The sequence below is a fragment of the Acomys russatus genome, chromosome 4, assembly GCF_903995435.1.
Source record: "Acomys russatus chromosome 4, mAcoRus1.1, whole genome shotgun sequence".
NCBI lineage: Eukaryota > Metazoa > Chordata > Mammalia > Rodentia > Muridae > Acomys > Acomys russatus.
The window spans coordinates 60,983,305-61,055,393 of NC_067140.1; positions in this window are offsets into that span (position 1 = coordinate 60,983,305).

Consider the following 72,089-nt stretch of genomic DNA (forward strand, 5'->3'; position numbering starts at 1 on the left):
CCTTTCCCTCTCTCCCTTTCTTCCAGCTATGCCAGGCTAGAATGCAATAAGTACCAGGAACAAAATACCAAGGCTTACACGTGAGTCCAACCTGCCACCCTCAGGCCACATGCACCCTAGGGGATCTGTGCTTGGTTAAAATACTATGAAACCAGATTGTGTGGTTTTCAAGCCAGGGAGGAAAGTAGGAGGGGGTGAGGGAAGGAGAAAAAAAAAAAAATACAGGCATAACTTCTGAGATATAAAAGTTGGACTCTGGGTTACTGAGAACTATTTTACACTTTTTAATGGACTTTAATCCAGCTTTTGCTTTAGGGAAGTTAATGTGTTAGCTGTAGACAGAGGGATTAGATGGCGAGCATATATCGGAAGGGCCGAAGGAGAATGGCAGAATGAGGCACCTCTTGTCTCAAGGTTAGGGACCAGAATATGAACTGTTTTGAAATGCCATTTGGGGGCAAATGGTAATGAACTTGGACCTGGGATCTATTTAGGATGCCACCAGGACATGTAGCCAACGTCAGGCCAGATCCATATCTGTTAAAAAAAAAGTCAATAAAACATTACGTCATTTCCCAATCTCCTGAATCTTCTCTTTTTAAATAAGAGCAAGAATAATTTTAGAAAAAAAAAATATAGCTATGGCCATTTTTAGTAAGAACACTCAGATACTGGGGTTACACTGTTAGCCTGAGCTGTCATCACTCTCAGCCAGAAAGTAAAAGAAGCCACCTTCCAGCCGCTGTAGAGCAGGGCCAAGCAGAGCATGCAATCCCAGAGCTCTCCAGCCCAACCGCCTACTGAGTGCATACACTTTTGCTTGTAGCTAAGACCACACACCCATGCCTTGCAAACTCAACGATCTTGTCAACTGCTTGACCACAGGTGATCCACACAGCTGAATGACAGCTGAGCCTGCTCATCATTCCCGAAGGTTCCTGAACAAGTTGATTGAAGCTAGGTATTTATAATTGCTCTACCACGATGGATTCCGTAACAGTAGCAAAATTACAGTTATGAAGTAGCAACAAGAAGAATTTATGGCTCGTGGTCACCACAACATGAGGAACTGTTATTAAAGGGTCTCAGCATTAGGAAGGTTGAGAACTGCTGCTGCTCAAATGTATTTGTTCTCAGCTTTGGAATTTTTGCACTTTGTAAACTTTTTCCGATATCTAGATACTTTTTTTTAATGTTAAGACTTAAAGAATGTGCTGTTACTACATATTTGGAGAACAGAGGCAAAAGATGCAGCTAAAAACCATGAGGGCTTAAAAGAGTCTCTCATGACACGCACTTGACTAAAGACACCAACAGAGCCAGACTAATGAAGCCCAGGCATGGTCCCAAGGCTCCACGCCTTCCTTTAGCTTTGTGTTTCTTTCGCTGAACACACTGACTGTGTGATAATGAGGGACCGAAGTGAAGAGGAGTTACCACCCAGCCCTGAGTTCAGGACACATGTCATTAGCAGTGCCTGAACTTGGCAATGAGGAAATATGTAATTCCAGACTTCTGTGTAGATCGGGGGTGGGCACTGTGTAGAGTAATTTGCTGGCCGAGACAGCAGTGCGAATGTAAACAGAAGAAGATGGTTTATGCTAAGCCTCAGCAGACAGCACGGGCATAGCAATTCCAGGCCAGTGAACGAGCAGGACAAATCTAGCCCAATAATGTCCAATAAAGCCACACAAATTGTGTGCAAAAAGCAGAATCTTTTCCCATTCCCAATAAACAATGCAAGACAAAAGTATGCAAATTTAGTCTTTCATAAAAATTCATCCTGTAATTTTCTACAGATTGGCGGTGATCACAAGAATAGCACAGCAAATGTGTTGGAAGGGCCTGAAAGAATGGCATTCCACAGACAACCAGTATTGGAGGGACTTCACCTCCAAGGTGGGTACTGCGGATTTCCCAGTGGGGTGTCCATTATCTACTGGTGGGTGGTCCTGTGGGCCAGCCCAGTGGCGGGCTCAGCAAGGCACAACTGAGAACATGAGGCTGTGCCCTAGTCCCACCTTTAGGATATTGGTAGGTGGGAAAGCTCTGGAGCTCAGGTTTGAAGAGAGCTGTGGAGGAGCAAGTTTGGGGGAATGGGACCCCGTTAGTAAAAGTCACTTCTGCTATTGACACTGTTGCCTCCTCTCCAAAAGCACATGAGGGAGTGTCCAGAAAGTGATCCTAGCTTCTTCTAAAGCTTTCTGGGATATTCCTAGGGAAAGCCTTGGTAAGTAGGATAGTAAGTATCCTGTCATTGAAGGGGTTGGAAATCCGTGTAAGTAAAGGACAAGTTGTAGAAGCTGGTTCTCTCCTTCCACTGGAACTCAGTATCTCAGGCTTGGGGACAAGCACAGAGCCATCTCACTGGCCCAGAATATATAGTTCTTTTTGTTGCTGCTGTTTTTTAGAATGAAATGAAAGTGTATTTGCCACAGTTAGATACCTTTCCCCAAAAAACAGGAAAATGGGTCTCATCTCATAACAATCTACCACATCCGAATATATGTTTCTTAAGAAAGCCAAATGGAGCCTGGAGAGAGATGGCCCAGCAGTTAAGAGCACTGGCTGCTCTTCGAAAGCTCCTGGGTTCAATTTCCAGTTACCACATGGTGGCTCACAACCACCTATAATGAGATTTAGTGCCCTCCTCTGGCCTGCAGGTATACATGCAGGCAAAACATTGTATACATAATAAATAAATAAATCCTTTTTAAAAAGTCAAATGGAAGTTGCCAATGGACTTTCCTTTCAGACATTAATATTGGGGCTGGGAAGCTAGCTCAGACAACAATGTCCTGTATCAAGTCTCCACCCGCCCAGTGCAAGACCCTGTCTTGGAATGTCACAGTGTTGCATTGTTTTATTCTGGCATTGACTCCTCTTCCATCATTTAAATAGCATAGCAATTACAATGAGCCCACGTAGGAAATTTAAGGAAATCTTCCTATTTTAAGGTCGACTGATTAATGACCTCAATTCTGTTTCTTAGTCTTCTCAAGATGGGTAGCATATAATGTATGCAAAACCTCTGCGATTCAGGCTTAGATATCTTTGGGGAGGTCAAGGACTCTGCCACCACCACCACCACCACCACACACACACACACACACACACACACACACACACACACACACACAGTCCGTGTGCTTGAACTGAACTGCTCTTTGCAGTTTTGGGTTAGCAGCTTATTGAGGGCATGTATGGTACCAAAAAGTTTCTATAAATAGACTTGTTAAGTGAGCATTTATGGGTTGCTAGCTCTAAAGGCTGGTTTTAGATGTCCTGTGGATAATTCCTTGTTTCCTTTGACTGGGGGGAGGAAGTGAGGAGTTGATATGCAAATTTGTGATTTGACTTTCTAAGTCAGGAAAGTGTAATTACTGGAGCTCTGAGCCCTGCTCCATTCCACCCTGTGAAGAGCTTGGTGGCTTCTAACTCTGCTCTTTGACTATTCAAGACCACAGTCTCTTTCCTGTTGTCCTCACACGGTCAAGATGATCATTTATGTCAGACCTGTCTTCTCTCGGGCTGCCCTCTATTCATTTGTGTAGCTGTAATCACTTACATTCAGCCTGCTTCTTTAAAAAAAAAAAAAAAAAAGTCCCATAAATTTATTCCAACTAATTAACCTTTTCCCCATTCACTCAAGGGTTGGAGCTGAGGAGCAATGACACGAATAAGGTCAGTCAGTCACTGAGGAGGTTTTATTTACTGGACTTCTCTGCAAAGTACTGAGATATTCTAGAATCAAATCTATTCCACTATTAGGTTTTGTAAAATTCTGACTGCTGCAAAAATAATTATAATGCTAAAATAGAGCATAAATATATGTGCAAAGCAAAGTCATTTTATCCTTCCTCGATTAAACACAATGATTCGCCCTTTCGTATTTGAGGCCAGTAAAGACACATTTCACTCTCTCTGCTCTGCAAGACACAGACTATTTAATTGCTGGCTGTCTCATCAGGAGCCTACATGCCCACACCAGCCCCCTCCGCAAGTCACTTGTGTTGAAAACTACCTCACTTAGATGACTGGTTTATGAATGTTAATTTTGAATATTAGTCTAATCAAGATACATTAGGATCTTAATCTTCTACCCTCCAAAACAACATTTACTTATTCTCAAAATATTGCACTTATTTGGCTAATTTTATCTTTCAACCCTTTCCACAGATATATTTACAATGAAACAGGGAGAATCATGTAAACATCTGGCTACCAGCTGTGACCGTCATTAATCTTAATAAATTTTACACTTCCATTCATTAAAGAGCACCATTTGGCCCAGTGTTAGGCAACAATCATTGACAACGTCATCGGTAGCTGCATCATTTTGAATTTCCCCATCTGCTGTCTCATTAAAAAAAAAAAAAAAAGTTTAGCTGCCTTCACTAATGACCCTACCCCCAACCCAACAGTGAACCCAACTGTGGTAAGAAGAGCAGCACAGGCTAAGCCTGATGCTCTCAGCAGCCTCGTTCTGGGGCTCCTGTAAGAGCTCAGCAGATATCTCCCAAGCACAGTGAGGGCATCTTCTGATTCCTCCGTTACTGATAAGGAATCTGAGGTGAGGTGCAGGATATTAAGCAATTCACCTGAAGCTATACCACTAAAAAAGTGACAGAGTGAGAGACTAAAATTGAACCTACCCTTCCAAAGCTGGAAGATACATTTACATTCCCAAATTTTACAAACAGTGACATTTTTTTTCAAAATGAAGAGGGAAAACTTATTTATGGGATAAAAATCTCAACTGCTTTCCACCCCCCTCCCCATTTTTCGAGCCAGAGTTTACATGTGTAGCCTTGACTGTCCTGGACTCTCTTTGTAGACCAGGCTGACCTCCAACTCACAGCAATCCACCTGCCTTTGCCTCCCAAGTGCTAGAGTTAAAGGTGTGCGCCACCACCCCCCAGCTTCCAGTGTGATTTTTAAAAAAGTGTTCTTTGGATAAGTCTTTGCTTTGAGTTACCTGGTCTTTGACTGTGAAGACATGCCATGGAAGTTCTTAGGAGAACTGGCCTTCGGCTTGGTGCCCCACTTTTCTCAGACTTGGTTAAATCCACACCATCATTATATATATAAAATACGGGCTCCATTATACATTTTATCGGCTCCTGCCTCTCCTGGGCTGCAGCAGCCTTTTCTTCTTGGCTTCTCTGCTTGTCCCCACATCATCTTCCTGTGTGCTGCCTTCTCCCTCAGAAATCCCGCCTGCGTCCTGCTTCTTTGCCCCTGCAGCTTCTTCTCCAACACCCTCTCATGGGTCTCCTCGCGTCCCACCTTGCCTGGCCAGCGTCCTGCTGGCTCCCATCTTATGTTGTAACTCAGACTTCTTCTGCAAAGGTTTCATTAAGGGCCCACAGCATTTGTACCATGTGTTCTCCATGTCCCAATCTGTCTTCATTCCTTATTTCTGTCCCTGTGTGCCTTCCTATCAAGCCTTTATAAGTACCAAGTCAGACTAAAGGGCAAAAATTGTGGTCTGTAACTCCGTAGGCCTTCTGGGCTCATAAGTGATTAATGGCTTTTCCCATCCTTCTGCTCTGCCTCCCTCTGGTCCAGAGTAATTTCCAGAACAAGGCCTGGGATTCCTGCTAGTAACACTTAGGACACTAACCTATGGTAGTGACCTAGTACCAACATCATCACATATTGTTTTTTAAATTATCTGTATTATCAGTATTATTAGTATGCTTAGCTAGCAATCAATTAAGACACAGACACTTGTTATATTTTAAAATAGTTCAAGTCTGGCCTTGAACTCACAGAAATGCATGCTGAGACTAAAGGGGAACGCACTATACTCGACTGTATAATGGTTCTCTATGTAGATGTTCTCTATGCATTAGTCCATATAGCTCACAGATATTTATGATCCTTCCTGTGTACAAGACGAGGCATTCAGCATTGTGGGTACATAGGGAGCACATTGCCCCTGCCTTAAACAACCACAGCACAAGGGAGAGGAAAACACACAGAGCAAAACTACAGCCCACAGCCTGATGCAAGTGAGATCTTGTGAGGAATCCCCTAATATCATCTGTTAAGTGCTCAAGTTCTCTGAGTCTGCAGGTAACCGCAGTCATCTAGATTTTATCAGAATATAGTTGAAAAAAAATAGTTGCAACATGCTTAATTCAAGCTTTTCTTCAAGGCTCACAGCCTCACAGCATTGGGCCAAGCTTTATCCATTGGCCATGGACAGTGAGCAATGATCAGGTGCCTTGTTCTGAGGCGCGCCTTTCCCACTTGCATCCAACTTGGACTCATTCCATTATTCAAGAACTGAAAACATGGCACCCTCAGCTGAGTGTGAAGCTATAAGGAGGGCCTGAAGAAAGGAGGCTAACTATTCCTTCACAGTGTTGTCCAAGTAAGCATGACCAACGAATCTGGGAAGGGTCATGGTGCCTTTCCTCCCATGCGTGGCCAGGCTGGACATATGAAAGCAGAATCCCAGAACTTTTATGTCTGCTAAGATACAACTGCCCCATGAGGGCAGCAGGAAGATATAGAACAAGACCCTAGAAACATTTGCCACTGGCTCCGTTGTTCTTCCTAGAAACAGCTCTCTGCCTGAAGACCTGGAGAAGTTGGCAATCTCAGTATCTTCTTCCAAATGACTCCAGATATTTTATTTTTGTGCTAGACCAGGGCAGTGTCTTTGTCTTCATATTAGTTCTTAGATTAGAATCATCCAAATAGCCAGCTTTAGCTTCATTCTTGGGGTAGATGATGGTTTAAGAGAGAGAAGGGAGTCCTACCACCAATCCCTTTTACTTAGGAGTAAACATGATGGATCTATTATTTCTTCTAGAGGGAATGACTGGTGCCAAGCATCACAGGCACCTCAGAGAACTGACTCATAAAATAAATGAAGGCTGGCTGAGCAGGGGTGAATCCTGAGGGGATGTTGGCCGAGAAAGAAGGCAGAGAAGCTAAATCCAAGCATCTTCTGTGACATGAAGCTGAGGTAGAGTGACATGGAAGCCACGCTGTCTACAAAGCCTTCCTCTGCTACAGAGTGAACCATGAGGGAGCGTGCAAGCTTAGAACTCACAGCCTCCCAGTTTGAGGTGAAAGCCGTTTCCCTGCCCCCCCCCCCCCCCCCCCGGAGCCAAGACTTAACAGAAAGGTTGCGACACTCCTGTCCTTTGGCGTCTTTGCTGGCAGCCAGCATGACTTGCACTCAGTTTGGCATCGACTGGAAGCTCACTACCAGCTCAACCCTGCCACCTGCTCACCCCCCACCCCTCTGCATTGATCTTTCTCTTTCTGAACCCCTTTTTAGCACCTGGAGTCTACCACCCAGTAATGAACAGCTCCATGTGGCCAAACTGGTCATCAAGGGCCTCCTTCTGCAAACAAGTCAGGGTACTAGTTGTTGGACACATTTTTAATATTATTACTATGCATTGGAAACTTGCTAAAGGCAGAGCATACATATTTCTTTGAACTCTAATTGGAGTATTGTTGGGTGACAATATGGGTCACATGGGTCTACAAAGACAGGTACATGTCTGGAAAGCAGGGAATGGGACAGTATAGATGCAAGCTTCTCTCGACTCCTGGGCCTCTACCTCCCACTGAAGGTAGAATACTACTGCAGTCCATACTGCCTGCTGGAGAGATGAGAAGCGTCCAACGAGTATTTTCCAGAAAGAGCATCAGCTTAATTTCATGAGGATAATTGATGTGCTAATTGTACATGGTAGTTAGTAAATGTTTTAAGGAGCGAGATATTTTCTAAGTCAAAACTTGGATGAAATTTGCATTCTGCAGCAAGCCTCTTAGACCACAATCACCACCCAGCTGTTCCTCTTAGAACCGTGCCAGGCTCTTTCTGGAGCCCAAAGCCCAGGAATTTCTCCACTTACTGTCCTATGGTCATGTTTCCGATCCTCGTTCCTCCACACCTCTGGTAGGGCAGATAAGGCCAAGTGTTTGGTGAATATTTATGATCACACTGATTATTTGTTTCTTCAACGGTTCAGAAAAACAGCTACAAACTTAGTCAAATGTTCTTTCAGGAAGAGATAGAAAGGACGGAAAGGGCTGCCATCCTACCTCTGGAGCAGCTGCCTCCTAGAGAAGGGCTCTAGTTTCCACCAAAGATGGTGGACGTAATGGTGTCGTGAAGTGGCGATGAGGATGAGGGCAGGGCTTCCAGGTGGCCCAGGCACAGCTGTGAATCATGGGCAATAGAAAAGAAAAGAGTCAATGAGATTAGAGACAAGTTCCAGAATCAGCAAGCACGCCCCAGCAGAGAAAACAGCAAGCCTTGATTCCTCACCATTAAACCTCCAAGAAGCAAGCGCTGGGCTGGTGTTTTCCTTAGGCGTTCTTTTTGTTTTGCCTTTGTGCCTCAGAAAGGACCAGGAAAAAAAAACAAAAAAACCAAAAAAAACCAAAAAAACAAAAAACAAAAAACCCCCACAGTGGGTCAGGTAAAAAAACCCTTACGTCAGCAAAACAGACGAAACCCAGATTAACCACCTTGGCTGTGTGCCCCTCAGCAGCTCCAGCCACAAGGCAAACACCCTCTCTTGCTCCAAGAACCCTCAGCCAAAGCCAAAATTGCTTAACCAGCATTGCCAAGTTGAGATGGAGTTTCACAACTGCTTTTTAAAAATTATTTTGGTAATGTGTAAGTTACTGTGACATTCCCCTCAAGACTGAGCCCATGACTATAAGGTTTTGTTACATTTGTGGTAAGAAGAATGACTCATTGTTGAGCATCTTCTAAGTCTTGGGATCTCTACGTTGTCTCTAAGTAGGATTATAATGTCTCCAGAACAGGGTGCAGCCCAGCTACACTCTCTGTGTTAGCAGCCAAGGGTGCTCAATGGAGCCACCTCCTCACATCAGTCATCTAGGGTGAGTTAGTGCTTCTCGCCTTGTGGAATTCATCTGGGATGCCAGCCAACCTGCAGGGCAAGGACTGGAACCCCAAGGGAATTACTCTAAGTTGTCAGGCTCGGTTTCAGAGACGGGTGGCTGGTACTTTTCATGGTAGCCTGAGAAGTAAGGATGCATAGGGCAGACAGAGTGAGGACCACCTCCTTATGTGTGCTTGGTGTGCACAAGAGGCATCTCTAGTCCCACCCTGGGTAAATGTCTTAAGAGCCCACTGAGTCTTGTGATGGCCATGAGAAAGCCAGCTCATGAAGAAGCTGAATGACAGTTGGACAGCATGTTACTTGTAGAATTAGTGAGGCTTTTGACTTTTAGAAAAAACAAAACAAAACAAAAAACTCAGCGTATTCTAGAAACTATACAATAACATCCTAAAACATCCTATAGGATAGATAAAATCCTAGTTTTATGGCCTTCTAAAGGATATAAGCTCTGAGAAGTGAGTTAGATTTGAAGCCATAAATCCAAAAGCCTGTGACTTTCCTTCCATGCATGCAACACCCATATTGGCTCCCATGCTGGGATAGCTTCTCCCAAATTAACTTGAGGCAAATGACTATGCTCCTGCTGCCATGCGGAAGGCGGTGGTGTCAGAACAGTTCTCCCAGGGCTGCCATTGCACCAACAGCACATTCATGTACAGGTCTAGAAATAAAAGCCCGAACTGCTACACCTAGGACCATTATGGGTTAAATAAATATCCTCGTTGTGTTTAAGTAAAATTACACTCTGAACTTCTGGTCGACCTCCTTAAATGCACCTACTGGGGAATGCCCTTAGACAAAGCAAAGTTCAGTAGGTTTGCAGTGACATCAGGTAGTCTTCATTTCCACAAGAGCCAATTATTTCTGATCCTGCTTGTTCATGGGCCACTCTGAATAGTAAGGCCATCCAATGAACAAATGGGTACACAATCCAACCCTAAAATTGGAGTAACTTGTCCTGCGTCCTTCCTTCCTTCCTTCCTTCCTTCCTTCCTTCCTTCCTTCCTTCTTTACTCCCTTCTTTACTTCCCTCCTTCCTGCCTTCCCTCCTTCTTTACAAGTGAAGCTACTTTTTAAGATACTTCTAGGCATCTGTATGGAAACTTTTTATGCTTAATAGTGTACTCTGCCCACTCCCTCCAACTCCCCAATACTATCCAAAACCTGAGCTGGGGTGAGAGCTCCAAAACTCAACAAGGAAACACCACTCCTAGCCTCAGGCACACTGGGCCTCCTAGCAACAATCCTTAGGCATTTTCCAACAAGCAAGCCAAAGTTTAGGGAGTTGCCATATGGAGAAGTGAGTCGAGCACCATCTGCTGAGAGCTTCCCTCACCCTGCCGCAGGGTGAATTCCTTTCTGCCCCACCTTCTCAGCGAACTCTTCTGGAACATTCCAAAGCAGAACTGCTTTCCACATTTGCCTGGTAAGAGCCTCTAACTGGATCATCTCTTCTCATTTGTACACCCTGACTCCTCCACAGTCAAAGCACTTTAAGAGGCCCTCTCTACCTGATATTTCCTTGAATATTTACATAGAGTGCCCAGCCCAGTGTTTTGCTCATATTATGGGCTAAATAAAGATCTCCTTTTTTTTTTTTTTTTTTTTTTTTTTTACCATCCTAAAACCAGTTTTTTTAATTTATTTATTTATTTATTCACTTTACATTCTGGTCATAGCCCTCTCCCCCCTCTCCTCCCAGCCCCACCTTCCCTCACTCCCTCCCCCTCCCCTATTCCTCAGAGAACAGGGAGCCCCACCTACCCACCCACCCCAGTTCCTCATGTCCTCGTCCCCTGTGGCCTGGCAAGGCAGTCCCGTCAGGGGTAAGTGATCAAAGAGCAGGCAACAGAATCCATTGGGAGACAGCCCCCACTCCCCTTACTTGTGGACCCACATAACGCCTGAGCTGCCCATTTGTTACATCTATGTAGAAGATCTAGGACTAGTCTATGCATGGTTCTTAGTTGATGCTTCAGACTCCACTGGCTGCTCTGAGTCCCAGTTAGTTGGCCCTGTTAGTCTTCTTGTGGAGCACTTGTCACCACTGGTCCTTTCATCCTTCTCCCTGCTTTTCCACTAGACACCCCATGCTTTGCCCACTGTTTGGCTGTGAGTCTCAGCATCTGTTTCAATCTGCTGCTGGGTGGAACATCCAAAAGGACAACTCTGGTAGGCTCCTGTCTGCAAGTGTAGGAGGGTATGTTAATAGTGTCAGCGATTGGCTCTTTTTCATGGGGAGAGTCTTGGGTTGGGCCAGGCATTGGTTAGACATTCCCTCAATCTCTGCTCTATCTGTTCTATCTTTATCCCTGCATGTCTTGTAGGCAGGGTGAATTTTTGGATCAATGTTTTTGTGGGTGGGTTGGTGTTCTCCTCCCTTCACTAGGATTTTTGTCTAGTTAGACAGTATCTTCTTCAGTTTCCACCATCCCTGGTACTAGGAGTCTCAGCTAGAGTCCCCCACATATCTTCCCAAAGGCCTATTCTCACTTAAGTCTCCAGCTTGTTACAGAGATGCCCCACTCACATTTTCTCTTTTCTCTGCAGGTCTTCTATCCTCCTGCCCCGATTCTCCCCAGGTCTGATGTCCACCCTTATTTCCCTCTGCATCCCTCTCCTACCTAGTTCCCTGTCTTCCATGACCTCTGTCTATTCTATTTCCCCTTCTGAGTGAGACTTAAGCATCCTCCTATGGGTCCTCCCTGTTACTTATCTTCTTTGGGTCTGTGAATTATAGTATGTTTATCCTATACTAAATGACTAAAACTTGCTAATAGTGGGTACATCCCATGTGTGTCTTTCTACAGATTCAGTGCAGTCCCCATCAAAATACCCGCACAATTTTTTACAGACCTTCAAAGAACAATTCTAAACTCCATATGAAAGAAACAAAAACAAAAACCCCACAATAAACTTTCTGGAGGTAGCTCCATCCCTGACTTCAAATTATGCTACAGAACAATAGTAATAAAAACTGCAAGGTACTGGCAAAGAAACAGACTGATTGATCAACGGAATCCAATCAAAGACTCAGAAATAAACCCACATGCCTACAGACATTTCATTTTTGACAAAGGAGCCAAAACCATACAATGGAAAAAAAAAAGATAGCATCTTCAGTAAATGGTGCTGGTCTAATTGGATGTCTACATATAGAGAAATAAAAATAAATCTATATTTATCATCCTGCACAAAACTCGAGTCCAAATGGATCAAAGATCTCAACATAAAACCAGATACACTAAATCTATTAGAAGAGAAAATGGGGAAGAACCTTGAAATCATTGGCACAGGAGACAACTTCCCGAACAGAACACCAATAGCTCAGGCTCCAAGATCAACAATTAATAAATGGGACCTCATGAAACTGAAAAGTTTCTGTAAGGCAAAGGACACTGTCAATAGAATGAAAAGACAGCCTATGGACTGGGAAAGATTTTCACTAATCCTGTATCTGACAAAAAGCTAATATCTAAAATATATAAAGAACTCAAAAAAGTAAACACCAACAAACAAAATAAACCAATTAAAAAATGAAGAGCTCTTAATTCACTGAAAGTCTCAGTTCCTTACTGCATGAGACTGTAACTCCCACTGGATCTGAAACGTGGATGTACGACAATTATTACAGAGTCAATAAACTAATTCTTACTGACAGTCATGATGGATGGTGTAAATCCATGCCAGCATACACACCAATTGCTCGCAAGGATCATATGGGGTAAGCGCAGGAGAATGCGTTTGGTAAAACAAAGGTCTCGCAAAGTGGAAGGTGTTGCCCTATGTCTGTGATTCCCATGTAACAGAAGTGGACAAACCCAAGATCAGCAAGTGACAGACAAGCCTCAAGTACCCCTCCAACTCAGGCTACATGAAAGGGGCTTTCATCATTCATTCTTCCTTGAACCAGTTAATAAACTAACTCTCTCTTGGATCATAAAATAAAGGAAAAGAGAGAGAGTGTACAGATCCAATGCTGCCATCACATGGCACAGCACATCTCCTGAACCACTACTACAACCAGGGGGCTGAAGGAGGCAGTGAGAACAAGTGTTATTTGCAGCAGGACAACACAATAAGGCTCATATGCTCGCCTTATGTACACATGCACTCCATGTGTGTAGCTTTTTCACCTTAATGGATACAGCAGGCTACCTCTTGCTTGCCTCCTGCCTGATCGGGTGGTCACCCGCCCTCAGCTCCTGCTTTCATCATCCTCACTACAGTTGCCTTCATGATCAATGACTTGTAACATTTCTGGGTTGGAGAGCCTAATCATTTTCCCTCTCTAACGCCAGTGGCTTCTCCCAGCTTTTCTCCCTTTGAAGGTCTATTTTCTTCTTTGTTGCTTCTTCTGTTGCTTCTACCTGGCTCTTATGACCAATGCCCTACCCTGTTTTTTCCATTGCTACATGAAGTTCAACATGCCTTACAGCAGACACCATTCTCTTCCAGGCCTTCTCCATCGCTAGTCTTCTCTATCTAGTTTCCCTATGACTCCATTAATTTTTGCCACCAAAAAAAAAAAAAATCTTATGTCAGGAAAGGCCTGATCCAAAAGCAGATTGCATCAATTGGATCACACTTCTCCTCTGAAGGCTTCACGGGGACCACCTGTGGCTACTTGGTAGCCAGGGCTACCATATCAGAGTACTAATAGCTTAGCAGCCTGAGGAAGAGAAATCCATTGTGTTAGTGTTCTGAGGTGTCCTCAGTGCTGGCTCCTTCTGAGGTTCAGAAGTGCTGTGTTTTATGTCTCTCACATAACTTCTGGCAATCTGGCACTACTGTACCACCAGCATGATCGCTGTCTTCATCTCTACAAGGTGCCCGCCTCTCTCTCTCTCTCTCTCTCTCTCTCTCTCTCTCTCTCTCTCTCTCTCTCTCTATCTCTCTCTCTCTCTCTGTGTGTGTGTGTGTGTGTGTGCGTGTGTGTGTCTAAGAGGACTGCCCCTCTCCTAAGGACGGCAGTCCTGACGGGTTAGAGGTGGGAGGTCACCTTAATCCAGCATAATCTGCAATGATCTCTACTCAAAAAGATGCTTGATTCTGAGCATGGATCCAGTGCGCAGCACTTTGTGTCCCTCGGGAGTGCAAACCCTATTTCAGCCACGCTGGGCAATGAGGAGAGATGATGTGACACTTGCAGCTAGACTCTCCCCATGCAGTTCAGCTCAGTGCCATTTGTCATCCCACTTCACACTTTTAGTCCTGCTTCCTTAACCTTCTCAGCAGGTCCCCCAGGCAGCTGACACCTGGCCCCAATCATCAGGCTTTGCTTGGGGGTTTCCCAGACTGCAGCGATATCTTTCTCTCACTTTTTCTCTTCTTAACATCTCTCCAATTAATCTCTGCCTAACATGGCCTCTCATTACACTGAGCCTTGGTTACAATAGTCTAAGCATTCGTGTTCTTTCTGGGCACCTCAATGGCCCCAACACATACCCCAGGACCTGCCATGTCACCTCTAACAAACACCTCTGATCTTCCCTGGTCCCTCTGTCAGCAGCACCCCTCTATGCTAGCCAGCCATTGGTTTCCCCCTGGGACTGCCTTTAAAGGACATTCAAACTCCTTTGCTTAACTTCAGGGCCTTGAGCGCTCCCACTCTCACCTTCTTAGCCTTACATTCTTGTCTTGCTCCTGCCTTCCTGTGGCTTACTCTTTCTACCCATGATGCTCTTCTCCCTAGGCTTCTCAGTTATGTCCCTCTTCCCTTTTCAAGCCTCAGCTCACAGGCGAGCTTTCCCCCAATCCACAGACCAATGCCTCCTGTACCCTTAGACTTTATACTGGACTTGCTGCAGGTAAATACTGTTCCTTTAGGTCTCTTCCCCATGGTCAGTGGACAAGGAGCTTTGGAAGCACCTAAAGCTGTATCTAGTAATGTGCTTTGAGCCTCACCTCCATTTGATGTTAGATGTTTGCCCTGGGGCAAGTTATTTAAGCTTTTTAAGTAGAGACTTTCTCTGCAATCTTTGTATCATGAAACTACCCACTTAGGAGCTGTCATTAGTATCAAATGAGACAATGACTGTAGCAAATGACTAGCATGTGACATTGAATTTCAAAACCTGCTGCTCTACAGTGTGGCTCTTTATGAAGCTGACTTTAGAAGCACTGTGTGTTGCTCAGGGCAGAGAATGTAGACTCTAGGTGTGACCCACTTCGGAACAAATCCTGCTTCTAAATGTTCATTAACCTCATGCACTCAGACTCCATCCCTTCACCTGTAAGTAGAAGATAACTACCGCAAAGAAACAAGGAATTAAAAACTATGTTTGAAACAAAAATAGACCCTGGCATGCAGTGAGTGCTCAATAAACATTGACTTCTAATAGAATAGGATTTTATCAGTGTCCACCAGGGTTTCCTGACTGCAGGAAAGATTGAGAATCAATGCCTTCACCCTTAAGCTTTTTTAGAGAGAAGCAATCTATTAGTTTTTGCAACCCAGTGATATGATAAAAGGTTCAATAATATGTAAACAAATGATTGAATTATAAGTTGAGTAACAAAAATACAGTAAGTATTCCAAAAACAGCGCAAAAGATTGCTGCTGTATTGGGAGAAACCATTGTGTGCCAGCACTGGACCAACTTCAGGGATTTTCACTTACAGCTGGACCATTTTGCAGATGGGGAAAACAAGTCAGTTCTCAGAACTCCTTTCCTTGAACACTTAGGTCCATATAGCTTCATTATGCGGGTTCCTGGCAGTTAGAGGAGCAGAGCCATAGGAGAACACTGTGTGTTAACTATGATAAATCTCCATCAAGTGTGCTCCATCAAGTTGATTAAGAATTCAAACCCAAGCCATCACAGCACCCTTTATCACACTCCACAGTTCCCCCAAAGGCTCTCAGGGATGCCAGGGACTCCAAACACCAGGGCCAGGAGGATGGGTCCCTGAGTCCGCTGCACACACAGATTATAGCCAAGCTCAACTCCAGCCAGACTTGCTATTGTTTCTTGTCTAACCTCAGAAGATAAAGCTCTTTCTGCGCTGCCATGCTTAGCTCTGGCCCTGCTGGTGCCAGCCACCTTCTTCCAAGCCTTCCATGTTCATCTGCCTCAGTCTTCAGCTCTCTGTGAGCTCCCTCCCCAACCCCAACGTCCACTTCTTTTCTGCTGTTTCCCTTTATCATTTGTTCTGGTCTAAAAAAACTTCCTATCTCTTTTATGTGTGTATACCTGAGATCTTCTTTTTTTTTTTTTTTTTTAAGGAACTTTTGACTCTTCTGACTTATTCCAAGAGCTTAGGCCTTTGGAACCAGTGCCATAGACACACATAGGCTACTTGCGTTTTCTACTTTATCTGCTTTCTTTGAGACGGTAGGGTAAGGAAGGCTAATCCTGCTTGGAGGAGAGACATGGAGACATAGGGAGAGACAGAGACAGACAGAAGTATCTCAACTGGTTATCCCACCACATGTGTAACAGATTCTAGGAACAGCACCAGATATTTAAGAAGAATAATTTGAGAAAGACCAATTGCAGTTTGTGTGTAATTTTCTAGTTGTCTGAAAAAGACTTAACTATGCCACAGCTTACTGCCATGCATCTTAAGTCAGTAAGAACTGTGTTACGCATGCCTGTAAGAGCACTGGGCAGCATGTCCCCCAAACCTGCTGTGCAGAACACTTAGTACTCTAACACTGGCCCAGAAAAAAGCTGCTCCTAAGGTCAGCACAGTTTTGAGCATCCCACTTTTCTTGGAGGCCTAAGAGTTTATCTTGGTAAGTTGATGGCTTTTAAAAGTGCAAACATGGTCTGCCATATTAGGCCTGTTTTAATTACTCTCCCATGGAACTGAGGGCACATATTAGAAAATATTCCTGGTTCTTGGGCTCGTGACTAAGTCAAAAAGCAGAAAACCAAGTTCGCTGTGTCATAATCCAAAGACAAAGATTAGAATTGTGTCAATAAGTACCTTAGGATAGGACAAGAAATAACTCCTGGATTGGGGAGTCACAGATGGTTCTGGAGCCTCAAGTTAGACCTGCCATAGCTGTCAGGCTTTTTTAGTGAGGATTATGCATAATATTGAGGCTCATACCATGGAGATAAGATCACTAGGCACCATGCCTGGATGTTGCCCCCTCCTCAAGCAGGACCAGCTACTTATCCCAAATCAATCATAGCCCACCGCCCATTTGAACGGGCAAAAGGAGTTGTTTCATACTGTAATATCTCTGGGATTGTTTTCTGACAGACCATGAAGTGACTTAAACTACTTCATCTTTCCCATTCCCAAGGAGGAAAACGTACAAACTACATAAGAAAAGATGGAAGGTACAGAAAGCTACGTAATCATGGGTCAGGAAAAGCACTGAGCTATTCCAGCTCATCAGAATGCCACAGGCTCTGGTTCAGACGCCATGAGAAGCACTTACATGTCACTGCAATGTGAGAAAGCTTGGTTAAACAACCCATGTGTAGCATCTCTTTGCTAAACACTAAAACACAACACAAAAAACTTTGATGCTGGAGGATTTTTCATTACACAGCCACCATCTAGCACAGCGGTTCTCAGTCCCCCTAATGCTGAGACCCTTTAATACAGTTCCTCATGTTGTAGTGACCCCAGGCAGAAAATTACTTTTGTCTGTACTTTCCAACTGTAACTTTGCTACTGTTGTGAATTCATAATGTAAGTATCTGTGTTTTCAGTGATCTTAGGTGACCCCTGTAAAAGGGTTGCTCTACCCTCAAAGGGGTCATGACCCACAGGTTGAGAACTGCTGGTCTAAGGAGTTAAAGCTTACATGTATCCTAAACTTTATAATCAGAAGTGTTGTTGGAGTGCCTTACTCCAATTCTATTTTGTTCCAGCACTGCACTCTGGTATTTATGTCAGGGAGTCTCCTCCATCCAGATCATGCTCCAGTCCACCAGACAACACCCATTTCTCCTCCGAGATGCAAATTAGATACTGGTGAACACTTTGCAGCTGGGCTTCAAACCCCAGATATCTGTCCTCTAGACCCTCAGGCTATCCATCCTGTATATGTCAAACCTACATGACAGAATTTAGACAATAAATGAGCTAAGGACTCCTGTTCTTACATTTAGCTGCACAACATGACAACTTAGAAACTTTGCGTGTATATGCTAGTTACCTCATCATTAAACTGTTGGTAATGCCTCTTTTGCTAAAGTTTAGATGATGTAAGAATGGGTCCCCTGCCCCTTACATGACTATTATATCCAGATCTTCCACCAAAAATTTCATTACTGTGTTACTGCATCTAATAGCTGGCTGTCCATTACCAGGACCAAGTCTAAGGGCAAGCACATTCATTTTGGGTTCTTGTTGGGGTCTCTAACATACAGTAAGCACTTGATAAAAATACTATAATTAAAGCATTAAGTAGCTAGTTAATTGGTGGAGACATGAAGGATTTCTGTTTTTAAGGATATGTAATCACCTCTAACAGATAAGCAGGGATAAGCTAACCAACCCAATGGCTCCTACTTCCCTAAACACAACTAGGAGCCCAAGGTTCTGAAAGGAACAGCAAGACCTAGAGCTCAAAGCAGGCACCTAGAGGCAGGAGAAGGGAAAGAGAAAGGAATAGCCACATCCTTCCTGGCTCAATATTCCAGGCTCAGACCTTCTTGAGGTTGAGAGGACCAATGCTAGCAAAGATCTTGGGAAGAAAGATCCTTGAGGGAGGAAGAGCTAAAGATACTAAGGATGAACATGAACATTTCAGTGCAATTGTAACTCCTTAGAGAGAGTGTGGGCCGAGAGCTCATCAGGGCTGCCCAGCGCAGCAGGAAGACACCATTTTCTAAACCTGAAGTAAGGCAGCGGGCATGGTCTAAAAGATAAAACATAGAAAGAGAAGATAAGTTAGAAAACCCGTGTTCATATGGCCTTGATTTTCTCAGTGATATCAGAAGACAAACTGTCCACGGAGACAATGGGAATGTGTATCCACTCACATGATCCTGTAGATCCACCCAGTGCACAGTCACCCAGCACCAAGTCACAGCACCTGACCACCAAGGACTCCTTAAACACATTATGACTCTATAAATGGAAAGATTAACAATACCTCCCCATCTTCTAAGGTTACAGGGAGGAGTCAGTGATTTAATTATTGTTAAACACTTAGGAGTGTTTGGAATGTAATTAATTACCATAGCAATGCTTGTTGGTAGTATTAGCATGCAACGATAATGTACAATTATTAGCAATCATAATATAATAATTATAAAATAACAATCATAGTACTATTATTGTTATTGGAGGGCCCTGTGGATTCTGACATATTTGAACTGCTCATTTGGGAAAGCAAACTAGAAATCAAAAAGCTGACCCAGTACAGCACAGGAATGCACAGTGGGCACAGCAAGTGTGGGCTGTGTCTTGTCTCAACAATGGGCAGAGGCAGAGGGCAGAGAAAGTGATAATTCACCCCTGGGAGATCGGGCTGAACAGTACAGAGACAGCACAGGGCTCAGGGACTTGACTGTAGAGTAGTGATGAAGACAATGAGGTAGCCAGGCACAGAGTCAAGGAACCCAAATGTGGGCTAATGGACTGAATATTGGCTCAGGGACCAATGCCCATCCTTTTATTGAAGCTGGAGTTAATGGCCCTTAAGCTTAGGACTGCCGTTCTCTACTGGAAGTATCTATTAAAGTTGGCAGTGAGAACCAAGTCGTTTGGCTTGGAGTGAGCATGAGAGTCTTCTTAGCAAAAGAACAGCTCTGAGATGAAAGACACTGCCACTCGGGACTTCTCTCCTGCCTGTCCTCTCTCTTTCCCTCCACAAACTCTAATCACATGAATGCCCCCCCCCCAGAGCAACACAAGACCAGTGTCGGGGTGGGGAAGGGTAGAGGACACAGAGGTACCAAGTGGGTGGAGAAAGAATCTCTCAGGAAAGTTCTGTTGGGAAAGACAGCCATCAGATGCTGCTTTGCAGCAAGGCACTCACTCTGGCAGGATGGGCCTCTGAAGTAAAAGAAGGTACACATGGGAAATGCAACACTGACAGACATACATGGAGGATGGCAGAAGGGTGGGGCAAAGCAGGTGGGATGATGCTTGTGGGATCTAGGTAAGTGAAAAAATACCTTTCATGATTAGAACAGGATTGTATTAATGCCTGGTGAATATAGAGAAAGAAAAGGCATGATAGCATCATGGCCCGATATGGACCTACAGTCAAAGGAGCAGAAAATAGACAATATATTCAGTACCAAGCAGAATCTCACAGTGTTGATCAGAGAATCTCTTTTTTCTTAGTTTACTTAATTCATTGGTCTCCTTCTTGTCTACCTGCACATACCAATACTCAGCCTTTTGATCTCACCCCTGGTGTGCCACCAGTACCCATAACTGTGAGACATAAAAGATCCCCAGTAAGTGTTTGTTGACTGACTGTCCTTCAGAACAATGCCCATGCCACAAACCAGTACCTTCCCACAAAGGTCTAAGGCTATAGAAAAAGTACAAGGATAATGTTCCTGAGTATCCATTGGAAAGTGAAAAAGGCATTCAAATTCCACAGAGTTTCATCTCCTGGGGCTTCTCTTCCATCAGAGGTTCCCTTGGAAGAGGGAACTCACAGACTAGTCTCTAAGAGTATGTCACCTGTTCTCCCTGTTAGGCTATTATTACCCCAGCCCAAATCACTGTGTTACTATTTTTCCTGACCTTAGGAAAATTTTAAAAGTACCAGAGTTTTAAAATATATTTCTTGTTTTCTGAAAATCCCATACATTTATCGGATATATTTTAATCATATCTGTCTGCCACTACCTCCTTCCAGTGCCTGCTATTGCCCACCATCCTGTCTTCTTCTTGATTCCATGTCCTATTCTTGCCATTGTTGTTAGTAAAAGCTCCCTGAGTCCAGTTAGTTTTGTCCATACACACATGGGTATGGGGCCATATTCTGTCGTATGAGCAACCTCTTAGTAGCCACACCCATCCTCACCCAGTAACTTTCCTTCCCTTAGTAGCCATCAACTGACCATAGCTCCTCTACCAAGGATGGGCCTCAGGGGCTCCTGACCCATCTGTGAGGGATTTTGACTGACCGCTATGAGTAGATGTGGGCCCCAGCCGTGTCACGTCCAGAAGTCATCGTGTCACAGATCTCCTCTCTATTAGCCAGCTCTTACATTATTTCTGCCCTCTCTTGCATGGTGTTCCCTTAGCCTTGGATTGGAAAAGTATAGACACTTCATCCATATCTGAGCACTTGCACTTAAGAGTCAGTAGTCTGACCAGTGATGGGTCTCTGTGTTAACCACTACTCACTGCTGAGTGTAACATAAATCAATAGGTATAACCATAAATATTTAGGAGGCAGTTTGAAAGCATAATCATTTAACATAACAATGGTAGCACCCCTCCTAGGGCCCTTGGTCTCCCCTGTCATGGGCTTTTGATCAGGTTTATAGTCTAGCCATAAATTCTCTCCTGTGCAGCAGACTTCATATCCAATCTGAAAGGGGTTTATTAATCCCATAACTGTCATGCCACATTACACTGGTGGCCACATCTTACCACACCTGTCCCTAAGTGAGTGTCTTCACCAATAGCATCTTAGTATCTAGTTATTGTAGGCAACCAAGAGTGGTGGCAGTTGTGTGTGCTGTTTTGGGTCCCTCTGAGGTCTCCCTGGTCAATGACTAGATCGTATAGAGATACTCTGTGCCTGGCAACGAGACTTTCATTTAATGATAGATCTTCCAGAGGCAGCATCATCCATCCATGCAAAGTACTTATATTCAACTCTTTTATGAAATATATTACTTATTTTATTAGCTTATAAACTAGTGGGTTTTCATGAGCCTTCTTCACATTCTTAGTTTGGCTAATCTACCCCCTCCCCTCTCCTCTACTCCTATCCCCAGTTAAACCTTTAACTCCTATAATCACCCTTCCCCTCCTTTCTTGTTGCTTAGGTTCTACTATTCCCTATTAATTTATTCTTGTGATGAAAGACCTTGGATTTCCATATAGCTTTTTCATTGCACCTTTCATTTTCATTAAGCCTTTTGGAACCCCCTGACTTCCCTACAACCAGCCCTTTCACGTTTGAATCTCTCTTCCTCTGGAAGTTCTTAAAAATACAAAATAAGTCTTAATTGTACAGCTCCTAAATAATCATACCATTTTTCTGATGTGTGGTTGGCTGTTGAGCTTGGGTTTATGCACATATCTCTGTAACACTTTTAATATAAAATGGTAACAGAATAGCCTTCTTCAAAAATGTTCATGTCACTGTTCATGACAAAAAGAGACATGTCATGACTTTTATAGACATAGTTAAAGTTATGTACCCTAAGATGGGAGAAGGGGCTGCATTTTAGGTTTTCTAGGCATACCCAGATTCTATTTTTGTTTTATTTTTTTGTTCCTGTTGTTGGTTTGGTTTGGCTTTTTGAGACAGGATCTCACTATGTAGCTAGCTCTGGCTGTCCTGGAATTCACCTTTGTAGACCAGGCTGACCTCAAACAGATCTGCCTGCCTCTGCCTCCCGAGGGCGGGGATTAAAGGTATGTGGCATTACAGCCCAGTGAGGCAAGGTAAGATCTTGTTTTTTGTTTTTTTTTTTTTAATACATTTTATTAATGTATTCATATTACATCTGAATTGTTATCCCATCCCTTGTATCTTCCCATTCCTCCCTCCCTCCCATTTCCCTTACTCCCCTCCCCTATGACTGTGACTGAGGGGGACCTCCTCCCCCTGGATATGCTCATAGGGTATCAAGTCTCTTCTTGGTAGCCTGCAGGCTGGCAACGTAAGATTTTGAAGAGAGATGCTTGGTACAGAGAATGAAGTTGACAGACTGCTAGCTTTGAAGATGAAGCAAAGGGACATGAACCAAAGGAAATGAGTGGCTTCTCGAACCTGTGGAGTTCTGTGAGCTGAAAGCAGAAAGCAACAACCCAGGCTTTCAATCCAGCAACCTCAGGGAATGCACTCTACCAAATCTTAGTGAACAAGAAAGTGGACTCTACCACAGAGCGTTTGGATGGGAATACAGCTCTACAGGGCTGGCTCAAGGCCTTGAGGCATATGCCACGTCTTCAAAAATAGTCAACTGTATGGTATTAAGCCATTAAGTCTGGGGTGATTTGTCATAGCAGCAGTGGGACACTAATATATGGAAGCTGTTACTGTTGGCCAATTTTTCTTATTTTTAATACAAAATTATATCAATAGTACCTTCTTGTTTCACATATTGTACTTGTATATTATAGCCTATTAGTGCAGCATACATATTTTTATGATTTATTCAGCCATTGCCAACGTTTTTTTATAATTTGGCTGCATTTTCTCCCTTTTATACATGGGGGACAGGGAGTGGAGAAGATATGGCTCCATTGGTAGAGTGCTTGCCTAGAATATCGTAAGCCCTAGGTTTCATTCCTGAATCACATAAACCCACAAAACCAGGATAAATCACATGGGCAACCCAAACACTGAGAAGATAGAAGCAGAAAGATCAGAAGTTCAAGACCATCCTCGGCAATGTGTAAGTTCAGTGACAACCTTGGTTACATAAGACCCTCTCTGAGATATGACTCATTTGTGTGTGTGTGTGTGTGTGTGTGTGTGTGTGTGTGTGTGTGTGTGTGTGTGTGCTGTGAACATTTCAAGTTTTTGATGCTTAATTCTAAACTAGAAGCCATCAGATCTACAGTCTTCCCAGAATATAGAAGTTTCTATTTCATGTGCTATTACTTGAATTCCATTTAGCTAAGTTTTAGTGTAAGCTTCTTACATGAACAGTAGCCCTTTATCACTATATTTTGTATTTCTTTGACTGTTCATGAAGCATTTAGCCACATGTGTATTCCTCATACTTAAAAAAAATTGATCTGTCACTGAAAATTTGAGTTTTCCACATTGCTTTGGAAAAGATCCTCAGACATTTATATTATTTAACGCAAGTTCTGCCAATCTAATGCTGCTTCTAATCCAGCTTGACACATAGGATTCTTCTCTTACTACTTAAGCAAATCTATATTTTCCTCCATTGCTATGTGGAAGCTTTTCTAGAATGGAATTAACCTGTATTCTTCCTTGTATTTTTGGATCATTTTAGTTTTGGTTAGTTGGTTGGTTGGTTTGGTTTTTGGTTTTGGTTTTTTGAGACAGGGTTTCTCTGTGCAGCCTTGGCTGTCCTGGACTCACTTTGTAGACCAAGCTGGCCTTGAACTCACAGAAATCTGCTTGCATCTGCCTGCCAACTGCTGGGATTAAAGGTGTGTGCCACCACACCCAGATTCTTCCTTGTATCTTAAGGATTTTTTCTTTTAATACTCAAGTATTACAATGGTCTGAATGTATTTTGGTTTATGATGTTTAAGGGAAGGTTGCATTGTTTTCAGTCTCCAAATTTCTAATTTTTCTGAATAATTTCCCCTTTTAAAAGCTATACAAAACTATCCTCCCCTTCCAGAGACCCTAACATACAATTGTCAGCTCTGTGATGAGCAGTGAGTGAGTTAGTTCTTTTCCTTTCTTGTCTTTTCTTATTCTTTGGGGAAGGGTGAGAACGAATTTCTTAGCATCTCTCATATCAAGAATTCTCAAAGTAAATTCTGTCACTAACATTCTTCCATCTAGGATCAGATATCACACAGGGAGAGTTATCCAAAAGCGGAGTCCTTCAGAGGTCCAAAGATCTAGATCACTCCTATGTGGTTCTGCACGGTGCCCATGAGCAGCAGAAGCAGACATTCTTCTATTGGTTCCTCCAGCTCCTCACATATGGTCCCTGAACCCAAAGGCTGCCCTAGACCAATATTATAACCAAGATAATTTCAGGCCATTGAATATTAACAGAGAAAATCCTTAAACTACAAGGAAGAATATAGGTAAATACTTAGTTGATTCCATGCCAGAAAACTCTCTCCATAGCAATGGGAGAGAATATGGAGGAACACATAGATTTGCTTACATAGTAAGATAGGAATCTAATGTGGAGGAGGGGAATAGGGTGAAAGGGGGTGCGGATGGGAAGATACAAGTGAGGGGATAACAATCAGGTTGTAATCTGAATAAATTATTTTTTTATTTTTTTCCCCGGGACACTTTTTTATTTAATTAATTTATTCAGATTACAAGTCAATCGTTATCCCATCACTTGCATCCTCCCGTTCCTTCCTCCTTCCCACTTTCACCCCATTCCCCTCCCCTAGGTCTTAGACTGAGAGGGATCTCCTCCCCCACTTTATGGTCATAGGCTATCAAGTCTCATCTTTGTAGCCTGCTTATTCTTTCTTTGAGTGTCATCAGGCCTCCCCACCAAGGGGAGGTGGTCAAATATGGGGCACCAGAGTTCATGTCCCCGCTCTCCACACAACTGTGGAGAATGTCCTGCCCCAAATTATTTTTTTGAAGGACCTAATGTGTCGAGCGCTGGTTCAGTGCGGGGATCAAGGCTTCACATTGCTCATTGGCTTAATCTCTGCTCTCAAACTCTTGGGTTGTCTTTGTTCTTTTAATTCTTTTCACTATACCCTTCCTCCACCTAGAAAACAGAGCGCCATTTGTGAGTATTTAGCTTTCCAGGAACAGCGTCCGGAGCTCAGAGGAAAGACTGGACAGAAGAAAAACAAAACTGGCCTAAGTCAGCAAGATAGGGCTGCTGGGGCACAAGTCCAGGGAGCTCTGCCTCCTGAGGGCAACATGGCTGCTGCCGATCCTCCAGCTCCCAGCAGGGTACAAAGCAGATAAGAAAGATGAATTCTGTTCCATCATTTTCCTGGGTAGTGGTTAGAACTTCTCAAAGCTCAAAAAATGTCTGATAGTAACAATCAAGAGAGCTGTTTAAAGCTCAGACTTTCTTAGTGATAAAACTAGGTGTTTTCATTCCTAAATAGGTTTGGGGTGGGAGGGTGGAAGGTTGTGCTCCAAAATCAATGCTGACACCATGAAGCGAAGTCCTAAGCTATAGATCTGGAGAAGTTAGTGGACCACAATGGAGAGGCTCAGGCAGCCCTCAGAGCGGGATGCTTAGCATGTCTCACCTGCAGGAGTGACAGGGACTTTCTTCCTGTCCTCCAGCCTACCCTTAAAGCATGGCCAAAGAATAGGGCATGAACGAGCTAGGCAGTCATGTCCTGCACAAGCCGGAGGGGCCTTGGGGTGACCAATGACTGCAGTGCACACCCATCCCTTCCTCGTGCCCTACCTATGCTGACCTTCACTTCTCAGCCTCAGTCTGTGAGCTCCTTTCAGAGGTACCATTCTTCTCTTTACCTGGAGGGAAGAGGTAAAGAGTCCTGAGAAACATTCTCCTCTCCATCTTGTATCATTTGGCAGCTCAGAAGCTGAATTGCAACAGAGGGCACAAGTTACCATGGCATCAGGATGACCCTAGAAAACAGGCAGGCTCAAGACAGCTCTGGAATGCAATCGGAAGGAACTCTGAGGCCTCATCCACATTTCTAAATTTATCTTTCTCTTCTGAGATACCAGTAGAAGCCCCAATTAACATTTGAACTGGATGGGCCCCTTGCATTCACCCTGGAAATTCTGAAATGAGTTTATCATTAATGTTTTAATAAACATTTTTTCTTGTCTAAGACTGTAGTATCAAAAAGATATGTGATCCAAAACTTCCGCACAGGGAGCCAAGATATCAAGGCAGAATATAAGCTCTGAAGTGTCAAGGGGGAATAATGGATGAAAACCAGTGACAGAAAAGGTGACAAAGAATTAACAACAGTTTACGGAGGGGCTTGCACTGGGGAAAGCTTGGAGGCCTACAAAGAATAGGCAGAAATGGAGCTGGGCTCAAGCTAGGCAAGATCCAGCTGATCGCTGGGAAGAACAGGAGAGCGTGAGGAGAGCAGAACAGAAGAAACTGGCTGGCAGTGTGAGACTAGTGTGGAGGAGGCTCCCAGCTAAGAATCTAGCAGCTTCTTTCAGCACCAAGAAACACGTTCCCCAGCTGAAGCCAAGCATACAGTGGCATCTTCTTTGAGAGGAGTTGGAAACAGTAGCTCCAGCTTGAACAGACAAGGAAGAGGCGTTTTTTGAAAGTTGGGTGGGGTTTGGTCAAAAGGAATCGGTACAAGGTCATCACGACCCTGGGAAGAAGAGCAGTATCTGGGTCACCGAGAGAGCCATCCGATGACCTCATCCAATTCTGTCCCTTTGCTGCAGACACCTCGTGGGATGAGAAGCCAGTAGCATGGTCATCCAAGTGTGAGCTGCTCAGTGTGCAGGGAGGGGTTGTTGTCACTGTCTCAGGAGCCTAGCTGATGCTTGCTGAAAGCTAAACACTGACTTTAATGTTACTACAAACATAAGGCATGCAGCTTTCCCCCAGAGAAAAATAGAAAAAGCCCCAACTGGCGATGAATTCACATGTATGAAGGCATGTGCATACCAGGACACATGAGCTAACAAAGCTTCTATATGTATGTGCACATGTGAAATGGATGCCAAGTGGCAAATTGGCATGATTCATTTTAGCTAAATAGCTTTAATACACTGATTCAGAAGCAGTGTTGAGCATTCTGACTTGGAATCTTACACAGGTGAACACCCTCATTCCAACACGGGACTGGCATGGTGTTTCTGGGTTTTGTTTCCTTGGCAACAATGCAAGTAATCTCAACCTTCATCTTGATTGAGTTCAGGTATCAGAAGTGAACCCTTCTCCTCACTTATGACCATGAGAATTGTTCTGATCTTTCCAGGTTTCCATGTTTGTGAATATAGAGGTATCTAGCTTTTCCTAGACTCTGCCTCTCATTGCCTCGTCAAGAGTTTGAGACCTACCCACTGATCTGGGTATCAGTTGAGAACTGTTAAAATGAAGAGCCACTGGGTCTATCCTAGACTTCTCAGATCAGCACCTGTAAAGCAGCAAGACGCTGGGTGTATCACGTGCACATGAGTGTTTGTGTCTTGTTTCCCAGGAGATTGTATTTGCACCACTTGTGTTCATAGCCTATAAAAAGTGCAAACTCACCTCTTCTCTCACTCTTGTTCTCCTCTTCTTCTCTCTTCCTCTGTCTCTGTCTGTCTTCTCTCTGTCCCCTGGGGCACCCCCTTCCCTCTTTCTCCATACTTCTAAAATAAATCTTATACCATGTATGTTGTGTGGCATATGCTTTATATTTAACATTGGTGGGTGTTCCAGGTACTGAACTCAAGCCATCCATCAGTCTTGGTAGCTGCCACATCTATCTACTGAGCCACACATCCTTTTGTAATTACATGGAACCATAGCAATCACAAAGTAGATAGGACACATTTTCTGCATTTAATAAAAAGTTCTTTTGACCAACCATGTTTGCATTTTATCTGAATCAAACAACTATACAGAGACCAGGAAAGTCCCTCCATAACATCGTTTTACAGATGAAGTGATGAAGGCCTGGAAGGCTTCCTAATTTCTATGGTCAAACCAGTAAAGTCTATAGAATACCAAGAGTGACCAAATGAGCTTACGGGATGTGGTCATTAAAGAAAGATGCTGACTTCCAAAGGAGAAGAAAGAAACATTTTTTAAAGAAAAGAAAATATGCTTGTTCTTAGGAAAGAGGTTATTCCACCTCATCTTTCAGTATTATTTTCAAATTTTGATGGTTTTACATGCTGCTCACTTCATGAGCAGCCCCCTAGATTGGTCACTCCTGGTGCTGGCCTCCAGGTTCTGGCAGTGACAGAACCAAAACAATACCTTAAGTTATATTAGCCAAGTATGAATGAGAGAAACATATAATTTCAGTCAGAATTTATAACTGTCTTGTCTTGTCCCAGAATAACTATGCTTAAAAGCATCCATTACTCAGGCTGTATTTTAAAATAGAAAAGGTGAATCCAAATTTTTCTCAGTCTTTTTTTTTTTATTTTTCAGATGTATAGAGAATTTTTCAAAACATTAATTCCTAGTTCATTTCTACCCACTTGTTGCTATTGGGTTTGGGTGTTTATGTCAACTAGACATAAGCTAAATTTATCTGGAAAGATAAATTGAGAAAATACATTCATGTGCGCATGACTATGGGGATATTCTTCTGATGAGGATTGATGTCGGAAGATCCAGCCTGATGTCAAAGGTGTCACTCTTGGGAAGGTGGTCTTTACTGTATAGAAAAGGCAAACTGAGTGAACCAGCAAGCAGCATTCTCCCATGGCTTCTGCTTCAGGTCCTGCCTCCATGATCCTGCCTCCATGATCCTGCCTTGAGCTCAGACCCTCTCTTCCCTTCACAATGGACTATAAACTGTAAGAAGTAAGCCCTTCCACTTCAAGTTGCCTTTGGTCATGCTATTTAACACACATAACACACACACACACACACACACACACACACACACACACACACACATCTTACTATTGAAAAAAACAGGTATACTTGGAAAATAACACCTAAGGAAACGTTTTGAAAAACTAAGTTCCAGACAAATGTCCTGTAGACAGACAAACCCACGTTTTCTAGGATAAAAAGCTATCAGGAACATTGAGGCATTGTGTTAAAAAAAGAAAATTATAACGGTTTTCTCCACCAGATTTTAAGATGATTTATAATAACAACTATTGGCATGATCACTTGTTGGGTTACAACGGGAAAGAGTTGAGCAGTGGTTTACAACAATAATCCCAAGTGACACATTTAATATCCAAAGAAGCTGTGCTCCGAGGCAGCTGCTGGTAGCTCACACTGCACTAAGACCATAAATGTGTTCCACAGGAGCCACTATTTAGGTTTTCCTCCTTTCTATTGTGTTAAAGAATAATTCTCCAAATGAGATAAACCTTGTGATTGTCGTTTAAACATGCCAGGAAAAATGTAGTGAATATTTTATTCAACTCATTATTTAGTGAAAGAACCAGGCAGATATTTCTACTCACTCAAAGAAGGCTGCAAATGGATTCAAAACTTGTCAGTCAACAGTGTCACTTGAGTTTCCACAGGACAGAAAAATCATTTTGCTCTACGATGGGTGATCTACAATTTACATAATTGTACATCAGCCGGAAGGTGGGGAAAGATGTGGTGCTCTCACCAAAGAAGAGTCAATGAACAGTCCAGTCTACCACTGACATGGACATTTCTTCTGCATTTTAGCATTGCTTTTTCTTTCTTCCCCCATGGGAAGGTACAAGCTAGTGTTTATTAGTTCCTTTACATGTAGACACAGCCACTCACTCCATCCCTCCCTGAATTGTACAGCTGCGTATTCGATCAAGATGATATCAATGGCATTGTCCAAACAATTGATTAAAAAAAAAAAAAAAAACAAGTAGAGCAAGACAGAAAATCAAAGTAATTTATCTCAACCATAAATGATGATAAATCTTTTATGTTGAAGAAGTGGAGGTGATATTGTCTGAAACAACACAGAGCTGTATACTCTTGAAACAGCAAACTGAGCTAACAGCTCGGGGAAACAGGAAGGAGTAGGGTGAGCGAGCAGTCCTGGCTCTCTTATATAACAAGCAATGAGTGGCGATTTTGTTATTTGCTTGGTGTTTTGTTTTGAGAATCACCAGGACACCATGATCAACAGAAGACCAACACCTTGTGGAGAGTTATGGTCTGTCCTAGAGTGGGGAAACACAATAAATAAGCAATAGATAACAATTGAGATGTAATATAAATAAATTAATAAACTATATCAAAAAAAAAAGAAAAGAAAGCAATAGAGATGTCAGTGCAAGGTGGTAAGGGATGTACCAGAAGTGATGCCGTGAAGGGCCGTACGGAAATGATGCCGTGAAGGGATGCCGTGAAGGGCCGTAGTTGCTAAGCAAGTGGAGACGGCTGGTACTAGAACCATGGTCACCCCAATCCTTTCCAACCTTTCAGAGATTACCTCACACCTGCACCCCCACCCCCATCCTGTCTCCTACTTTCTCTTTCTTTTGGGGGCACTTCTGTTTCTGTTCAAAGTGGAAACAGAAAGGGTGAGTTGAACTATAATGGTCTCTCAATAGCAAATAGAGAGTGACCACAGTTTGCCTCCATTTCCTTTTCTTTATGAACAACCACTCTGCACCAACCAAGTGTTCCCTTTGTGTAGGGTATAAATGGTGAGGACTGGCCTTAGCTGTTCAATTCTACTGAAACTTCTCGAAAAATAAACACTGCTATGTGCCAGGCACCGGGATATAAAATAGCTCAGAATTTACTTTCTCTGTATATATGCATGTAGAAAATAGTCAAATATTAACATAACCTTATAAAAAATCTAAAACTTGACTCTGAGCTAGTAGAAATCATTTATTGCACATTATAACTGACAAAGGGTTAATAACATATAAATAATATCTAAAACTAATAATTAATTCCATTAAAATTGGATACGTGTATACAGGCATTTAATAGACAAAGAAATTCTTATGGCCAATAAATATAAAAAACATATTTTCAACTTCACCAAAAGCAGGATGCAAATTAAAACATCGATTATTTTATTCTTACTATATTGTCTTAAGTGGAGAAGTCTGGCAACAGCCAACATAAACCAGTGTAGACGAATCAGAACTCCCTGGCATATGTAATGAGTGTACGTTGGTAGGACCACTCTGGGAAGCAGCTGTCCTTACTGCCTGGGTGTCTAGTCTCAACACGCATCCTCCCACCCAACCAGGTTGCCTCATGGTAATCAATGTTCTCTTAAACTCCCTACTTGGATATTTTAGGAGAATGAATTTTCCTAAACAACCACGTCATCAGAGTCTCTGCCTGTGTGCTAACTACATTCACCTGGTCAAAGTGAAGATGGCGTTTCTGCTGGTGTCCATATTTTGATCTCAGGAGATATTTGTACCTATGTTCCAAAACATGACATGAATATGCCTAACGCACTTTTGGGAATGCTTACACCCGGGAAGAGTTAACTGTCTATTGATATGAGTTTGGATAAATAACGTGTTAATTTATCTTTATAAAACACTAGAAACCAATAAACAGGAGGAGTTCTCAAACCAAAAGGATAAGGAGGAAGATATTTCAGAATGATGATACATATGTACACATACCACACACACACACACACACACACACACACACACACACACACACACTTACACTGAGTCATATAGTATCCTATTCCATTTGCATAAAGTTCCAAACTAAGCTATTTAGAGGCATAAATGTAAAAAACTATAAAGAAAAACTGGCAGAAATTATAAAGTTCCAGGTCGTGGGTCAGGAAGAGGGGTCACAGCAAGAAGGACGCCCATGAGCTTCAGTCGTCGGTAGGCTTAGGCATGGATTCTTCCGTCATGCTTTAAATACATACACACTGCCTATCTTATTTTGTAAATGTGTAAGTGCAGGTATAATTTATTCATCATAATAAATATGGTGTTGGAAATGTCAAGTATTTGTCAGTGTGGCTAACAATGGTTAGACATCAGCCTTCGTGGACGTGGAGTGTCCTTTCAGGACATTTCCCTTGCTCCAGGTACTTGGTACCTGGTACTTGGTAACCTGGTGCTGTCTTCCAGATCGCACAAAGCTGAAATCCTCTGAGTTTATCTCACTCCAGCATGAAGACAGCTCTACAAAGTGGCTGAGGATAACCGGCATTGCTATGTTGGGAAGGTATTAGAAATCACCGTAGATTTGGGGTGTAAAGAAGTGCTTTTGAGGAAAGTGCTTCTGCACAGGCCGAGGCTCTCTGTGGTGAATTCTGGTGTGTTGCTCTGTCAAACCCGCCACCTGGCCATAGCTGTTGCTTCCCTATGTGGTGGTGCCATTGCCGCTTAACACATGGGTCCAGTCTTTCTTGGCTTCCCTTCTGAATCTGCTGTGCCTCTCTAGTCTGAGTACCCATCATGCCACGCAACCACACTGCAGACTATTCATAGCAGTCGATGCTCTCTCAGGCTAGCCTTGAACCTGGGTTCCTCTGGTCACCGCTACCCAAGTGTTAGAATAAAAGGGATGTGTCCTCATGTCTCGTGGCTACAAGGAGGGTCGCGCTTTATTAGTCATTGACACTCATGACCCAAGTTAGATGACTAAGGGTCACGTTATGAAGCCTTTGTAGCACCGTTGGCATGGGGTCCAACATCCTTTCCCTAAAAGGTCTGCCTCTGGCTCTTTCTACACCTCACCCTCATCATCACAGGGAGAACACAAATACACAACGCTGGGAGGGGTCAAAGTGGGATGTACTTAGAGGCCATGAGAGCACAGGGTGTGTCCTGAGATGCACAGGCCCACCGCCCAGTGGAAGAATTAGCCAATCACACTGATGATTTTTAAATGCATACTGAGCCAGACCCTTACATCAAAACAGGATGATGTTCAAAAACCACACTTACAGGTTAGTTTCTGAAGCTATCAGACAAAGCAGGTAGTGCCTGCACTGTAATACTAACGCAATATAATATACAACAGGGACTGAAGTAAAAGAGAAATGATTTTTAACTTACTTGAATTGAGGTACATAAAGAAAAGTCAGTTTATCTAGGAAGACAAAGATGATGGTTGGGACAGTAGGTGAAGATGCTTGGCAGAGGGGCCAGGGAAGGCAACTTCTGGGATCTGTGGAAACCAGTGCTTTGGTACACACTTTTTTTTTTTTTTTTTTTTTTTTTTTTGCTCCAACATTTCTGCCTTTCTCTTCATCCTAACCTCTCTCTCAGAGAAATCAAGCCATTTATTGACTTACCAAGTCAAATAATGCCCAGAAGGAGAAAGTCCAAGGTAGGAGAAAGAGGTTTCACTGGGAAAAGAGAAGAAAGTGCTATCTCAAGTAGGATTAATTGATTAGCAGCCCAGGCACCTTATTTGTCATCCACCACCTACCTCTCTGCTGGGCCTCAGGGCTATGAAGAATAAAACAGTCTCCCTTCTCTTTATTTCCTGCAATTGCCTGCACTGGGCCTGCACAAGACTGGCCTGTCAGTGATCAGTCCTGGTGGTGAGGGTCCTATGGGCCCCTGCTCCCCCCTGTTGAACTGCAGGCCACAAACTGAATTAGGTAGAAGGAAACTCCTTGCCTTTAGCTGTGTGCCCACTGGTGAGCCCACAAGGCTCTGCGGGATAGTTCCAAGGTTAAACACTCAGTGGGTTACAAATAAAACAGAAAGACACATGGGAAAAGGAGGAGGGAAGGTGCACAGGAATGGATGGCAAGAGCAACCAAAGAACACTGCATATACCTAGGAAATGTCAGGGAACAAATGTAATTAATTAAAGTATTTTAAGACAAATTTTGTTAAGGAATTAAGTATATGTCAGTAAATAATTTATGAAATATATTCTCTAGTTATGAAAATGCTAAGACAAAAAAGCCAGTCATTGTCTTATGGCCCCAATCAGTGGGCAATGGAATGAAGAAAAGCAGGGCTGAGATTCAGAAGCAACTGGTAAACATGCACATCACACTACAGTGTGCTGAGGGCACTTTACACTACCGTGCACTGAGGGCACTATACACTACAGTGTGCTAAGGGCTCATCACACTACAGTGCGCTGAGGGGGCATCACACTACAGTGCACTGAGGGCACTTTACACTACAGTGCGCTGATACAGTGCGCTGAGGGGGCATCACACTACAGTGTGCTGAGGGGGCATCACACTACAGTGCACTGAGGGCACTTTACACTACAGTGCGCTGAGGGCACATCACACTACAGTGCGCTGATACAGTGCGCTGAGGGGGCATCACACTACAGGGTGCTGAGGGGGCATCACACTACAATGTGCTGAGGGCACTTTACACTACAGTGCGCTGAGGGCACATCACACTACAGTGAGCTGAGGGCACATCACACTACAGTGAGCTGAGGGCACTTTACACTACAGTGCGCTGAGGGCACTTTACACTACAGTGTGCTGAAGGCACTTCCACTACGGTGTGCTGAAACTGCATCACACTACAATGTGCTGAAGGCACTTTACACTTGTGTGATAAAATCACGTCACACTACAGCGTGCTACAGACTCTATGAAATGTGATAGCTAGTGCTGTGTAGGAGACAGGAAATTACTTCCTACTTGGACATTTAATCCTCAAAAAATGAATAATATTTTTTCATAAGGAACACAATGTCCATGAGCAAATGTCTAGCATTGTTTTGGGAGTAGTTTGGAGTTCTGGTAGTTGCAGAAGGAAGAATAGGGAGAGGGTGTCCAGGAAATAAGAATGAAAGGAATCCTCCATCCTAGAGCACTGACAAGAGTTACAGTCACTCCTGATAGAAACTCGGAGACAACAGCTTAAGTTTGTAAGAGGGCTACAAGAAGAACATCAGGACAGGCAGAACTGGGCCCAGGGGTTCTGCTCAAACTACTGCACGAACCACGGACAATACACTCAGTAAACAGCGAACCCCTACTCAGGTCTAGCCAATGGACAGGACATTCTCCACACTTGAGTAGAAAGTGGGAACTGACTCCAACACAAACTCTGGTGCCCCATATTTGACCACTTCCCCCTTGGTGGGGAGGCCCGGTGGCACTCAGAGAAAGGATAGACAGGCTACCAAGATGAGACTTGATAGCCTATGACCATATAGTGGAGGAGGAGGTCCCCCTCAGTCACTGACATAGGGGAGGGGAATAGGGTGAAAGCAGAGGGAAGGAGGAACGGGTGAATACAAGTGATGGGATAACAATTGAGATGTAATCTGAATAAATTAATTAAGAAAGAAAAAGCAAAACAAAAAAGTTTGTAAGAGTGAGATGAAGTCGAGGAAGATCAATTGAGATGCAATTCACTGATCTTCGCATGGCTTGAGAGGGGAAAGACAGCAAGAGGAAGCCATGGCTCCCTCCATGACGGCAGAGGAGTGGTTGGCAGATAGTGGCTGACAGAGTTCAGTGGCTTTCTGGGGTGAGTAGGCCAAGAGACCAGTGTGGGCTCTGGGAGAAAGGAGGCAGTACTGAGAGCACGCCCATCACAGGGTTGATGTCTCTCTCCCCATGTCAGTGACTGCTGACAAAATGGAAACCCTGTGGCCACAGGCCATCTGCCAGGCCGGGGTCATATGGAAATAGGGAATTCATGTTTAATCACTGGCAGTTCTTAACGAACAATCACAGACTTGTTTGTCTCTCCCTTTGGCGTGTCTGTGGTATTGTTCCTAGAACATTTTTCCCTGGATCTCCCTCCTCACCCCCTACTTTTAGGCATCGAAGGATGCTTTGGCCGCCAGAAGCCTCCGCTGTGAAGAAAGTTCGCTCAGAGTGAACCCCCAGCACCAGAGTCTTAGACTTCTTTGCGTCTAGTTTCTGGCTATTCACAGTATGAGAACATTGTACAAAGGAATTTTATCCTTTGCACATATTTATCTTTTGCATGTAACTAGATTATTATTATTTTTGTAAGTAGAAAATAAAAACATTTTCAAAACCTCTAAATCCTCATGGACAATTACAGTTCTCAGAATTCTAGATTCCGTCCTGCAGTCCCAGCCATCCCAGGCAGCGGTTGAGGGGTATGATCTGGACACCACTGTGCTTTTCCGGGAATGAAGCCGGACTGGCTGCATAGAGAAGGAAGACACTGCCACCTACAGGCCATAAACTTTGGGAGCCAGTAGAATAATGTTTAATTTGTAGCAGATTTGTTTTATTAAGGTAATGTTTTCATAAGCTTTAAAGACCTCAAGGTTGGTTCCCCCGGAACCGGAGCTACAGACAGTTGTGAGCTTCCATGTAGGTGCTGGGAATTGGAGTCTTCTGGAAGAGCAGCCAATGAGTGCTCTTAACTGCTGAGCCATCTCTCCAGCCCCCTAAAATTTTATTTATGTTTGGGACAAGTTGGAAGAAGGATAGAAGGACCTTGAGGAACCAAGAGCTCCACAAGAAGACCAACAGAGGCAGCTAACCTGGGTGGCCCAGGAGGGCTTGCAGAGACTGAAACACCAACCAAGGGCCATGTATGGACTGGAACTAGGCCCCCTACACATATATGCCCAATGGACAGCTTGGTCTTTATGTCAGTCCCTTAGTAAGGGTTGGGGGGGGGGGGATGCTGTCTCTGACAAGAATTTTCTAGCATCTTTTCAATCATTTCCCCCTTGGCGGAGCTGCCTTGCCAGGTCACCATGGTAGAGGATGCATTCAGTGGTGATGCAAGTTGATGTGTTGGGGTGGGTTGGTAGGGGACGCTCCCTTTTTCTGAGGGGTAGGGGAGAAGGGATACAGGAAAGAAGGAGAGGGTAGGATTGAGAGGAGAGGAGGGAAGGGGCTGCAAGTGAGTAAATAAATAAATAATACTTTTTTTTAATCAGAAAATAATTAATCTCAAAGTTGGCGAGTTTATCCCTTTACCTTTGAGCAGCTCTGTTCCACAGTGCACAAGAACTGTGCCTGGTATCGGAGAAGCTGGTTCTCAGCTAAAAGTAACCAAAGTTGGAATTGCTCCGTGGGGACTGAGAACCAGCCAGGACTTGGGGCAAGTGTCCGGGGGGGGGGGGGGGTTGATAAGTAATTGTGCTGGTGTTCTCTTTAGACCCTGAGCACAGTTTGGACTTCAGCTCTCTCCCTTGTAAACTCAGGTGACAGATGACATCAGTGTTTTCCCAACTGTGATTGCTGGCCCGGCATTGTCAAATGTTAATTGCATCTGGTTCCATCCCAGGCCTTAGAGTCAGAAACTGGACACAAGGCAGGCCCCCAGGTGAGAGGAGTGCCTGGTTGGGTCATATGACTTAGAAATGTTTAACGCCATCCCTCGCCTCCATGATGATGCCATCTGCAGTTCAATCAACTGTATCTGAGGAAGCTACTCGTGGGAAGGTGGAATTTGGGAGAAAGAAACAGAGGGAGTTAGAGCTTCAGAAGCTCAGGCTTCCTGCCCTCCTCCACTGTAAACTGTTCGCATGGCCAACTAAATGCCTGAAAATTACCGGTCAACACAAGTCTTCACTCAAGCCTATCGAGTAAATACCGAAGGCCACCATTCCGCCAGCTCCTATCCAAGCTAAACTGTCTTTTCCTGGTGATACCCCTACTACAAACTGTCATCCTTCAAACCCTCCTCTTCCAGAGTTGTGCCAATGATACTACCCACATTTCTAAGCCGGCCTAAATCTTTCATGCATTCTCTCTAATAGCTCCTGATACCCACCTTGCACACACACACACACACACACACACACATGCAGGCACGCATACGTGCTCACACCATGAGTTTCCACTCTCGTGGTTCATATGTTCAGCCCACGAGTCTGATGAATTACCAGTAGAGCTCAGGCAGAACCTGGGGTTTAATGAATTATTGATGATTGGTTTTAGAGAACTCTCTGATTATGAATCTGAGTTTTTGAAACACATTCAAGCAATCTATTTTCTTTATCCTTCCCCCATAATGGACCCAAGGGATTCTATGAAAGGGTCACCATAATTTTTAAAGTAGCTACCTGCTGCTTCACATACACACACACACACACACACACACACACCACATACACACACATACACACACCACACACACATATGCACCACGCACCACACACACACATACACACACATACACATACGCCACACACACCATATACACACACCACATACACACAGACACCATACACACATACATATACATACACACACACCACATACACACACATACACACACCACACACACTACACACACACACACATACACACACATTCACACACAGACACCACACACACACACATACACACATCACACACATACACATACACCACACACACCACATACACAACACACACACATACACACAGACACCATACACACATACATATACATACACACACACCACATACACACACATACACACACCACACACTACACACACACACACACACACATACACACACATTCACACACAGACACCACACACATACACACACACCACACACACACACACACACACACACAAACACACACACACACACAACTACAGAAACCAAAACCAAAGAGCTGGAGGGGCGAGGGCTTCCAGACACTCAGTCAGACCAGTGTGTGTGCATCAGTAGGTCACTCTTCCTCCTCTGCAGAGCATTTGCTTAGGGACTTTAAGAGGTATCTAGAAACCCCGTCACACCAAAAATTTGAACATATTTTTTAAGGAAACAACAAAAGAACTTATGTCTGCAGTGTGCTAGAAAGAAACTCAAATATCGGGAGCCACGCTTGGAGCTGCAATGTGAAGGCTTTTGTTTTACAACGATGAGTGGCACTGAGTAGCACAGTTGCTCAGCCAAGAGGCCACCTATGATTAAGAAGAGGAGTCCGGGTCTGAAGCTACCCTAAGTTTTTTCCTTTCGCATAGGAAATTTGATCATCTGACTCGGGCTTGGCAGTTCCATTCCCAACAGGTATGCTAGACTCTGAGGCAAAGGAACTGTCAATATCAAGCTCTCGGGTCCTAGCCCAGCTCTGACACACAGTGAACCCTTTGCTGAACTGCCACAGGATAGACACATGAATGTCCGCAGCCATTCGGGAAGGAAACAGCAAAGTTTAATCTATTGCACTTAAATGTCTTTATACAGACGCCATGTGAAGAAGCCCCTTGTTTATAGCAGTGTGGCAGCACTGCCATTTGCAGCAGACCAAAATCAGACAGGATCAAAGTTTAACCTCTCCACTTAATAGGATTATTCTAGTTTCTTAGGATTGGTGGGAAAGTGGTTTGGGCATATCTGAGTTTGGTTTAAAAAAAAAAAAAATCCATGCTTCATAACTTGTCTTACTGGGCCCTTGTCAGCATGTGGCATTCTAAATGATCCATAATGGAGAGGTGGCGTCTGTACAGCCCAGAACAGCTGTCTCTAAGCTGCTTGGCCGAGGTGGTGGCATTTCAACAGGGTCAGTCAGTGAAAGACCACGTATTGTCTAACAGCACGGAACAGGCTCCAGCGAGTGTCGTGCGCTTGGGATCCTTTGAAATAAAGGTGCAGGAGGCAAAGAATGGGCCCTATTCAGCCTCATGGAGGACAGATACGTTCCTGAGAACAGAGACTGTCTTCATGGTGCTGGACATCGTGCTTGGGCAGAAGGGGACACTGGCAGCAGAGTCTCATGGGCGCTGAGGGGTGAGGGAACTTCTTCTGCGGCTCCTCTGGATGACTCTGGGTCCAGACAAACAAAGGCTTTGCTAAAGGGCCCAGCTTTGTTTCAAGAAGTTTCTGAGGGCAATCTGAAAGGAATTTTTGTTCACCAACACCAGAGAGTTAGGGTCCTTCCCCTAAGGGGTTAGAGACCACACAGCTGGAAGAGTCGTTGGTCACGTCTACCCTTCCCTGGTGACAAGTTCCATTCACCGACAGACTACACCTATGACTTAGAGCATCTCCATGGGATAGGCAAGAGTGGCTGTTGCTATTTCCATCTGATAGGACATAACAGTAGTTCAGTTGTTCAAACTACTACAGAAAGCGAACATGGAGGCGAGGACCAGAACTCACATTTTCTCATCCTAAACAAACACACTTGCTCCAAGGCTCCAGAGCTACTTGGAGCATGCTTTTTTTTTTTTTTTTTTTTTTTTTTTTTAACCCAAGAGCTGCCTGGCTGGGGACTGCCTTCCCACCAGCTCTCCTCTCAGTTGCTTCTGTCCCACCTACTCTCCCTCACAGGCCAAATATACAGTCACACACTCATCACAGTACACTGTGGCTACGGAGTGTACTGATAGGTCATCACTAGTACCCTCAAAGACCAGCATCCTGCCCCTGAAAGCTTGGCTCCCAGCATCTAACCCCCATACTCAGGGCCCCAGAAAGCCTTTCAAATCCCAGGAAAAGGGAACCAAAAAAGCAGACACAGGTAGCTGAAGCCTTTCTTTGGAGCGGACTGGAGGCAGATCAGTACCATTGAGCTATAGTAAAAGGAAATCCACAAACAAAGCAGAAAATAGTGTTTCTCCACTTGTGCAGTCACTCCAACAGCCCCCACCAAATGCTCCACAGCTTCAGTATGCATGAGAGAAAATGGCCTCATTTGCAGGGAAATGTCTCTTCTTGGGTAACCTCACAGAACTGTGCATCCAATTTAATTTGACAAGGCTAAACTCAAATCACCCTGACTTGCAGGTCACCCAGTAGTTACTGAATGGTTTTGAGATAGAATCCTTATTCATTTAGATGAAGAATGGGGATTGAATCCCTGATTGGCACAGTGCTCAAAACTCTCTCTCTCTCTCTCTCTCTCTCTCTCTCTATATATATATCTATCTATCTATATATATATATATATATATATCTGTGTGTGTGTGTGTGTGTGTGTGTGACAGAGACATAGCGAGGAATGGAGAGAGGGAGGGAGAAAGAGAAGAAGAAAAGAGAAAGAGCACATGTGTATGTGAGTTAGGAAAGAGACCTTACTTATAAAGATCTTCATTAAAACAGACCTTGACTATTTTTTTCCTTCTTGGTGATAGTTTAGAAATGTAATGACTATCGCAGAAGAAAATCTACACTTAGCAGCCCCTGCAAAGTCAGGCCAAAGGACAGGCACTTCACTTCCATCTCATGTTTGGCCTGGCACTGGTGTTGCAAGTTCCTTGTGTGAATTAGCACAGATTTCCAGGCTCTACGGCAGGCCAGTGGCCCGGGTAGGACCAGGGGCTTCCACACTCCAGAAAGCTCTTGGGCAGTACTGGTGTTTTGTTCTGTTGGTAATGTAGGAATTTTTCCAAATTGACAAAACTGGAGGGAGGGCCTTGGTGAGAAAGTTACTATGCAGAGAGTCTGAAATCCCAGGCAGAGTGGCCTGGAGTCGGCAGAGTTCAGGAGGATTCCGGGTGACTTTGGGGGGAGAAAAGGTGGCTGCCACCACCTCCATGGCATAGCCTGCAGCCCTTCAATCTGCTTCTAATTTGATGGAGGAAAACAAGTGCACAACTCACGCTGAGCTCAATAAGCCTGTCTTCAGCAGGTGGCCCTGCACCTGGAGCTGGGTGATGTCATACTCCCTGCAGGTACCAGGTAACTCTGTGAAGGACCTTAAGTACAAGGCCAAACATCCCTTCTCAAGCCAGCTATCCACTATTTTCTTTCTTTTTTTGGTACCTCATCCTTCTACCATCCATGAAACTTCTCTCTTTCCTTCTCTCCTTCCTTTAGATTAGCAACCTGTAAGTGGTGAGCCCTTTGTTGTGGGGGGAGGGATTAGGTCAAATGATTCTTTTACTGGGGTCACCTAAGACCATCAGAAATATCAGATATTTGCATTATGACTCCTAACAGTAGCAAAATTACAGTTATGAAGTAGCAATGAGATTAATTTTATGGCTGGGGTCATCACAACATGAGGAACTGCAAAATGGTCGCAGCATTAGGAAGGCTGAGAGCCACTGCTGTAAATGGTGATTTTCAGGACTTAATGATAGCCCCTGATTCTCTGGGGACTGTGTTAAAGTACAGGTGGGCTGGGTAGGTCTCATGGAGCAGGTGTTAAAGTGCAGGTGGGCTAGGTAGGTCTCATGGAGCAGGTGTTAAAGTACAGGTGGGCTGGGTAGGTCTCATGGAGCAGGCCTAAGACTCTGCATGTCCCCAAGCTCCCAAGCCCATGCTGAAACTTTGTTTCCTGAACACACTCTAAGTACCCAAGTGTTGAGTAATTTGAGGTCTCTTCAGGCTATCTACAAATTCCAGGTTTAATCCTCAGGTTACCCTAGGCTAGAGAATAGGAGCCCAACGAGAAATCAGCTACCATGACAGGTGTGAGTGCTTAGCAGCCATCATCTCTCCCTGGTAATGACAGGCAAAATGTTCAGACCCCTGTTCTGGAGTGACAGCACAGAGAGTTCAGTACAGGGCCTGGAGGTGAGATGTGGTGTTAGGCTGGTTCTGACCATTGTCTCTGTGTGGATTTGACTCTTTTCCTCATGAGAGTTGCGATCTCTAAGGTGATTTATTCTCAGTTTATACCCTATTGCCTTTAAAATGTGGATTTAAGGTGGTGAGACTGGCTCTGGATGGGGGCACTGGCTAAAGTCATATGTAGAGTTTTTCTCTGTTTCTAGTCATCTTCTCTTTATAAAGGGTGTGGAGGAAAAACTGCCCCTTTCCACAGCTTCTTTCTGATATAACCTGCTAAGCTAGTCTTTTGGGTCTCAGAAATCCCATTGCATTAGAAAAAAATTTTCAATTGTTCTTTTATTTTATCTGAAAAGTGTCAGCTGAAATAAAAATGAGTTAATGCTAAGAACTAATCAGAAGATGATTCATCAATAAATCCCAGATACTTCTTTGATGGGTCATCTTATGCATCCATCCATCATCCTGTCCATCACCAACTCCTGTCTGTTCTAACTTTTCCATCACTCTCAGATGCCCCCTCCCTCCCTCCCTTCCATAGTAACCAAATAGTCCAGCCCCAATAACCCCACACAGCGTGACTAATAGTAGCTGTTAGTAACATCCTATTTTGGACCAACCTTTCTACTAAGTGCTTCATACATTAACTTTTAAACTCTCGGTGCGATGCTACACAGTCGGCGCTATTACCCTTGTGATAGAGATGGTAACTTTAAGGTCCATGTAGCCATGGAGTTAAGGTCAATCCCCTGGGCTGAAGCTTTCTATTCAACATAACCCCTATGTATCTTTCCATTTGTGTATCTGCTCATGTAACCATCGGTCTGTCTTAGCTTATTCTCAGTAAGAATAGAAAGGTGAAATTACTAAGTACATTTAAGAGTGTATTATACATACTAGACCTGCAGTTCCCTTCCTTACTGAGATACAATAAGGTAATCAGGTCTCCTGCTGTAGGTGTGTAAATGCCATACATTGTTCCCAACCATCCTTAGGTAGCCTTAACTAAGCTCTCTGCCGTAAGTCCCACTTGTAAAATGGCTTGCAGGTCTGGGAGTGGCTCAGTAGGTTAAGTGATTGCTGTGCAAGCACTAGGGCCAGAGTTCCGGTCTCTAGAACCCACATAAAAGCTGAATCCAGTGGTGAACTGGAGTGTGAAGACAAAGTAGATCCCAGGGACTTGCAAGCATTCTACCACAGACAGCAAGCTTTGGGTTCATTAAGAAATCTCGTCTCAAAACAAATACATAAACCAAACACCAACCATGAACTGCTGTAGAGGAATACACTAAAGTCATCCTCTAGCCTTGACCTGAGCATAGAAAGACAAGCGTCTCTTCACACTCATATACAGGGAAAATGCACATGAGCACACAAGCAAACATACAAACAAACTAAAAATGAATAAATAAATATTTTTAAAACTCTCTCCTGCATATGCTGGCTAGGACATCTTCATAAAACACTTTTCCTCAGGGTGCTGCTCTGTTCTAGGACTGCTTGAGGCTTTGGGAAAGAACCCTCTTTAATTTGCCCCCAGCATCAGGAACCCATTTCCATGTTTGAGAAAATGGCCATCACTCAGCAGATGCCTGCTGGTAGTGTCAAGTCCCATTTTACCAGCTCTCTTCGCTACAAGGATGTGGGCAAGTAACCCAGAACCCATCACTAGGCAACACTCCCCCCAATTGGAAATTGGGAAAGACCTGGTCTTTTGAAAGCACAATTGGATAAAAATTGATAGGGGTTATATCTGTTCTCTAGAAGCAAGTGTGACCCAGTTTTAGCAACAAGAGTCTCAAAGTGTGGTGCTGTCCTGGCTAGGGTTTGGTTGGTTGGTTGGTTGGTTGGTTGGTTGGTTGGTTGGTTGGTTGGTCGGTTTGACTCAAACTAGAGTATCTGAGAAAAGGAACCCTTAATTGAGAAAATGCTCTGTAAGATTAGCCAATCAGCAACTCTACCAGGCATTTTCTTGATTAATGATATATGTGAGGGGCTAGCCTTCTACAAGTGGTGCTAACTTCAGGCAAGTGGACCTGGGTTGTATAAGGAAGCAGGCTGAGCAAGCCATGAAGAGCAAGCCAGTAAGCAGCACCCCTCCATGAAATCTGCTTCAGTTCCTGCCTCCAGATTCCTGCCTTGAGTTCCTCCTTGCCTTTTCTTGGTGATGTAGTGTTATCTGAGAGTTGTAAGCTGAGATAAACCCTTTCCTCTCCAAGCTTAGCACAGCAATAGAAACTCTAATATGCTGTGGAGCAAACTGAACTGGGGAGGGGGAAGGGAGGGAGACGTGGTTTATGGAGCTTTGGGGAGACTCCCAGAACACCACTGTTCATAAAACACACCTGTTCTGAATCAAGCCAGCCAGTGTTGGGTTTGCTCTCAATCCTGCTGGCTGGTATAAAACCCTCACCTTATTGTCGTCATGTAGAGCACCCATCTCCACCAAGGCTGACATGTGGAGCACACACTCCACCAAGGCTGACATATGGAGCACCCATCCCCACCAAGGCTTACACACAGAGCACACACTCTACCAAGGCTGACATGTGGAGTACCCATCCCCACCAAGGCTGACATGTAGAGCACACACTCCACCAAGGCTGACATGTGGAGCACCAACCACCACCAACACTGACGTGGAGCACCTATTATCACCAAGGCTGACATGTGGAGCACACACTCCACCAAGGCTGACATGTGGAGTACCCATCTCCACCAACACTGATATGTGGAGCACCAATCTCCACCAAGGCTGACATGTGGAGCACTCATTTCTCATAACTAGAAGGACAAAATGATCAGAACAATCCAATGAGAGACATCTTTGTTCTCTCTGTTCTGTCATTGATCATTTTCAGTGGCAAATTCATTTAAATAATTTTTCTCTGCTTTGCCCTGTATTGAAGGGCCATTATAAGTCTTGCAAGGATTGGTGCCCCATATTTGACCATGTTCCATTGATGGGGAGGCCTGGTGATTCAGAGGAAGGATAGCAGGCTACCAAGAAGAGACTTGATACCCTATGAGCATATACAGGGGGAGGAGGTCCCCCTCAGTCACAGTCATAGGGGAGGGGAATAGGGTGAAAGTGGGAAGGAGGGAGAAATGGGAGGATACAAGGGATGGGTTAACAAGTGAGATGTAATATGAATTAATTAATAAAAAAAAAAACAAGTCTTACAAGGATGTCTGCTGATAGTATTGACCTGATATGACTGATAGGTAGAAATTACACAGGAGCTACCCGAAGCCACCACTTCTAGTATCCAGATCTATGAACACTGGTCCTACTAACTGGCAGGAAGGCTGTGGGAACATATAAGGGAAAGATCCTTGAGAGATATACCATTCACATTTTATGTATCTGCCTATAGTCCCTGCTTGTCTTAGCTACCTTTCTACTAGTATGATAAAACACTGCAACCAAGGCAACTTAAAAAATAAAGCATTTAATTGGTCTTATAATTCCAGAGGGTTAGAGCCCTTGGTGGAACAACAAAAGCATGGTATCAGGAACAGCTGAGGGTTCACATATGATCCACAAACAGGAGGCAGAGGCATAGAGAGCATAGTGGAAATAGCACTAGCCTTTTGAAACCTCAAAGTTCACCCTCGGTAACATACCTCCTAATCCCTCCCAAGCAGTTCTATTAACTAGGAACCAAGTATTTAAACATGAGCCTATGGGAGTTATTCTCATTCAAACCACCACAGTTCTGTAGGACAGCCCAGTACCAACCACACAAGACTGAGCTTCCTCCTCTTCCACAGGTCAACATCATGCAACCCACTGGGAGCTAATTTGTGCAATCACCAGATAACCACATCTGTAAAATTAATTAACTTGCTACAAAACAGAACAAACTGGTCCAATGCATTTTCAGTTAAGGTGGGGTCAGATATAAGCAGGAAAGAAAAGCCATGTTTATAAGATAAGACTTGGGGCCACGTGAGCCATGAAGAAGCCAAGTTATAAGGAGACTGTAACCATGGGATTACAGATCAAGATGGCATAGGACATGTGAAGGAGACACCTTGAAGACTGAGAAAAGAGATAGCATTTACAGGATGGTGGAGTCCTGTAGAAGAAGAGATGTGGGTAAGAACCCAAGGAACTTATGATGAAGCTGTAGATGCTTTGGTTCTTAAAGACTACCTGGGCCTGCTCCTTATCTGCCAGGCTGCTTGATTTTGCAGTTCTCTGTGCATATGTCTCCTCATCACAGGATACCTCGGACTTGAAGCTGCTGAAGGACAATGATGATGATGATGATAGTGATGATGATGATGATGATAGTGATGATGATGATGATGATAGTGATGGTGGTGATGATGATGATAATAGTGATGATGATGATGATTATAGTGATGGTGATGATGATGATGATAGTGATGGTGGTGATAATAGTGATAATGATGATGGTGGTGGTGGTGATGGTAGTGATAATAGTGATGATGATGACGATGATGATGGTGGTGGTGATAATAGTGGTGATGATGGTGATGATGATGACAGTGACAATTGTTTTAAACTAAAAAAAAAAATTATACATAGGGACACTTGTTTTTATGAAGACAAGATTGTACTTCCTAAGTGCTCCAAATACAGGGATGGCTTCCTCCTCCCAAAGGTACAGAAAGAGCCATTGGTCAGCTATTCCAAAGGAGATTAGAGCAAGTGAAAGCGTAACTGTGGCAGTATGAAATTAATGGATGTTCCATTCTAGGAAAACAATATCAATGAGATAAAAAATTAGCACAGCTAAAACAATCCACAGCACCACATTCTCCCCTATTATTTCCTTTTGGTTTTTAATCACTTTAAGACTCCTTTTCCATTGTTCTGTGCGACTGTCTAGATGCTTTGCCCTCAGCCTTGGTATGTGAAATGAATATTGCACATTGAATATGAGATGGCTTGTGGTTGAAGGAAGGCCTGCCCATGTCTTTTGACTAGCTGCTGGTCCCTGGCAGCCCAGGCCAAGCCTGAGCTCTACAGCTTTTCAAAGTCCTTCCTGGTCTGGCTGTAACCTCCTTCCCCAAATTTTATTTCCCTTGCCAGTAATAACCCATTAACTCAAGCTCAGACTTCCATTTTTTCTTGAAAGGGTTCATGTAGGTTTGCCACAAGCAGTTAATTTGTCATAACTTTTAAGCACATTATATCCCTGGGACAAGGCTGGGAAAATAACGTCTGGGCTGTTGAAGATATGTCTTTGCCTTGCTGTTGTCACAGCTAAATGGAGTGATTCATTAGCCCTTGTGAGAAATGTCTGGCTGTCATTATTAGAAGATATTACAGTTATTATGCAGCAGCAAGTCAATATTCAAAGAAAATTGAAATCTCTCCCTTCCCTGAACTCCCATAGCACTTCGGATTTACAGTCCACACCGCCCTTATCACCAGAGAGCTTTGAAGTGCCGTGATTCAGCATCTGCACAGCTCAGCTTGCTCCTGGTCTCCACTTTGGGACAGGCAGGGATTCCTGGCAGGAACAATGAAATCCATTGTTGTTTGTTTTATTAAAATGCAACAGATCCTGAAACTGAATTTTTCTTTCTTTGGTTTTTAAAGAAACATTATTGAATGCTTTCCCTGCTTGCTTTCTGCTGCCATAAAAGGATGCCACTGGCTGGGTGAACCACAAACACCTGGAGTTTTGACTTCTCGGGGTTCGTGTCAGAAGACGAGAACCTGTCTACAGAGGGACCATCAGAAGCAAGGGGGAGAACCAGAGGTGGCGGCGAGATGACCAGCAGGCTGGCTAAAGCAAGCTTGACACGAAGCCTCATCTGGAACACATTCTTGAGGAAAACTGCCCCTCCCTCTCAGAGGAGCCATCAGGTGACACTAACTCTTCAGAGTGGGACCTCATGGCTCCTCTGTCTGTCTGTGCTGCTGTTTTTCTTTTGGTTGAGACATACACTGATCTATGAGTGTAAAGATAAGAATTTAGAAGATGGTTTCACTCTGTGTCCATTTAGCAGATTAATAGTAATAGATTTTCCCCTGGGGCTTATGACCTAGCTCGCCATGAGTTCTTAGTCCCATTAACTATGCAAGGCCTGCCTTGTAGAATGGACCTCAAAAACCCAATTAAAAGGTTGTTTGTTAGTCCCATAACATTCATGCCACTACTACTTTAGTGGGCATAAACAGTCAGGCCAGCTATTATTGTAGCTTGAAGGAGTCACAGCGAGGTAAGACTGTTAATACTCCCCTAGTAGTGTGCAAAGTGTCTTTAAGCACCATGAAAGCTAACCAGTGGGATTGAAGTTTCCAGGTCAGGATACCTTGACTTCTCCGTGTCTTCTGACTCAGGAAAGTAGTGTCTTGATAAATAGGGTCTTACCACCAAGTTATGAATAAACAAGTATAATGGCATTAGCCTGTAATGTGTGAGGGTCTTTGGGACCCCACTGACAAACAACTCAAGAAGAGGTAACCCATACCTGGCACTTTGCTTTTTATTTGATATCCAATGGTATCTAGGAGAGGCGTTGTCCCTCCATTAAAGGGCAACTCCCTTTACACTCCTCTTATATGTGTATATACTTTAGGAAAGTTAAGCAGTAGTGGGTTTCTGTGTGGCCCTTTCAAAGGCTTTTAATGTCAGTTATCCCTCCCTACACTCTCTTCTATTCCTTGTCCTCCCATCACCCCCGCCCCAGTTAACCGTTCCGGCTCCATTCTTTTTTCAGACCAACTTCGTTTTATTTGCTCTCATCCAAAAGCCCCATGGCCCACCATTCGTTTCCTGCCTTCAGTGGGTATTTCAATTTAAGCTAGCACAGCTAAAGAGTCAGAGCTAGCATCCACGTATGAGACAGAGTGTGTGGCATTTCTTTCTGGGTCTGAGCTACCTCACTCAGAATGATTATTTCCAGATCCATCCAGTTACCTGCAAATAATAAACTAGGGTGGAGGTTCCTCGAGAAGCTAGAAATAGATTTTTCTTTGTATTTTTATACAAAACTAAAGATAGACTTCTTCCCATGGCGTGTTCATAATAAGGATCTCTGTTATGTGGGTCCACTAGACTGAGACTCTCTCCTTTAGTGTCCTTTATGGAAACTGGGGCTTAGCCCAGTCCCTTCCTTTGCTCTTTTCCACTATTCTGCTTATAGTTTTCCTACTCCTTGACTAACCATGAATTAGGAAAAGCCACCATTTTCCTTTCTCTCTCATTTACCTGCATAAAGTACAGAAGTCTTTTTGTCACTGGTTATAGAAGACTATAGAGCTGAGTAAACTGGCCCATGCTTATAGGGTCAGCTACTGGGGACGCTGAGGAAGGATGGTCCTTTCAACCAAGGAGTTCAAAGCCAACCTGAACAACATTTTGAGATACATTATCTCAAACAACAAAACAAAAGAAAACACAAAAAAATAGAAGAAAACTTTGACAAGAGTTAAATACAGAAATGAACAAAAAAGCTACAAAAACCCCTGCCTTGAGAAAGAGCCTGGCAAAGTGGAGTTGAGGGAAAGGCTTCTATGGACGGCTGCTTTGTCTTCTCTCTTTGCCTGGAAGGAGGGACTATGTGCCCTTCAGCTAAACAGAATCTGGAGGAGACCAATGAGCATAAAATGGGGCCAACGGGGCCTACTGTGTTTCCAATTACATCTCTGGAGGAGGCCAGAAGCTCTAGAACAGTGACCACCATGACTTTCTGACTTCTTTTCTCCAGGAGAGAAAAAATGTCACCCCATGCTCCTTCCTGTTTGCCTGATGTATATGTCATGAGAAATTGCTGTGGGAAAAAGAGGAGGGTATTGGGAACCACTATGGCCTGAAAAGGAGACCTGGGTGCAACTTCAAGTCTGGCTCAGTGGCAGCTACACAGGAGTTACAAACAGACTGACCAGAGTACTGGTTCGTTTTATTTGAACTTGACACCAGCTAGAGTCATGTTGGGAGAGGGAACCCCAGTTAAGAAGATACCCCCACCAGACTGGCTTGTGGAAAAGCCTATGGTGCCTTTTCTCGATTGATGATTGATGTGGGAGGGCCCAGGTCAGTATGGGGTGGTACCACCCCTGGGCCAGTGGTCCAGGGTGCTATAAGAAAGCAGGCTGAGGAATCCATGAGGAGCAAACCAATAGAAACCACTTCTCCATGGTCTTTGCACCAGATCCTGCCTCCAGGTTCCTATTCTGTTTAAGTTCCTGCTCTGACGTCCCTTGGTGATGGACTGTGATGTGTAACCTATACGCTGAAATAAAGTCCCTCCTCCTCCAGTTGCTTTTAGGTGTGGTGTTTGATCACAGTGATAGAGACATAAATGTACTACATACTAGTTTTCGAAAGCAGCTAGGGTCTGGCATGCTTTCTGAAGACACATGTGTTGAAGGCTTCTTTCTAGTCTGTGATGTTATTCTTGGGTGAATGGAGACTAGTTAGGTTATTGGAGGTGGGCCTTGATGGGTATATTAAAAACCCTAACCCCTTCCCATCTCCCTCCTGTACTTTCCAGCCACCAGAACATGAGCATCTCCTCTGTCACATGCTTCTGTCATGTCAGAGGGTGTGGCCACAGGCCCAAAGCAATAGTCAAGTGAATAAGAGCTGAAACCTCTGGGCCGAGTCCACTTTTCCTCTTTGATGCTGACTTTACTTGTGTGGCTGTTTTAACAGTGGTGAGAGGCTAATTCAGTACACAGCGTCTAAGCTGAAATACAACTAATGCTAGATTTAGTACTTTCATGCCCCATTGATCTGTCTCTAGTTTTCCTTCTGTGAGTCTGGGTCACGGAAGCCCTCCACACTCTGAGAAGCCTAACACAGACCATGCACGCTGAAAACTTCCATTTATAGACAAGAAACTATGACACAGACCCACGGTTAGAAGCTGAGACAGGATCTCCATAGGCCACATCTGAGAGCCCCTCTTCCATTAATCCAGGGCCTTGGCACCCAATCCTCAGGGGCCTGCAGGGCAGAGTGAAGCAGCAAACATCTGTTATGGCACTCAGATGGCTTCCTCTACGTGTCCTTCCATTTAGTGGGTCCTAGAGAGTCCTTCCTCTCTCTGGTTAATTGGATCTGTCACATTTCGGGCTCATTGCAAGGCTCAGATCTTGTGTGCAGGGGAGTCCTCCCAGCTTCCACTGAGAAGGTGGGCTGAGTGCAGTGCAGTGCAGTGCAGTGCAGTGCAGTGCAGTGCAGTGAGAAGCCAGATGTAGGAGTCACGATTACTTTCTCAATTCATTCCCAACCATTTTCCTTTGGCTTTCTGCTTCGCTGATGAGGCACCCGTGTATGGACCACAGGCAAAACCCTCCTTGTGGTTGTTCTTTTCAATAAGGGGGAAAAAAACCATTTAATTCCATCCTTTTAAGAAAATGACTAAATAGAAACAATCTCCCAAGTTCGAGTCTCCAGATCTCCAAGAGATGTCAGATTTCTCATTCCTACCGAGTCCCTCGAGTAAAGGAGAAAGAGAGCTGTGGGACTGCAGCTCTGTGCATCCAGCCTGGCAAGCCCCTCGTGATAGGGAAGGCCTGCCCTTGGAGCAGTTGTCACACAGAGTGAGCACCAAAAACACAGCCTTTGTTCAAGGAGCCCGGTCCCACTGATGCGGATATCCCAGGCTTTGTCCTCAGTTACCAGAGACCTTGGCTCTCAAACAATTTAATATGTCAAAACTGAAGCGAGTACAGAAACCAATGCAGCAAAGGCTGTTGTTGTTGTTGTTGTTGTTGTTGTTGTCATTATTATTTTGTTTGATTTAGGCCCAGAGAATTGAATCAACTTTTTGCCCCAACCCTGACACCCTGTGAGCCCTCAGTCTCCATTGTACTTATACAGACATGTGGCTTAATGATCACAACTGATATACTTTAATCTCATGTGGAAACAAAACTGTTGACTAAACACCAGTCCTGGGGTCTCTCCTTCCACAGGCTCCTTGTAAGATGACTGATTCGCAACCCCTTGGTGGGAGGAATTCACTACTGGTTATATAAAATCCAGGACTTAGTTTCTTCATCAGCAAGCTACAGGTAATTTTAGCACAACCTTACAGGATAATTAAATAAATATGGATGAAATTAAATGTGTGTTGATAGAATGAATGAAATTATTAAGTGAATTAATATATGTAAAATATTAAATAAGTTAATTAATATATGTACTCAGCACAGTGCAAAATAACACTGCATGGCTATTTTCGTCTATTCCACACATACCTGGAAAGAGGGACTCTCAACTGAAGCATTGCTCCGCCATGGCCTGGGAAACATTTGTGGGGCATTTTCTTGAGTGATGTGAGAGGGCCTGTCTTCTCATGCATAATAGTGTACTGGGTGGTATAAGCCAGGCAGTTGAACAAGCCAAGGAAGCAGAATTCTGCATGCTCCGTGCTTCAACCCCTGCCTCCAGGGTCCTACCTGATAGGCTGTGATCTGTATCTACAAGCCAAATAAGCCCTTTCTCCCCGAGTTGGCTTTCATTGAGGTTTAGAGCAACAGAGATACCGAATTAGGGCATAAGCTTAGGTACCAGGACTAGACTGTATGACCCTGTTTTACACCTGGGGCAAAGTTCTTCAGACCAGTTTCAAGCATCTGGGTTCGGGGTAATACTTTAACTCATTGATTGAGTGAGCAGTAATTCACGATTGCAGTAGTCCTGGACACCCTCTGACCCAATCATCTTACCTTGGAATTTGAGGTCAGACACGCTGAGGGGAAGGGGAGTGGGGAGAAACAGAAGCAGAAGCTGAAAGTTGAGATAGAGGGAAATCTTAGGGTGTAGGAGAGCCCACAAGCAAGGGCCACTTGGTTACAAGATAGGCAAAGGAATATATATATATAGAGAGAGAGAGAGAGAGTGGGTGGGGGACTACTTTACGGTATATACAAAAGACAAGAGCAGATACATAAGCCACAATAGTAGCTTCATGCAGGGGATGATCCGTGAGTCCTGGTTGTTCTGGCTAAAGTTTGAGCTCTGTAAGGCCTGCTGTTTCTGTTGCTTCTGCTTTGCCCCAGGGCCAGACTTCTCCTAGAGTTCTCAGGGTAAATATCCTTACAATATGTCAATATGTTTGAGGTAACCAAACTACAGAAAGAAAAACAAAAGAGAAAGATGAGGAGGAAGGAGGAGAGGGAAGGAGGGAAGAAAGGGAGGATGAAGAGAAGGTGGCAAAGGAGAAAGGGGGGAGACAAAGACTATAAGTAGATTGGTTCTTTTGTCTGTGCTGTAATGCCTACATTGTCCTTCTTGCTGAAGCCTCTGTCATCAAGCAAGTGCTGTGGGAGCTGCTACAGCTTTTCCGGAGGTTTCTCAGCTCTGATCATTACTTCTGAGCATCGGGCATCCTTCTCTGTGTGGCTTGCTCTAATGGCCCACCCTGTGGCTCTCTTCAGAAGCCCCCTTTCAGGCTCTGAGGGCTATTTGGTCATACTCTCAAAGGCTCAAAGTGCCCAGGGGTCAGTGTATCTTCTAACCCTGCCCATCATGGCTCTTAGCCACTGGCCAAGGAGCACAAGACTACAAAAGGCCTAGTTGTTTCACATGAAAGACAAGGGCAAACGCATGTGTAGCTTGGCCCCCAGGATGTCCCTAGGATCAGGCTAATATGTCCTGGACAGGATGCAAGCAGAACTCTACCCTCACTTAAGTCATCTCACCCTCTGCTCCCCACACTCCCTTCCCAGTTTCTCCCAGAAGCATCTTCTTACAAGCTCATCGGCTGCTCTCCTATGACATGGGGCCAGGTCCTCCTTTTGAAGTCACAATGGAAGCACCATACTGATCCTATGGTTCCAGCTCAGCATTAGTACATCACTACACTGAGGGTTTTTTTTAATAAACTGAGATTATGAGCTCAGTAAGGCCATACTTTTTGTCTTACATTGTCCCTGATGCTTAACGCATCTTCAAAAATAGTATACTTTCTGTGCATAAGTCTACAGTTACTCTAGATCTGAAAAGGGGATAAACTATACAGATTTGCTGCTGTCTAAGTGCCTCTGAGCTCCAGTTGCCCTATATTTAAAAAATAAGATGTTTTTATGTCTCTGATTTAAAAAAAAAATCTATGATCTCATATTTTGAGCAAAGAGATGACAATTTCTCACAATAAATTCTGTTATTAAATGTCCCAAGTCAGAGAATTTGAAAAACCAAATAGTTAACTTTTATTTCTAAATCAAGTACTCTGGTTATCCAGGAACAATGGATAAGTCACTGATTTTTACAAATATCTATAAATGACTTTAAAGCTGGCAAAATAATTGTAAAATACTGTCTCACAAATTCAATAATTTATCACCCAATAAGTGTTTACCCTAAAACATTGAAACCAATGGGGTAAAACAAAACAGCAAATCAAATAGAATTGGATCCACAGCAATTAAAATATGTATAACAATTGATAGTCAAATGTGCTTGCATATGTGATCACTCAATGCATAATAAACTACCTAGGACACATAGGAAGGTAAAGTATCTATCTCACGATCACAGACCCAGTTAATGAAAACTGTGGGTTCATCATCTGCCTTTAAACCTCACCCCATACCTATTCTGCCCCGACTTTCCTCTGTAAAATCAACTTGGGCCAGCCTTCACCACATTTTCTTGCTTTAGCTCTGGTGCTAAAGTCACCTTGAAGTGTTTCAGGACATCATCCTTGAACATTAGACTGTTCTATGTGTTGGAAATAGAGCAACTACTGCTTATACTAATTTCATCTCTACTAAGTCTTCACAAATAATGTAATCTTATTCCCAAGGGGGAAAAGATGACACATTCTTTGTTGGGTACACATGAGATTGAATAAAAATGTAGATTCATATAATAGATCACACCTGTAAATAAAGTTACATTTTTATAGACATATTCAGCTATAATAATAAGTCATACATAAGGATGCATTTAGTTACAGAAATCTAAACATATGTTTATGTAAGATTGCTAACATATTTCTAGATAATGGAATCTGGCAAGAGTACAAAAAGCTTCAAATCACTTGTTATTTATTCCCAGGAACCTAGTATTGTGTTTAAAGGCTTCAGAGTGCAATGGAAGGATTGCATAAAACATAAAAAAAAAACACACACACACACACACAGACAGCCAACATAAAATAACCAATGACACAGCCAGTGTCGGGAGCAGGAAGCAAGGATTAAAGCCACTGACCCCCATGAAATAGACCCAAGTTTACATCCATTTTAGACCAAAACCCAGCAGACACACAAACTGGACTGAGAGACTGGCTGGAGAGAGGAAAAGGCGAAAAGGTTTGTTAAAGAGGCTAAAACAGGTAAAAGAGAGATGCTCCAAGGCCTTTGCAGCCAGAATGCCATCAAGTCAAGACGTCAAAGATAGCTTTGCTATCCAGTAAGCCGTGGAAAGCAAATGAGTGGATTTTTCTAGTAGCAACAAACGATGCAACTCTTGCAGTTTGATAGTTTACAACATGGCAGAGCAAACCAGCTGAGCAGCCAATGGCTGATGGATGAGGGTGTGCTGGGCCACTCTCTGGGGGGGGGGGTGGTGTCCTCTGTTTTAGGTCTTCTCTCAAGGAGAATTCTCATTCATGGCAGGTTGGTAGACATCTGGGGAAAGGGTTGTTGGGATCCTGTCAGTGTGCAGACCTTGATCTGAGCTCCTGTTTACCTGAACAGCGTGTCTGCCCAAGTTTCGACTGTACGGGACGCTCTGTACTCAGGGCTTTTCTGCCCAAGTTTGGACTGTACATGATGCTTGGTACCCAGGGCTTTCCTGTCTCATCTCCTTCAGGATATTTCTGAGCGTTCTGCTGAGATCCGAAAGCAAGGGTGGGACAACTGAGGCAGGAGGTGGGAGGAGCCTCGCAGCTTGCTTCACCTACGTTCTTTCTGAGACTCTGCAAATAGGAATGACTCTATATTTTTGTCTCTCTCCCTATCATCCTGCATCCCATTTAATCCCTGACCCGAACACCTTGATGACGTACACTCCACCCAGGTGCCCAGGGCATTTGTTTTTACTTTTCCAGCCACAGTCTTCCAGACTATAGTTACACGACTTCCCCTATGCTTTGTGCTTCAGGCTTCACACTTCTTATTTTTCAGCTTTTCTTTTGTTTCTAGAGAGAACTAGGTGATCTCAGAAGTGCAATGACAAAGAAAATTCAGATGTAGTTGCATAAGGAGATTTCCAAAGGCCCAGTCAAGTGCAGTGTTGACTGAAGAGCTTTTAGCATGTCACAGTCCACTCACTGTAGCTCCTGAAACAGAAGTATAGGCTGAACGGGGTTCAGGTCAGGCTTGAGGCAGGCACAAAGAAGCCCAGAAATGGACAGTTTCTTTCCAGCTGTGTGATAGGACTGTGGGCTGTCCTTTTCATTAGCTCCTCCAGGAAGCAGATGAACTGGCCGCTCTCACTGGGCTATGGAGCTTATTGAGGTCATGCACACGAATGCTCAGGGCCTGGCATGTAGTTCCTCAGCCAACAAAGGCTGAGGTTGAATCTTTCACAACCCTAGGAATCAAATGTAGGCCTGAAGGGTCTCCATTTGTCTCTGCTTATGGTCCTTTGACCAGTCATAAAAGGGATAGAAGGAGAGAAAAATAAAGCAATAAATCATACAGGCTGGAACCTTCAAGTCTGAAGAACGCTCCTTCAGGCAACTCCCGCACCCCGCAGAGGGCCAGGCTTGCTCCTCCACCCACATCACACCCCAGAAGGCTGTGCCCACTACAGTGGGAATTAGAAAGGGCTGGTTACTAAAGCTCTCAAGCGTGATCTTAGCCCTCAGGACATGTGTCAAATGACCTCTCTGGAGAGAGGAAAGAGGCATTCCATATTCATGTGACTCTTGATCCACTCAAAGGTCACTCCCCGTGTTATAGCAGCCCCTTCGTGGGAACACTTAGCACCTGACCATGGAGAGAGCCGCTGTGGTTTAATTAGTTACCCACGTGGTGCTTGGCTGAGAGCCAAAATTCCATTGTCACTGGAGTCACTTTCAAGATCACACATTCAGGGCTAAGATTCCCCTCCATCATGTCTTCCACAAGTGACCATTTGCCATGGGAGGAAATTTTGTATCTTCTGGGGGTTTTTGCTGCCCATTCCTCTCCTGGCAACATTATGGCTTGAAAGTCTAGGCACAGAAAAGAACATGAGATGCTGCCCCTGGCATCAGGGTGCTGATAGTTAGGGGAGGGGTCAAACGGTAAACAAGAGTCAGGAGATGGGGAGTGGGTAGGAGCACTTGTTAGCCAAGCAAGAGGACCTGAGTCTGAATCCTAAGCTCTCTGTAAAAAGCTGGGTAGGGTTGTGGGCGAGCCTGTGGCCCCAACATTGTGGGGGACAAGGTAAGAGAGTCACTGGGGCTTGCTGGCTGCCAGCCTAGTTCCAGATTCATTCACAGAGCCTCCCTGAAGGGAACGAAGCAGAGAGTGATGGAGCAGGAAAACAGACCTTTGCCTCCAGTCCCTGCACATGTGCATGGGTACACATACCCCACACATGTGTGTGCACCTCGCACACAGGCTACACAGGTACACAAAGAAATCTAGCCATGTGAAGAGTGTGGCAAACATTACAAAGAAAGAGAAGCAGAGGGTGGGGTTGAAATAGCAGTCTAAAGCTATTTCTCAGGTAGTGGGGAAAAAGATGATCCTTAGCTTCCAAGTGGCGATTAACAACATCTAGAGACTTTTTTGTCACAATAAGAAATGCTGCTGCCGGCTTCTAGTGTGTAAGGGAGGGAGAATGCTGAGATGCCAACGGCTTCTAGGGTGCAAAGGATGGGGATGCTGTGCAACATTCTGCGATGTTGCTCTGCGAGGAAAAGTGGCCAGGCCTGAAATCTCAACATGCTGACCCAGCACTCTAATGAGGCAGTCTCAAGAAAGGCCTCTGGATCTGGGTGTGAGCTGGTATCCAAAGCTAAGCCAAGATAACCAAGGTAGAGCGGCAGGAATAAGGGGTATTTCACCAAACGGAGCCACATGTACACAGTACCAGAGCCTCTCAGCATGACTGGGGTTGGATTTATGAGGTGGCCCAGAGGGCTGGTTGAGTCCCTCCTCAGGGTAACCCCCCCCCCCTTTAAGTGTCTGCTGACAGTGGGTCCTGAGGACTTTGTCTTCTCAGGCCCACCCGGTATTGTTCTAACAGAAAGTTCTGCACTCTCCCAGTCCCAGTTCCATCTGTTTATCTAAATCCCTCCCTCGGGGCCATTTTAAGACAGTTTGCCAGGCATGATACGGCACACAGGAAGGGTCTGGTCCCATCTCAGTTTGGGATCTGCAGATGAAGAGAGAAAGTAGAACTCTCTGTTAATGCTAGCTGCAGCTTGTAATCCTCATCCCTCCAAGCAAGGGTGCCACCCACAGAAGCATCACCACACCCTGTCCTGTCCACTGCGGCAGACTAGAATAAGGCTGGTTAAGACAGGCCAGGCAGTCGGATTTGATTACAGAGGAGAAAGGGCCTGAGAAAGGGAACGAATGGAACCAAAATGGATTTCTGCTCCTAATATATGAGAAGCTAAATTAAAATCAGCCTCAGGGCGCAAGAAGACAATGGGCAGCAGTCACAGGATGGTCATGTGGGCCTGTCATGTCTACACACATAGACATAGCATTTAACTATATCACTAGGGGTCTGTCAACTATTCTCTTTCTAGTAGGTGGCGTGCGTGCGTGCGTGCGTGTGTGTGTGTGTGTGTGTGTGTGTGTGCGCGTGCGTGAGTGCGTGTGTGTGTGTGTGCGCGTGCGTGCGTGCGTGTGTGTGTGTGTGTGTGTGTGTGTGTGTGTGTGTGTGTGTGTGTGTGTTTAATCAGTAAAGGATCTTTTGGGCTAATTGTTCAAAAGTAGCATAAGTTAAGTAGACAACTGAACTCAACAAATAAATGGCATTATGCAAGCCTCTAAGTCTCTGCGGTGGATGACAGGTAGATACTTTTGGGTACAATAGCTAAGGAAGAAGCCCTGGAGGAACCAACTCCCAGAAAAACAAGGAAAGGAAGAGCTTTAGAGAGAAGTTGGGAAAGGCATGGAAAAAGCAGTTTATGAGCCAGGCCTCAGAGGATAGACAAATTCTGATGGAAGAAGCAAGGAGGGCTGTGAAATATAATATGAGAGGGTTGGTGTGGATAAAGGGGACACTTACCTTGAACCAACTGTTGGGCTGGCATGGCCCTAAGCCAGGAGTGTTTTATCAAAGACTCACAAAGCTCCATGGCAGGCTATGTTTTTCAGAAGTAAGGAGCAAACTCTACCTCCCAAGGGTGCTAAGGTGTTCCTGGTGGTACTACCTGTTCCCAAGTGTCCCCACTGAGTGGGTTCAAATGTCAGGCATCCTGATTCTGTTTCACATTTCGTTGTGTGATCCTGTGTAAAATAAGAGCTTGGCATGCACTCTGCACCACAATTGGCCATCACCTTTACTGGAAGATCTTTGAAGGTGCATGTCCCAATCCTGGTACACTTTAATTAAAAGTCTCAGCTATGGACCAGGCCATATATGCATTCCCAACAGTCTCTGATACCTATCAAAGATTCACAGATACTGGCCTTGTTAGAAATGTGGCTGTTCAAGCCACCTCCAGAGGAACAAAATGGAGCTGAAGGGACCCATTTGGATCTCACTCACCACCTGATCACAAGGCCACCCTTTCTTCCCTGCTCTGGACAAGTTTGGGCAATCCTCTAAATTCCCTGTGCCTCAGTTTCCCCATCTGATCGACAGAAACTGTTTGTCAGATACATTATGACAAGGTAACATTTGAGCCAAGTGTCCTGAGAAGGAAAGCAAAGCCACCTGTTTGTGTTTCTTTATAAGATTATGTTGACGCAAACTCTTTATAGACAAACTGCTTTAGAAATAGATAAGGCATCCAGGGGCTAAGCATACTATAGTCTACAGTAGACACCAGACACCAACAGCTGTTATCCAAGGCACTAAGCCTGTCCTCTATCAAGACACCCATCTGTCTCTTTTGTCAGAGGGTGATAAGTGCAGTTACTATTTAATCAAGAAAGGCTCCCAAAGAGTAACAATCAGTTTGCAAATCACACTGGACACAAAGCTGAAGAATGCTATAGCCGTCGATGCAGATGCATTAGAAAGGAAAGAAGAGTTCTGCACCCAGCCTGCCCCGCCCCGCACTTGCTCTGCAGATGTGCAGTCTCCAGAGTTCATCCTGGTTGTCATCCCTGGGAATTCAGATGAATCAGGCTATTTCTTAGGTCAGGGGCCAAACCCACTAGGCATAGCACTGTCCCTTTATCAGCAGGAGAAATGATCAATCTGAAAAAGAATATATAATTCATGATGGAATCAAGAAAAGCATTAAATCAGGAGCCGACATGAGTTCAATTTACGGCATTGCTTTGCTAAATATATTCCCCACTGTGCCATTCAACAGCCCATCTTGATCTAAAAAACACCTGCTTTGGAGGAAAAGGTCTCTCCTCTTTGCTGGAGCAGAAAGCAAATAGCTTCAATCAGCAGCCATATCTGTTGATGGAAAACCTCATGGCCCGGAGCCAGCAACACATAAAAGTAAATAAAGATTGAAGTACTGGCCTGAAAGAAACTGCAACACAGTCTGGCCACGTTAAAATATTTATGTCCTTAAATTTTTGGCATCTATTATTTGCCTTATGTTAATAAGAATGCTGAACTGACCTTGGCAGGGACACAAAACTTCCAACACCCTGAAAAGAACCCTGCTCTCTCCTCCCTCCACCCATGCAGAAAGACGAAAGAGAGAAGGTGAGTGAGAAAGCCACGTGGGTCAAAACTCTCAGCCTGGCTCAGCTGGGATGCGTGACTAGGAACAGAAGGACTGCATTTGAGTCCTGCTTCTGCCAATAATTAGCTGGTGACATTGGGAAACGGCTTCACCTCACCAGGCTGCCACCTTTCCTTGTGAGCACCATGAAAGGACCACAGGGCGTCAGCAAAGCCCAACCTGGCACAGGGTCTGGATTTTACATGAAGTATTTGAACATAAGGAATGCTGGGCCTCATCCCAAGACTTAATGAGATTCCAGAGAGGGATTCTGGCTTGGTGCCCTGTAGCTGCCCTCCCACTCTGCCTAGGTCCCACTCAGGGACACAGCGAGGGCACAAACCTGTCCATGTCTCTATCTGAGGAGACTTTTGCCTCCACCCATAGCACTGTCACTCTGTTTTATTCAACCTCTTGTGACATCCTATGTCCTGTTCAATTTAGTCTCTCCTAGCTTCTCCCTTCTTCACACACTCTTAAAACTCCATGCTCCTGGCATTAGCATACTTTTCGATGCTCTGAAGAAGAAATCTTGTGTGAAATCTTCATCGTGTAAACTGGGTTTCCTGCCTCTTCAAAAATTCTTAATCTTTCTTTCAAAGCCTACTTTTAGCCTAGTATGTTTGTTTGTTTGTTTGTTTGTTTGACACAGGCTGTATCACTGAACCTAGAAGTCACCAATGTGGTTACACTGATCCCAGGACTCCCCTATCCTCACCTCTCTGGTGCTGGCATTTCAAGCACACCTGCTGTTCTTAGCTTTCGACATGAGTATCAGGGAGTCAAACCCAGCTCCCAGCTCCCAGCTCTCAGCTCCCAGCTCCAGGCCCGTTTTGAATGCCATCTCTACCTGTTTTCTACTGAACCATTTCTCCATATAATTTATGTGATGTTTTCTCTCTGTCAATCTGTCTCTGTGTGTCTCTCTTCTCTCTTCCTCTCTCTCTCTCTCTCTCTCTCTCTCTCTCTCTCCCTCACCTCTCTTGCTCTTATGGACACTCTTTCTAGATGCTGTCAGATATATACCAAGAAACTTTGGCAGTCTCAGGATGAGCCTGACGCATTTAACTGGGGAACACTTTTATCCTTCAGTTAATAGACATTTTTTAAAAGTAAGGTTTTTGTCATTTTATACAACTTGTTTATTATGAATGTATTTCAAAACAGGGTCTCATGAATCCCAGGCTGGTCTTCAATTCTCTGTGAAGCTGAAGATGGCCTTGAACTCCTGGATGCTGGGAAGGCAGCCATCCACCACCATGCCTGTCTTATTCTTGATAGTTAAGAAAACACAGGTGTCTTATATAGCCATATAGTACACGCAGGAAATTTTCACTCAAAAGCCCTCAAAGAAACATCAAGGGAGATCAGGGCAAGAGAATCCAAGTCACATAGTCATTGTCCCCAGCTGCGGCATCCCAGACCAGACCTCCCAGCCACCTCAGTCCATCTCCATGTCAAACAAGCACTTTAGAAGTATAGCCAAATCAAAGCCATTCTTCCCCTCCTTCCTCATCTTCAGCACATAGTGCATGCCCAATAAACTTGTGTCTATTCGTTTGGCAAATAGGCAAATGGGCGAACCAATCAGCAAGAGCAAAGCTGAAGGAACAAAATCTCTTCCTCATATAAAATCCCCCAAAGCCATGCATTTCTTCATTTCTCTAATCCCTTTCACTCCACAGAAGTAACATGCTGTCATTAGAGGGCACTTAAGGCTTTAATGGACTGGGATGGCACGGGTCACTGTTTTGCATCCAAAAAAACTAAAGCTGCCCACAGCAGGCTCCAAGCCCTCAGAGTTCCTGAAAGCACCTCCAATGCAGGTGATAATGTTCAGCCAGGATTAAACTTAACCAATTGCCTCGGGTGACAATGGCCACTAAACTGAAAAGAAAAAAATCTAAAGGTTTTAGGCAACCTCAGGCTACGTGAACTTATTGGGTCACTGGTGAAAGTTAACTAGCAGAAAAGGGAGAATAGGGAGCAGGGAGGAGCTGCCTGTGGGAGTGAAGTCTGCATTCCAAGGCCATGGGGAGAGAAGCTCAGTGCTGACAAGCAGAGAGCAGTATCTTTTCCTCAACTGTGCCTACCCACAGACACTCTCACACACAGACCGGAAAAACAAAGAGAACTGGCCAAAGAGTTAAACAGCCTAGTGTTAGCTTGTGTCTACAACAAAAACAACTTACAGTTGAAACCAGTTTAGCAAACTAGGTTTAATGTGAAAGCATAGTTGCAAGGACAGAACACTGACACAGAAGCCTCCTTGCCACTCCCTGCCCGCTGTCTTGCGACTCTGCCTTCCAAGACCCTAAGCTCTGCCTTCACTTCACTCCCCCCTGACCCCTGTAAGACTCCTTGCTGAATTCCTTTGCTCCTCTCTCTGTAACTTTATAAGCAAATCTCCAAGGCTGCTCACAAATGCGTCCCAGGACCGGACACACACCTTTAAAAGCCAGTATCCTAACTCAAACCCAGGGCTGTCTGTCTTCTCTCTCAGGGACTCAGACAGTAGCTTACCCAGAATCCCTGTAGGCCAGGGATCAGGCCCACCTCTAACTTTACTTCAACCAGTATTAAGATGTAAATCCCAAGCTGAGGATGCCCTTCAGAGGTAGAGAACACTTGCCCAGCATGCAAAAACTCTAGGTCCCACACCTTCCCTGGAGCACTGCAAAACCAAACTGAATTGTGGAGGCTTTTCATAGAACATGCTGCTGTCTAGACAGACAGCCTTCCTGGCCACTCCTTCTGGGCCTAGCTGCTGTCCCTCACAGCATTTGTTAGAGGTGATATCTCCATTGCATTGCAGCAATAATTTTCATCCATGTATTCACACTACACTGTGAACTCTGTGAACACAAAGGAGTCCTTTTTTTTTTTTTTTTTTGGTCACATTTGGTCACTGATTATCTTAAAGAGTTCCTGAAATACACTGGACCACTCGACCATATGTTCGATGAACAAGTCCACGCCACAAATGAGTGAGTAGCTGACCATGCTAGAAGCACTCATGAGACCATGACTATAACAGCTTTTACATAGCCTTACTAGAGAATGAATCTATTGTTTCCTGACAGAGGAGTAACAGTCAAGGACAAGTTTGTGGGCACTGGAGCCTGGTGACTATGCAGACTAGATCTTGGTCTCTTGCATGGTACACTGACAGAGTCACTCAGGAATAAGCCTGGATCACAAGTCCTGCTTCTGACCAATGCACTCTGGCTCATATGTACCTCTCAGCTTTTATCATTAATTCTGGCTATACCGTCCAGATCCCAGTTCCCTTGGAACCTGTCTTCTGGGCAGCCAGACTTGCCTCTTGGTGAGTACAGATGCTGGCACCAGTGAGACTACTTCTTTAATGAAATTGGGGACATAATCTTTCTACAAGGTAGATTGCCACAAAATACATATACATACATAGGCTTGAGTATAGACGACAGAGAGGCAGCCAAAAGATGAGGTTAACCAGTGTGTGGTTCCCAAGTACGGAGATAGGCGATCCTTGTGTAGTTCTGTGCCTTGCATAGCTTTGGGGGCTCCACGTATCCTGATGTCAACCAAGTTATTTACCCGAAAGACTTAAGAAGATGATAGAATGATATTCAGTTGTCAGGAGTGAGTTGACCACTATTTGTCAAGCCATGAACATGGGATCTCTTTGGATGAGCAAGGCAATGTCTAAGTTCTATGAGTTTTTGAGATGTGCTACAGTATTTATGCTAAGTATTATCTTCATTTTGGGGAGGGCCAGTAACACAAAATACCATAAACTAGATGAGTTACACACAATAGAAATAGAAATTTACTCCCCCCCCCCATCTGTGAAACTACAGTATCAAGTCTACAAAATTCATGATGTACCTCCCTGCTCACAGTGCCTCTAAGGATAATGTCTCTGGGATGATAATTTTCTACTTGGTGCCACCTACAATCATACTCACCGGCTAACTTGAAGTATTTACAGTCCTTATTATCCCCCACCTCACATGCAGGATATTAAGAGGAGCAAAGGTTAAATGTCTCACACAAGGTCATCAAACTAATTAGTGGGAAAGCAAGGATTCAAGCCCAGGTCTTCAGATCTTACAACTACGGCTTCCTCTATGGCCTCTTCTTCCCCTCCCCCCCCAAAAACTGTTATCAACTAAGGTTTCAGGTGCATGGTTTTATAATCAATGACCTAAAAATTTAGAATTCAATAAACTATCTCTGTGTCTCAAAGACAGTAGCAAAATAAAACAGTCAACTATGTCTCTCCATTGGGAAAAAAAAATTGGCAGTTGTCACTGGCCCCCCAAAAAAGGGAGAAAACATGTTGGCAGTGCACCATGAGGACTGAAAGATGTCAGCCTTCCTCAGGTGAAATTTTTAAAAATGTTGACTGCGTAAGAACAGATTTTCTCCGGACAGCTGCACATCACACCAAATGCTAACCCTGTCTCCCTTCATATGCTGGGCCAGGTGCACTTATGAGGTGCCAGTCAAATCAAGTGTGCAACTGGCTTCTGTAACTTGTTCTAGATGAGCCACTGCTGGTCCTAAGGGAGAAGCTGAGGTAGGGGTGAGGCAGTGGGGTGGAGTGGGGGCAGGGTGAGGACCTACTGGGAGCTGCATCTCTAAACAGACCTGAGCATGCTGCTGGCCTTAAAGGAGCTATCCCTTTAAAGAAAACAGATGTTTCTGTTTGGGATTGGGAAACTTGTAACCTGCCATAGTTAGGCTCAAAAGATGATGTGCTCTTGTCATCCTGAAGAAAATCGACTGCCAGATGGAATAAGGAACACTGCCACTGAAATTTTGAGGAGTGATCTGAAATGAAATGCTCTACACTAACTCAGTCCTCGAGCAAGATTCCGCAGTTGACACTTTTCTTATCATAAAAATGATGGAAAGTGCACAAAGCAGGTATTCCAAGCCAAGGACTGAGAGAGACTGGCTTTAGTAGAAGTGCAGCATGGACCTTTAGCTCTGCCACGGATGCTACACTTCTCACCTCTTCACAGTCCCCGTCTACAGAGCCACTGTGAGATAGAAAAGATGGAAAGGTTGTGACTACTTAATCTGCAAAGAAATTGGTAGGGACCTGTTACCGAATGCAGACCTTTTGCAGAAAAGCCATCTGGGGGCTTACTCTGAGGGACAGAGGATGGACTTCAGGATGAAAAAATACACGGCTCACAGGTACCTCATTTAAACAAGGGCACTGGTCCAGCCCTGCACAGTGAAAAGGCATGCTGCTGTATATTTTGTCCTCTCTGACTCCTATGTGATAGTATTGTGATTGATTTCCATGTTTTCTACCTTTTTTGGATTAAAAAAAAATATCTGAGATGCTGAACGTTTAAGCTCACTCAAGGCCATATGAATAGACAAGATTTGACTTCAGCTCTTCTTATTTGATATTCTGTTTGTTTCCAGTAAGAATACAAACTCAGTAGATGACCATAGTTGCACAGTGGTAACACTAGCCTTTAGTGTCTCATCATCCACTTGGAACCATCACATCCAGTTATCCTTGCAAACCCACACAACACAAAGCACATGGCACGCAACGACCTCCATCCTCTAGGTCGACTGACATCTTGGGAACCCAGTTCCCCTCTTGGGGTGAGGGTTGAATTGATGAAAAGGCAGACAAGACCTCCTCCTGGGACTGCTTGTGAAAAATTGGTGTGTCTGCCAAGGAAAAACCATAGGGTAGGGAGAGATGCATGCCAGGATTTTCAGACCATGAAGATGTGCATGTCTTAATCAAAGCCCTCCCTTTATGGACCATACCCCAACTAATCTAACTGCTGACCTTGTCTAAGTGAACTGGTGAACTGAGTGAACTGTGAACTAGGAAGTGATAAACACGCATATTATCTTTAGAGGCTCTGAGTCAATTCTGACCAGCTTCTGGACTGGTGAGTGGCCATAAAGTCTAATTGTTTGCATGAGATTGTGTGTACAGTTTACAAAATGCTTCCCTGTGCACATGCTCGCTGGATTCCTAGAAGAATAGCATTATTGGATGCTATTATTAATAAATTTTATACTTGAGATGATGGAGATGCAAGATATGACATGATTTCTCATATTTATAACCTAGGAAATTCCTTGGGTTTCTTCTGCTGCTGAAGCTGGTCGGAGCTTGAACCAAATCTCTAGGCTGACTGATCCACCCTCATGCACCATTCTTTTCCTTCCCTTTGCAAACTGCTTTTTCTTAATAACGTTTTAACCCCATCAGTCCTCAGTCCTACTTGTATGCCTTCCATACATCTTCACCTTCTTAGGATGCTTTTTTTAACTCCTTCTCACCGACTGCATCTTTAATTCAAGAATGCAAGACGAGTTGTTTGAGTGCCCATTATCCCCACAAGCGTGAGAAACAAATGAAGAGAGAAACAGTGAGTGGAAGAGGACAAGCCACTGACCTTTCCCAGCATGCTTACTGAGCTGTACCTGTGTCACCAGCTGGGGTCATTGCCTGGAGCCTAGCCAAATATCATTTTCCTGCGACACATTCTTCCTCATTCACACATTCTAGTCCTTGTCCGCAAAGCCCAAGGACTTTCTGGGCAAGGTGAGGTACACTGGAGGAGAGTGAAGGTAGCTATTGCTGCTGGAAGTGGGCCTCTTGCTGCCAACAGTTGCATAACCTTTTCAGGAGATACACTGTGTCCTAAAAAAGGAGCCTCGCCGGGCATGGTGGCGTACACCTTTAATCCTAGCACTCGGGAGGCAGAGGCAGGTGGATCTCTGTTGAGTTCGAGGCCAGCCTGGTCTACAAAAGCAAGTCCAGGACAGCCAAGGCTACACAGAGAAACCCTGTCTCAAAATTAAAAAAATAAAAATAAAAAATAAATAAATAAATAAAAAGAAAGAAAGGAGCCTCAGCAGCAACTGATATTTCCACACTGCTCTGGCAGGCCCCTAAAGCCATCAGCTTTCTAAGACACCTTCTAGCAAACATCTTTTTTGTTTCAATGCCCAACACAAATATTTAGGGGCATCTGCCACCTGTCAAAGGAGTGACACCAGCCACCCAGTGGGACTTGGAAGTCTGTGGTCATTTGATCACAGGTATTTGCAGTCTAGGCTCTCCTGGATAGCCTTTACTCAGGCCTCTAAGTCTATTCATTATTTAATGGGGAACAAAATGACTATAAATTAGTGTCTGCTACTTCCTTATAATGGAAGAGAGGTCAGTTTGTCTTTTGCACAGCACAGGTTTGGAGAAGAAATAAATCACATCTCAGAACCAACCCCCACCCCATCCCCATCCAATGATTCCCTTGGTGAACTTGAAGGAGGACAGAGCTTTGACTAAGATGAAGATGGTCGCCACATCATCCCACAAAGAGAGTGGAGCCAAGAGGGTAAACATGCCCAGTGGCAGCGTTGAAGGCTTTTTGTCCTAACTACACAGGGGAAATGCCCCAGCTCTCTGAACATGTAAAGGAGTACCTGCTTGTTGGTCAACACCCTCAACCATGGAGATGGCTATGTCTAAGGATCACAGAGAATGATTCACACCACCCTCTGCCCTGAGTTTCCAGAGCTCTTACAATGAGTTTGCCTTCAGCCTACAATCTCGTAATGCCTTCAGAGAAGTCTGTAGAGACTTCAACTATAAAGGTTCTGCTCAGAAGCAGAATAGGCTCGGGGTAACTGCAGACTGGGTCCTGCGGCATGCCCATTCCTACCCACCATCAGCCGGGCATCTCAGCCCAAGCATCTCCAGCACGGCGAGCCTACCAAAGGCTAACCATGGACCAGATTATAGGATAGCGCCTTTAGGGGGTTGCAAAGCCAGGAGGAGCTGAGATCACTGTGTTTGGGAGAGATCACGCCCAAAGCTTTATAAATCTTATTTTAGTCCATCTTCACTTCGGCACCAAAGGATAATGACTCCACGCTGTAGAGGAGGAAGCTCAAGTTAAGAGATATTGACATTTTATAGAGGGTGTGTAGTGAGTCCGAGAACCTGGGATTTCAGCAGTCTTAGCGGGTTGTCTCACTGTCTCCTGGCCACTGCAAGTTTATTCAGAGCATGGCATTTCAAACCATGTGATAAGAGAGCTACAAATCAAAGCCACAGCGGACTGCCACTTCGCTGCACCGAGATGACTGTTACTGTTTAAGACGGTGCCCAATAGCAAGTGTAAAAAGAATGTAGAGAAGTCAGAGCCCTCGTACAGGCCTAGGGAGAAAGCAAAACAACTGTTGTTGAAACCATCTCAGTGGCTCCTGAAGATGCTAAACACGGAGCTTCTGTGTGACGTCCACTTAGACACCCCCGACACTAACTCGCGATGGCTCACAAGGAGCCCAAAGTGGAGACAACACAAACACCCACCATAAACCAATGACTGAATAAATGCGAGGTTCTAAAAGGGTAACATTATTCAGCTGTAAAAGGCAAGAGGTCCTGACACGTGCTGCAATGAAAATGAACTTTGAAAACGTTAAACTAAGAGGAAAGAAGCCAGACATGAAAGGCTGCAATTTATATGGTTTTATTATACAGGAATCTCCATGCGGGACAAATCTGTAGAAACAGGAAGTAGGTGGGGGAGGAGTTAGACTAGAAAAGATGAAGATGTAGGAAACAGTGGAGAATAACAGTTGATATGGGACACGTGGCCAAAACGTTCCAAAAAGAGGCTAAGGCCTACAGAATCCCATGGCCATACTACACAACATGGTTCACTTTGTGTGAGAATCAAATGGTACAGGAATGGTAGCTCAGTAGCAGGGACAAGTAGTGTGTCGCAACGGATTCTGCCCCACAGCTCTCACACAGTTTGAGAGCTCTAGGTGATGGGCTCGAGAATATGGGTCCATTTTAAAGCCAGTGTCCTTGTTTGCTGAAACATAATGCAAAGTCCACAGTGCATCATCAAACAGATGACCCTAAGTGCTGCCCGTGGTTTAGTGAGGAGCGACAGGACAAAGAGTGGAGGGTAGCCATGCTGTCAGCGTGGGGCACAGAGTGACTTCAAAATACTGAAACCCAAAATGCCTGCCCAGAGCTGTGTGATCCAGCTGCACCCTGCCCCATGCACACTGAGGTGCTGTCTGTGCCGCGAGAGCAGAAGGTACTGTTTGGAGTAAGCTATGAAATGTAGTCGATTAATTGTTTTGGTAGAATATGCGTTCTTATTAAACCCCAATTTGAAGCATAGTATTAAAAGAAATACTATATGCACACATCATTGTTTCGTCACAGTAAAACATTTTAAAGTTAAATGAATATTAACATTAATGTGGAAGTGCTGGCTCTTACCGACTGTTTTTTTATTAAACTTGTAAATTTGTTTTGATTGTATAGCTGCATAGGGGATACGGAGGCAAAATAATGTGTACTTATTTCTGTGTTGCACCGTAATTAATTATGTTCATAACACAAGGAAACATCTACAGACAACAGGCTTTGAGCCTTTGGTGGAGGTTCAAGACTTTGCTCAAGGTTGAAGGATACTGAAACGCACGAGTCACCTTTGAGCGGCAGCCAATGTGTGTGATGGGCTGGTACCTGAAGGTGGTCCCGATTATACTGCGTGGAGACACTGTAGCTGTCAGTTTAAGCACATTTTATGATGTTCACACAGACAAAAGCACCTTAGTGATGCGGCTCCCAGAAAGGTCTGTCATTAACTGTCTGACAGTGCAACATTTCCCATTTTCCCTTTTATGTCCTTAAGAAACAAAAGTTCCCCGGGTGCACCCTACATTCTCAGGGGCCAGAATGTTGTGCTCTGTATCCATAGGTCTGATATTTTAATTTCTTTTTTTTTTTTTCACTTTTTTTATTCCTTGGCAGTTTTATGCATGTATGTAATGAATTTTGACCCCGTGCTACAGGAAATAACCCCCCACCTATGCTCATGCAAGCATCTCTAATTAAGCACAGCAAGGCACACACACACACACACACACACACACACACACACACACACAAGACATGGAAGTGGGGGAGGGGGACTTGATGAGAAGAATTAATGTTAAATCAGCTAAAAAGTACATTGATTCCCCCGGCCTCCACCCCCCGCCACTAGCAAAGGAATCTGCTGAAGATGGGGCTTGCTTTGCTGTTTGTGTGGTGGCCTTGGAGGACCAAGTATAGAGGGGTATAGGACAAAAACACATGCCATTCAAACAGCTTCTCTCTTCCAGGACCCCAAGCTAGCCCATGAGAAAACCTCTGAAACATTGACACTCAGATTCACCAAGCAGCCACTTACCTTATCTCTCCTGCTCATGGCCATCACAAGATCTTTCCCAACTCCTTGTAGAACATTGTGGGACAGAAGCCCTGCCTGCTGAAAATTCAGGAAAGACATCTGGGCCCACTGGAGCAAACGGGGAGCACACAGCTCCCCCCCGAGACATGGTCATACAGATGGCCTGGCCTGTCTCGGCAGGAAGGTGTTTAGGGCGGTTTGACTAACGTCATGTCTGCGTCTCCTAGAGCTGTCCCTACTGGGAACAGTTGTCCATACAGGCATTGAATTTTTACACTGGAGTTAGGATAATACAAAGAAATTCTGATATTCACATAAAAGAAAGATAAGTTAACTGTTGGGCCCTGCAGCACATGCCCTTAATTCCTGCATTCAGGAGGCAGAGGCAGGTGGACCTCTGTGAGTCAAAGGACAATACTGATCTACATAGTAAAGTTACAGGTCAGACAGGGTT